At 41.3% G+C, this 72,089-nt stretch overlaps 2 protein-coding genes across 2 annotated transcripts; both read left to right on the top strand.

Moving 5' to 3' along the window:
• Positions 1 to 20,942: 20,942 nt before the first annotated feature.
• On the top strand, positions 20,943 to 67,497 carry fam163a (family with sequence similarity 163 member A). Its single transcript, XM_034701337.1, has 5 exons — positions 20,943 to 21,627; positions 61,147 to 61,238; positions 62,587 to 62,608; positions 63,112 to 63,226; positions 65,408 to 67,497. Exons 4-5 carry the CDS (start codon positions 63,134 to 63,136, stop codon positions 65,807 to 65,809), a joined length of 495 nt encoding a protein of 164 aa, XP_034557228.1. The 5' UTR covers positions 20,943 to 21,627; positions 61,147 to 61,238; positions 62,587 to 62,608; positions 63,112 to 63,133; the 3' UTR covers positions 65,810 to 67,497.
• Positions 37,854 to 41,680, top strand: LOC117825460. Its single transcript, XM_034701325.1, has 5 exons — positions 37,854 to 37,876; positions 39,063 to 40,076; positions 40,342 to 40,497; positions 40,711 to 40,803; positions 41,144 to 41,680. The coding sequence occupies exons 1-5, from the start codon at positions 37,874 to 37,876 to the stop codon at positions 41,456 to 41,458; spliced, it is 1,581 nt and encodes a 526-aa protein (XP_034557216.1). The 5' UTR covers positions 37,854 to 37,873; the 3' UTR covers positions 41,459 to 41,680.
• Positions 67,498 to 72,089: the final 4,592 nt, after the last annotated feature.

The following is a 72,089-nucleotide window of genomic DNA, read 5'->3' as shown; positions in this document are numbered from 1 at the left end:
GCCAGAGGTTCCAATCCGGCCCGTGGAACGACTTTGCAAAGTGAAAAATTTACAGAGAAGACATTAACTGCAACTTTTCAATAAAAGTAACTACTATTTTAAATTTGTCCTCTAGGGGTCGCAAAAAATCATAGTGCTGATGGAGCACACCTGAGTGGCTCTTTTTTTCCAGGACTTTTTTTCTCAAAGTGAGAAAATAGATGACTTGCTGTTTGCATAATCCGGTTGAGATTCATAAAGACTTTTTAGAGCACTATTAAGATGATCCACTAACTACTAACACTAGCTTTACACCCCTGCATACAACACTGTCCAGCAAGCAAACTGTTCCTGCTGGAGCTGAGGGGTCCAGAATAGTCAAATTTACCTTCTTCATAATTATAATCTTTTTATTAAGGACAAATAAAGATCGATCTATCTATCTATCTATCTATCTATCTATCTATCTATCTATCTATCTATCTATCTATCTATCTATCTATCTATCTATCTATCTATCTATTCTTTTGCAGTAAACATTACAATCTGTGTCAGATGAATGGGAAACCTGTGTGTTTGGTGTGTTCGCAGCAGGTTTCAGCGCTTAAAGAGTTAAATATTCGGCCCCACTATGAGACTCATCATAGTGAAAAATAAAACAGCTGTTTTTGTAGAAAGATTGTTCATTAAATGTCAACATTTACAGAATGTACTTGTACTATTTTGCACTAAAACAAAGGTAAAAATGTAGAGTTGTTATTTATAGGTTATTATGTTATGATTTTGCTGGTCCGGCCCACTTCAGATTAACTTGGGCTGTATGTGGCCCCTGAACTGAAATGAGCTTGACACCCCTGGGTTAAATTCTAATAAAAAAAAATAAAATTCTGATAAAATCAGGAAAGGCTCTACAATGAAAGTATGTTTTAAGAAGAGATTTAAAAGATCACTGACTCTGCAGACCTGAAATATCAGATATCATTTTCTCTGTCTTGTTCATTTCACAGAGTCTAATGTCTGGGGGAAATTTCTAAACAAGACAATGCACACCGCTTAACATCAGAGCGTTAAATATCTGACACCTTAAAGCTAGGATTGGTAGTCACAGAAAACTAGCATGAATTTGAATGTAGCATTTCCTCAGGACTCCGTCTTAACCCAGGGGTTCAGCTCGCCTGGCTGGTGGTGAAGCTTTCAGCAGTGTGACTGCCCTCTGGTGGCTGGCTGCAGTATAGGTCAAAAAATCCGTCTCCCCCATTCATCTGAACGGGGCTGCAGTCAAACTTTAAAAAATAAATACAAATTGTACGAATGTTTCTCATATCCGTATGCTGTGGTGATATGTAGTTAGTATTTGACTGTTTTGTGTTCAAGGCCTCTTTTTTCTGAACAGTTTCTTCTTCGTTGGTTATTAGAATTTAAAAAACAGGGTTTTACTTCCTGTTTACTTTGATTGACAGCTGCCATAGAGAGAAACTCCATAGGACCTCAGGACGGTACGCTGTAGGGTGGAGCTTGTTACCGTGGAAACACAAATTCCCTACTGCGCAGACTCTGGCTGCAGAAAATTTACAAGATGGCAGCGCCCAGGAGCGGGATTTTTTGGCTTCAGAACCGTACAACGGGAAGAGGCGGAGCAACGCTGTCCATTTTTATTTACAGTCTATGGTCTAACCCCACCCACCCCCGCCCCCCTCCCCTCGGAGCTCCTCCAAAACGACGCCCCCGCTCACATGCAAGAGCGTCGCTGTTTTGTACATATGATGGTGACCGATTCTAAACCAGTATTTATTTTTTAAAGTTTGACTGCAGCCCAATTCAAATGGCAGAGTTTATGACGTATACTGCAGCCAGCCACTAGGGGGAGCAGTCTTTGTGGCGGCCTCACTTCGAGCCGAGCGAGATGACATCCATTTTATATACAGTCTATGGCAGGGGTTCCTAAAGTGTGGGCCAGGACACCCTTGGGGCGGTTGTGAGATGTCTTCCAGAATGTTTTTTAAAAGTTATCTAAAAATAGTACATTTTACCCATCATAGTAAAAAATATTGACAAAAATAGACGCTCAACTTGAAATAAAACCTTGAAAATAAAAAATGTAATGAGTTTTCTGCCTTTCTTTTTTGCCAGATGACTCCTAAGTTTGGAGTTAGTGAACAGTCAATTATCTAAAGCATCAGTAGCAGTAGGTTAATTCATAAAGGCACAGGAAACACAGACACATGCTCATATAGGTAGGGTCATTTTCTGCAGACAAGCTAAATGAAGACACATTAAATCACTATGAAGGACTGTGGGGGTCTTGAGTCTTTGGCACCTATAATTTGGGAGTCGCTGGCTGAAAAGTTTGTGAACCCCTGTTCTATGGTGTCAACAAGCAGAAGCAAAATGTGTCTGAACTCTTTTCTGTGGATTGATTTGACATGACGTGTGATCAGCTTGCCTCAGACGTTGCTCATGTTAGTGAAAGTTAATAACCGTTGTCAATGGGTTTTGACCAATCAGAATCAAGCATCTTACACAGCCAGATCAGCAAAACCTCTTAACTGTACCAAAAGCTACTCTACTTCTTCTCCTCTCTACATTTTCAAACAATCAAAGAAAGCTAATGTGTTGAATTTGAAACGAGAGCTCAGTCACTGAAACGTGTCTGTGAAGGTTCAAGCAGAATGTGGAGTCCTTGATTATCAGTCTGCATCCTGCTGATCCCCCTGATCGTTACTGGCTGAGCCAATTAGCTTTTTAAAAGGCTCCTGATGAGAAAAGCTCCTCCTGTCACTCACACAGCCAAACAGTCGAGCATTCACCTACATGCTGCACTGTGCTTTTACTCTGACATGACGCTGTTTCACCTGCATTCACACAGAGGATGCAAATACACAGTTTTACACAAAGCCTCTGTTTGCACACACACCCGGTCTGCAGGTCTAGGTTTTTAAGAGCGCTCTTTCTTTGGGGCATGAAATAACCACCAGAGGTCTTTATACACTCCACTCAGCATGACCCAATCTTTCAGCAGACACACAACAGCTGTCTTCTAACAAGCATGCATATAATTACACGCTCTGCACTTCTGCAGGACACAACTAAAAGCTTCTGCAAATGCACACATTGCAAGACATTGCATGACACACACTTCATTAGTTGTGTGTCTGTGTGTGTGTGTTTGTGTGGAGAAGGGGGGATGATGGCTGGTGAAGCAGACACACAGTAAACCTTATTAAGGAGGAGAGTAATGTGGTTGCAGCTGAATTAGCAGCAAACAGGAGAGGGGCCTGAGTGAGGCGCAGAGGTCTGATGGCTTTGATTTTTAGACCGTCAGAGCCAGACTGTTGCTGTCTCCACATTCTTACCTTTACATCCAGGTCAGCTGTTTGTGTTTGAATGAAGTCAGAGGAACCAAACTGAAAAAACCTCCAGATCATGTGCAGGTAGAGAACAGGAAGATGATGAAAGGGATTAGAATGAATTGGTGCACAAAACTGAGGATTAAAGTGATCAAATCTCCAAACAAACGACTCCAAATAAAAGGTATCAGGTGGCTTAAATGAATAGAATATCCCCGCCCCTAACCATATGACCCCCTGTTAACCTAATCAACATGACCACACAAACAACAACAATAACAGCACTAAATATACAAACAATAAAATAAAGTAGGTTAGAAAAAACACCTTTTAAATCCTTCATGAATAATACAGGAAATGGATACCCATATATTGAATTGAACTGCTGGTTAGAAATCTCATATTTCCTTAAGGGTCACCATATTTTACTTTCTTTTTTTAAGCTATATTTTGGGGCTTTTGTGCCTTTATGATAGGACAGTTGAAGAGAGACAGGAGATGTGGGGAGCAGGGAGAGGGGAAGACATGGAGGGCATGGTCGGGGCCAGGAGTCAAACGGGAGACCTCTGTGACGAGGACTATATCCTCTGTATATATAGGGCGCTTAGACTGCTAGGCCCTTCGCCATCACTTCGCCATCACTTCGCCATCACTTCGCCATCACTTCGCCATCACTTCGCCATCACTTCGCCATCACTTCGCCATCACTTCGCCATCACTTCGCCATCACTTCGCCATCACTTCGCCATCACTTCGCCATCACTTCGCCATCACTTCGCCATCACTTCGCCATCACTTCGCCATCACTTCGCCATCACTTCGCCATCACTTCGCCATCACTTCGCCATCACTTCGCCATCACTTCGCCATCACTTCGCCATCACTTCGCCATCACTTCGCCATCACTTCGCCATCACTTCGCCATCACTTCGCCATCACTTCGCCATCACTTCGCCATCACTTCGCCATCACTTCGCCATCACTTCGCCATCACTTCGCCATCACTTCGCCATCACTTCGCCATCACTTCGCCATCACTTCGCCATCACTTCGCCATCACTTCGCCATCACTTCGCCATCACTTCGCCATCACTTCGCCATCACTTCGCCATCACTTCGCCATCACTTCGCCATCACTTCGCCATCACTTCGCCATCACTTCGCCATCACTTCGCCATCACTTCGCCATCACTTCGCCAATTCTCTGGCACTCTCTCCCTCCAAACATCCACAGCTGTGACTCTCTTCACTTGTTTAAAAATCAATTCAAAAACTTCCCACAACTCGTGACTTCTACTCCCTCCCCCGTCTGTTTTTGTATCTTCCTTTTATTCTTCACACCTCATGTAAAGCGTCTTTGAGTTCCTAGAAAAGTGCTATAAAAGTCTCATCAATTATTATTATTATTTCATTACATGACAGCATCTTCTTTAGATTCAGTCTAGCAAATCAAGGATGACATCATGTGTTCAGTTAACTGTTAACTGTGCAAAACAAAGAGTCTAAATACAGCCACCAGAGGGCAGTGTTGTAAAGTCACTAAGTACATTTGTAAGGTAGAGGAGGGAAGGTTGCTCTGTACTCCTGCAGCTCTACTCTCACTTTTACTCTGCTACCTTCATCTAACAGCTACATTTAATAGGTATAAATCCACATTATAGACTATGAGACTTTTGTGATGAAGATTTTGCCATATAACCTCATCTTCTCAAAGAGTCTTGTGGTTCAAATGAGCTCCACCTCCACAGACAAACAGTAAAAAGCTGCATAGATAAAGGAGCAATAAGGAATTTTACTTTGAACGCTGCAGAAACTTTAATTTGTGTGTTTTCATTTCTGACATAAAGATCTGAATCCTTCGTCCCTCACTGCCAGAGGACTGCTTTGCTGTCAGGGTGGTGACTTCATATTTCAGATGATGTTTAGACTTAAAAAGAGACGCCTGAGACCTTTTCTGAACTGCCTTCTCATTCGTCTTAACTTTAGTTAAGACATGTTTAAATGTGCGTCTCTGCTGGGTGTGTGTTTTTAACTCCTCATTTAAGAGTCTTCTTCTGACCGTAATGTTTCAGAGGCATTGGCTGCATAATCACCATCTTCTTCTTCTTCTTCTTCTTCTTCTTCTTCTTCTTCTTCTTCTCCCCTTCTCTGTTCTTTTCATCGTCTTCCCTGCAGCCTTGCTCCATTTTCCAGAAGCTTTTAAATTTGGAGTGCTTTTCTTATTTGTGTAGGTTACACACGTGTTGTAAAGCTGTCTGCTTTTACACAAGTGTGTGTATGTGTGTGTGTGGATTTATATGCTGTGTGTAAATGAGGGTGTGATAAGTCATACCCTTCCACTGAGAGATAGAAGAGAGGAGGCGCCTTTATTTTAATCCCTGTGTCAAAATTCTTATCTGCTGTGTTAATTTGAGGACAATTTGAAAACGGAGAAGAGAAGCTTCATTCTCCTGCAAAATCCCTCAGGCCTTTAGAGCTGCTGCTTAAACACACACACACACACACACACACACACACACACACACACACACACACACACACACACACACACACACACACACACACACACACACACATTCATCAGCACAGCCGGCTCTTCTAATGAAGCTTTTACACTCCCCACATAAGATCTATATGTCACGCCTTGTTAGCAGTATCCCTGTTGCTTCTCCCGAGTCCTAACAGTGCTTTAATCCATAGGAATTAGGCTTGTTTATCAGTTTGTAATGTCAAGGTAGGATCTCCTGTGCAGCTCTGAAGCAAACCACTGTATGAACAGTCTTCCAGAACCAATCACATCCTTCTAAATTAAAAGCATATATGCAAAAGATTAACACCATCCCCATGAAACAGCTTGCCTTGCTCTACAAAGCTTATTACTGTAAGTATAATATTAAACCATGCGCTGTAATTAAACCGTAAGTCTTTCTTATATCCCATAGTCCATACTCCAGTCTCCTCAGATGCCCTGCTACGCTTCTTGCTGCTCTCCAGCCTCCACCTGGATGCAGATGTGTCCGGTATTGTCCTCCAGCTGCAGCTCAGCTCCCGGCTCAGTTAATACGCCATGGCACACGCTGACAGTTCCATTAAACCATATTTATGGCGGCCTCGAGTAATCGATATGCAGATACGCCGGGGCTGTCCGCATTCGCACAATTGTCTTTGGTTCAGCAGTGCAATGCATCAAAACTGCCGTCAGTGACAACAGAGACAATATTCACCATCACTGGGTATTGTTTGTCCCTGTAGACCTCCCTCTTCTCTTCTTACCCCTCCATCCATCCTCCCTCGCTCTGTTCACTCTCTCCATTGAGCATTTGATTCTGAGCTGAAGGTCTTTCATTCTATACAAAACACTGAATGCATGCATACACTCCTCAGGAAAGTACTGTATGCATTCTGACCTCCAGTAAGTACTCTAAATCTGTCCCGCTCTCTCCTCTATCAGTCCCTTTGGTGCAGCCGACAACAAAAGACACTCAGCTATACAACATATCTGGCGTGCACAGGCTTCACATAGATGACGCCTCACAGCAGCGGCAAAGCTGTAAATGTCAGCGGTGGGACTCATGGAAACACTTTAGTTTAAACATTCATTACATGGAAGTACAGTCTGCAGCGTTTACATCAGGCTCTTTACACCCGGAGAGGCTCGCCATTACTCAGTGACAACAGAGCGGCGGTGAAGAAGTGCACACAACATGGATGTTGTCAGATTGTGCAAATACTTAGCTAGGAGGAGCTGTCGATCTGATGGGGCACAAACGTGACTTTCTACATGACTGTGCACCAAAGTAACCTTCAAAAAAGAGTCTGTGGAAGTGTTTCTGGATAACTTAGTATCCTTCGTTAAAGAGCACGATACTGTAGCTTAGGGGTTCCCAAACTTTTCAGCCCGCGACCCCCAAAATATAGGTGCCAAAGACTTGCGACCCCCACTGTCCCCGAAGTCCTCTAATGTGGATTCATTTAGCTGGTCTGCAGAAAATCAGCCTACCTATATGAGCATGTGTCTGTGTTTCCTGTGCTGGAAACTTAGGAGTCACCTGGCGACAAAGAAAGGCAGAAAACTCATCATATTTTCTATTTTCAAGGTTTTATTTCAAATTTAGCTATTATTTTTGTTGATATTTTTTGCTATAATGGGTGAAATATACTATTTTTAGAAAAAAAATAAATCTGGAAGACATCTCACGACCCCCTATTTGTGTCTCACGACCCCCCAGGGGGTCCCGACCCACACTTTGGGAACCCCTGCTGCAGAGGAGTGTAATATCTCAGGCCGTGCTCAAGAAGGGTAACATTAAGCATTAGATGTCCAGTTCAGCAAGGTTTAATATGCTAACTTATTACTCAGCTTTCCTCCTGATCTTCCGATTGTGTAAGATGCTTGATTCTGATTGGTCAAAACCCCTTGACTACAGTTATTAACTTTCACTAACATGAGCAACGCCAGAGACAAACTGATCACACGTCATGTCAAATCAATCCACAGAAAAGAGTTCAGACACATTTAGCTTCTTCTTGTTGACACCATAGACCGTAAGGTGAGGTAAAACCGTTAGCTTTTGTTAGCATCAAACAATGTAGCTAAAACATTAGCTTCAGTTAGCACACTAAATCGGCAGGCTACGGACATTTTCGGGTACGTGCCTATGTTCCCACATTTCGGCATCTATAAGCTAGTGTTGTAGTACTCGAGACCGGTCTTGGTCTAGAGACCGGTGTCGAGGCGCCTTTTTCAGGTCTCGGTCTCTTCTCCGAATCGAAAGCATTTTTACTTGGTCTTGTCTCGGTCTCGGACTGGGTGGACTCCGTATTTTATATCAAGACCGGTCGAGACCACCACAGATGCACTCTGTGTCCCTGTCGTTACTGGGACAAGAGAAAAAAATGAAACTTAAGGAGTCAAAAAGTCTCCCACAGCGAGTCAAAAGAAAGGCAACAGAGACAAAACCAACCCTTGTTTGTTGCTGTCAATTGTATTCAAAGGCAAAGGTATTCCTGTCCGGCAATATGATGAAGGAGCGGAGCAGGTGAGAGGAACTTTAGGTTAGCGATCTCTACAAAGAAACTTAAACCATGAGCGGTGGTGATGAGAGCAGCAGGGTTCAAAGTTGAGACATTAGTTTATTTTTAAAGGTGTGTGAACCGCAGAGCTCAGAGAAGAAGGAGAGCTGAATGAGGACAGGTTCATGTTCAATCCACCGCAACAGGTAGAGAAGAATCCATCACCATGGAACGATCACTGACGAGGAATCACTGGGACTATTTTTAAAAACTGTAAACATAAATCAATGAATTAATCTTTAATCAATGTTTTAAACAAACTAGCTTGTATCATAAGTTAGTAGCCGGGTTATAAGTGGGATAATGTACGGTTAGCAGGTTGTTATGAGAAATAGAATCCCGACAGGGTGAGACAAGACCCCGATGCGAAGTGGAAATCCTTACATGATATTCACGTTTTAGTTTAAGCTAATGGGAATCAAACAAGCAAACAAACAAGCTGAGATGCAAACGTTGTATCAGGCTGCTTAGCTTTAGAGGAGCTGCAGCTGAGCTTCTTTTATTGTCGTTCACTTTTAGGTTGTCATAAAACAGTATCAGGCTGCGTGACTCGGCTTACCTCTGAAGGTATCGTTCACCAGCTGTTGTTTCTTATTTGATGGACTGGCACTCCAGCTCTGAAGTATTTCATGAAAACCCTGATGTTCTTTTAGTGTCTGCAGCGCCTGTTCTTCCAGCAGTAGCACTTTTACAGTGAAGTCCAAGCAATTTCAGCTAACGTCCGAAAAGAAAGCAGCTGACATGGTTTGATTTTCTGATTCAGGTTCTTCATGAAACACTCTTGGTTTTCGTGAGTTCATGTGGGGTGTAAAGTACGTCTGGATACCTTTCTTTTTAGTGCACCATGTTCTTGTGTCCAAATCTATTAACGGTATTCAGATGAAACAGTCGATCAGTCTCCATTAAAGTGAAACTATGAATGAAGATGTTTACTCTCTGAGCTGACAGTTGTCACACTTTTATTTCCTCGCTGCAGATTGATCATGCAGAGTATTCATTTTACTTTGAGAAGCTGCACGTCTGCTCTTGACTTAGCTTAAACATCGATGTTAAGTGATCCGTCTCAACCCGGCGTCTCTGTCTTCAGTTCAGACGTGAAACTGTACTCAGAAGAAGCCGAGTGAAGGACGGACAGATCAAGGGTCGTCTAATGAAAGGCTTCACTTGCAGCTCGCAGGATAATGCTGAGTCATGATCCATCCTCTGCTCTTCTATTTCAGCCTCTTGTCTTTTATCTCCGTCTCTCCCTTTAGCTGCTCTATTTTTCTGCACAAAACTCTCTCTCCTCTTCCTTTTGATCCTCTTCTCTTGCCCCAGATTTTCACCCTCTCTTTCTTCTCCCCTTCTGCTCGTCCATGTTTATTTTTGCACGGAGATAGGAAACCAGAACATCACCAGTAATGACTCTGCTCATTCAGTTGGGTTTTAAGGCAACATTCTAAAGTACTAGGAACTGATATTAATCACCTGAGCACCAATCTTTACATTAATAAAAGTTAATAAAGCAGGTTATAAATCAGAAATATTGCTGCACAGGCTGTTTTCTTGTTTTTGTGAGATCCAATCCAGCTTCTGTTTGATGTCTTGCATTGCCTCAATCTCTTATCCCAGTTTGATGTCAAATTTTATATCCTGTAAATAAAGTTCTGGGGGAAAGTGATTCTAGCTCAGGGAAGAACTCTTACTAAAAATGAAGAAAGACATAAAACCTCAGGTTTCACCTTTGGGTTGACAACAGTGTAAGCTCTGATAAGAAGAAAATAAATCCTCAGGTATTTTTTGAATGTACAGAAAAGTCTTTTTTAGAAAACTGTGTAGTGTTGAGTATCTTTCTGAACCAAATGGAAACCTCCAGGGTAGAAAAATGAAGCCAATGCAGAAGTGCTAAAAACTGCAGTTCCTCCAGTGTCCACTTCAGGCTGTCTGCAAAGGAAAGGAGTCCCTATAGGGTTCCATATTAAAGTATAGATTCTCAAAAAACAATTCTGCCCTATGTAGCTCATTTCCTTACTGGGAGTCTGTCATGATTTTGCAAAGTTCAGGGCATGGCCGAGTTGACAAGTGGGTATATTATAGCTCTTTGCCCCAGAGGCTAAAGCTGCCTTAGCTCCTCCTATGTGTTGATTTCTATACGACTGAAAGCTGGTTGAGTCAGCCTTTCAAATATGGCGACCACCATTGTTGGTCTTCAGAAACCAGTTAGAGAAGAACCGGCACCGCAGATACTCTTAGAAAATCAGGGTTTCTAGCAACTTTTAGGACAGCCAATAACTACTTTCCTCACTGAGGAGTTGTCAACACTGGCCAAAAGCTAGCTGCAGACAGCATTTCTCACATGGCAACTGCTATTTTTGGGCTCCATACTCATGTTCAGATTCCAATGGGCAATGTACACAAAGATTACCTCCATGGTATGTGTAGTCTATGCTGAATGAGCAAATGAAAAGCCATGTGATGGTGAGAATGTTAGGGCCATATTTCAAGTAATAACATTGGCTACATTATTACAAAAAAAAAAGAAGAAAAAAAGAAAAAGAAAAAGAAAGAAGAAAAAAAAAAAAAAAAAAAAAGAAACCAGTTAGTGACAACAACATAGACTGTATAAATAATGGACGTAGTATCCGTGATGTCATCCATCTGTTTCTGAAGCCCTGTTTTGTGGCCGGAGGTTGCCGCTTGCATCACAGATAACTTAATTATGTCTTTGTGTTTCTGAGTAGGAAATTCAAGGTTAAGAGATATATTTATATAGACGTGCTGGAGGACGTGACCTGGCTTGAATAAGCCTTTTATAAAAGCTTTTCTTAATTAACTATGTATCCAATGCTGAGGACATGAATGCTCATACAAAGCAGAGTGAAAGTGAAAGTAGTCATTATTCTCATTACATGTTTAAGGTAAAAAAATCTGGTAGATAGCTAAAAAAAACTCATCTTAATGTTTTGTAAAAAAAAAAAAAAAGCATAGGCTCCACCTGTCAAAGTATGGTTAGAAGAAATGGTAAAACTCTCTCATATGGAGAGAATTTGGCTGTTGCTATCAAATAATCTAGGGCAATACAACAGGACTTGGGTTCCCCCTTCTTCAAAATATTGAAGAAACAAACTAAACTAATTACGATGTAACATTAATGGCCTCCTTTAGAGAGGCAGGAAGTAAAGTCCTGACAGGGTGGAGGTGGGGAGGGGTGGGTGGTTTTTGAGAATTGTTTTTCCTTTTTTTTTTTCTCTTTTTTTTTGCTGTCATTGTAGTTTATTTAGTGTTACTCACTACACCTGTTTTCGTTTCTCTTAATTTAACTTAAAATGACTCAAATATCTGTAATATTGAATGTTTTATTATTGCTACCTCAATACAAAATATTTAAACTAGAAACATTAAAAAAATTCTGATAGAGTGTGAGATATCTTTATTGGCTCCCCGTCCCCTACCGCATACAGTTTAAAATCCTCCTCCTCACCCACAAAGCCCTCCACCACCAGGCCCCTTCCTACCTCACTGACCCCCTCCACCACCAGGCCCCTTCCTACCTCACTGACCCCCTCCACCACCAGGCCCCTTCTTACCTCACTGACCTCCTCCACCACCAGGCCCCTTCCTACCCCCCTGCCTCCTCCACCACCAGGCCCCTTCCTACCTCACTGACCTCCTCCACCACCAGGCCCCTTCCTACCTCACTGACCTCCTCCATTACCAGGCCCCTTCCTACCCCCCTGCCTCCTCCACCACCAGGCCCCTTCCTACCTCACTGACCCCCTCCACCACCAGGCCCCTTCCTACCTCACTGACCTCCTCCACCACCAGGCCCCTTCCTACCTCACTGACCTCCTCCACCACCAGGCCCCTTCCTACCTCACTGACCTCCTCCACCACCAGGCCCCTTCCTACCCCCCTGCCTCTCCACCACCAGGCCCCTTCCTACCTCACTGACCTCCTCCACCACCAGGCCCCTTCCTACCTCACTGACCTCCTCCACCACCAGGCCCCTTCCTACCTCACTGACCTCCTCCACCACCAGGCCCCTTCCTACCTCACTGACCTCCTCCACCACCAGGCCCCTTCCTACCTCACTGACCTCCTCCACCACCAGGCCCCTTCCTACCTCACTGACCCCCTCCACCACCAGGCCCCTTCCTACCTCACTGACCTCCTCCACCACCAGGCCCCTTCCTACCTCACTGACCTCCTCCACCACCAGGCCCCTTCCTACCTCACTGACCTCCTCCACCACCAGGCCCCTTCCTACCTCACTGACCCCCTCCACCACCAGGCCCCTTCCTACCTCACTGACCCCCTCCACCACCAGGCCCCTTCCTACCTCACTGACCTCGTCCACCACCAGGCCCCTTCCTACCTCACTGACCCCCTCCACCACCAGGCCCCTTCCTACCTCACTGACCCCCTCCACCACCAGGCCCCTTCCTACCTCACTGACCCCCTCCACCACCAGGCCCCTTCCTACCTCACTGACCCCCTCCACCACCAGGCCCCTTCCTACCTCACTGACCCCCTCCACCACCAGGCCCCTTCCTACCTCCCGTAACCTGCGCTCCTCACACGCCAACCTCCTGTCCCCACCTCACAGAACCAAGCACCGAACCTGGGGGGGACAGAGCCTTCTCAGTAGCCGCCCCCCACCCTCTGGAACTCACTCCCCTCCCATATCCAAAACTGCTCTGACCCTTCAACATTCAAATCTCTTTTAAAAACTCACCTTTTTAAGTTAGCTTTTCATTTGTGATTGTACTGTTGTGTTGTTTTGTTTGATCTGTGTTATTTGTTATTTGTTTTTTGCTTGTATTGATTTTAACAATTGTACAGTGTCTTTGAGTTTTTGAAAAGCGCTATATAAATAAAATGAATTATTATTATTATTATTATTATTATTATATATGCAAAAGTGTTGAATGCTGCATCCAAGAGCTACATGTAGGAAAATATAAACGTGTATCAGTTTCTGAAGCTGATCATCAGAAGTTTGAAAAACCACATTAAAAGTGGAAAACTGAAAGGATGACAGAGTTAAACTCAGAGGAGAGTTACCTGCATGTGCACTAGATAGAAATCAAAGGGCTGCTGGTTTAGATCAGTTTAAGTCCCCCTTCGATGGTCAAAGGTCAAATTCAATAAAGGGTTAAAGTAAAAAAAATCCTCTCAATTCAATCAAACTTTTCTCATTGTGTTTTTGATTTTTCTGTCTGAATACCAAACTTTAAGAATCCATCTTTCAGAGTTTGTTCTGACGTTGAATTTTCTCCCTGGTTCACATCAGTGAGGTCACAGAGAGACGACAGTGCAATGTTAAAATAGCAGGGATGGGCGAGTCCAGATAAGCATCATGTCGGTCCTGCCTCCCAGCACAGGAAATGGCATTAGCTTTGTTGTCACACACACAGTGACCTCTTTCTCCTCAGGTTGCCATAGAGATGCTGCTCCCTCTTCACACACTCCCAAACAGCTGGCGTAGTGATGGATCATCCGTGTGTGTGTGTGTGTGTGTGTGTGTGTGTGTGTGTGTGTGTGTGAGTTTAGTTCACGGTATGTGCATCCAGGAGCAGATACACACTGTTATTAGATTCTGATGGAGGCTCCACCTTCAGAGTCTGCGTACATTGAGCGCTGTTTCCTGGCCTCACCTGTCAATCAAACCATGTGGGCGGGGCTTGTGTGGATAAATGAAGCAAAACCAAATAACTGCTCATGCTAACCGCTCCTCTTCCTAGTCTTTATCTTCTTCCTGTTCCTCTTTGTCATCTTCTACATCATAATCGTCATCACTCCCTTCTTTGTCCACCTCTTGGTCTTCGTCATCATAATCGTCATCACTCCCTTCTTTGTCCTCCTCTTGGTCTTTTCATTCTTGTCGTCTTCTTTGACCTTGTCATCTTTTTCATTTTCCTCTTTGGGGTCTTCTCTGTAATTTTCTTCTTCCCCTTTGTCGTCATCTTTTTGTCCTCTTTCTGGTTGCTGTCTTTGTTCTCTTCTTCTTCTTCTTCTTCTTATCTGCCCTCTTTGGTCTTCTTCTTCTTCTTCATCATCTTTTTCCTCCTTGTCTTCTTCTTCTTCTCCTCATAGCTGCCCCCTTTGTCTTCTTCTTCTTTGTCATCATCTTTTTTTGTCCTCTTTCTGGTTGCTGTCTTCTTTGTTCTCATCTTCTTCATACTTTTCGCTTTGCTTTATTCTTCCTCTTATCATTCATCTTTTTCCTCCTTGTTTTCTTCTTCTTCTTTTATTGTTTTCTTTGTTATTATCTGTGTCTTCTTAGTTGTCCCCTTTAGTCTTCTTCTTCTTATTGCTTCCCCTTTGTCTTGCTGTTGTTGTTGTTCTTCTTCTTTTTCTTCTTCTTCTTCTTCTTCTTCGTCATCATCTTTCTGGTTGTTGTCTTCTTTGTGCTCATCTTCTTCTGGTTGTCTCCTTTGCCTTTTTCTTCCTTTTATTATTCATCTGTCCTCCTTGTCTTCTTCTTTGTTATCATCTTTGTCTTCTTAGTCACCCCCTTTTCATCATTTTTTTCTTCTTCTTCTTCTTCCTCATCTTTTATTGTCTTCTTTGTCACCCCTTTCGTCTTCTTCTTCTTCTTCTTCATCTAATTCCTCCTTCTCTTCTTTTTATCACTGCCTCCTTTGTCTTCTTTTTCTTCTTCATCTTTTTTGTCCTCTTTCTGGTCGATGTCTTTTCTTGTTCTCGTCTTCTTCTTAGATGTCCTCTTTGTCTTTTTCTTCCTCTTATAATTAATCTTTTTCCTCCTTGTCTTCTTCTTCTTCTTCTTCTTCTTCTTCTTCTTCTTCGTCATCTTTTATTATCTTTGTTGTTACCATCCGCTTCCTCTGAGTTGCCCCCTTTTTGTCTTCTCCTTCCTCCTCCTCATCTTCTGCTTCTTCTTTGTCCTCCTCTGTTATATCTCATCTTTTTCTTCCCCTTGTTTTTTTGTTGGTCTTTTTTCCACTTTTCTCCTCACCTCCTCTCTCTCTCCCTCCCTTCTTCTTCATATTTATAATCCAAACACCTTGATTCCGATATGTTATTCAGAGGAGAGCCTCACTCTGTTCTGTTTCTGTTCTGTCTCTCTGGATCTCCCCGCTCACCTGTGATGGAGAGATCCTCTGACAGAAGAATCAAATGAGCTGATGCATGCTCACCAACATGTTGCTGTAACAGTGTTAACCACTGATCCATCTTTAACTTTAAGACGATGCATCCTCAGAATACTGTGACCTCTGACTCTTGAATTTGTGACTCTACTAACTGGAGCACGTTCCTCTGTCAGTCAGACTTCTGTGTAACCCTGTCGGAGTTTAGTCCTGGATGCAAAGAGGGAAGGTCATCACTGACTGACCCAGCAGTCTGATGTTCAGATCCAGTGTCACAGCTGAGCAGTTCACTGCACCTCCCGTCTGTTTCATCACACAGTGACTCCCAAAAATACCGGAGACACCTCTGCAGCTGCTGCTTCTGCACCGAGGAGTGATCCTGCTCTTTTCCATGAGAGATACTTCTAGATGGCTTTTTTACTTTTTCCACATTTCACCATGTCACACCCTGGAAGTCAAAGAGCCTTGTTTGAATGTACAAGCACAGACAGTTAAGGCTATTTAAGGTCGGTTTCTTGCACAAGATCGTTGCATGACTATAAATGAAAAACCTGGGGGGTGTATACTCACAAGGACAAGGGGTTGATGCCTTAATTTGGAGAGGATTGGTCCGGGGATGGAGCAGGAAACAGGGAGGTAGAATGAGGAATGAGACGCAGGAAAGGTGCTGCAGGTTAGATAATACTTGAGCGGCCCACTTGAGGATTTTAGCATCCGTACATGAGGTGCTGGACTTAACCACAACACCAAAAATGTGAATGAATCCCTGAGAATATTCATAACTTATTCACGTGCATCTTTAATTATGTATGGCTCCTGTGAGGAGTTTTTAGGTGGTAATGAAACGGACTGAAATGAAAGCTGTTTTCCTTTTATGACCCCAAAAAACAAACAAGGACTTTATTATGTATTGGTTTTAAATATTTGGGTGGGTAGGTGTTGGACCTTGTGATATGAGAAACTGATCAAAAGTCTTTGTTGTGGGACATGTGTGAAGACAACAGGATGAAGTTTTGTATCAGGAAACACGTACTGGGTAAAACTAGCAAAGACAGCTTTGTCCACAGGGGGCGCCAAAATCCACATAAACCAAAAGTTCCTCATTGGAGCTTTAATTATCAATATTTCAGTTTTCTGCAGTGTTGGACTTTCTTTACAGAAATTCTTCTAAAGTTGGGGAATCATGTTTTTTATTTTCACTTTCAGACTTCTTTGATAAGTTACACAAAAATACTTCTTTATGTAAATCAGCTACCTTTATAGATACTGATTCTGATTCTTTGGATAGAGCCAGGCTGGTTGTTTCCTTCTGTTTCCACTCTCAATGCTAAACTATACCAACTACCTGACTGGGCTGTCTCTTCATATTTAGTGCACAGACATGCTTTAGCTTTTGTCCAATAATATTCAGCAAGATAATAAGTAATTGCGCCTCAATCAATCAATCAATCAATCTTTATTTGTATAGCGCCAAATCACAACAAACGTTATCTCAAGACGCTTTTACAAACATAGGAGGTCTAGACCACTCTATGTCAAATTATGAACAGAGACCCAACTTCAAGACAGGGTAAGACTCAGTCTGACCCCACCTTAATCCACCATGAGCATTGCACATCGCAGTATTTAGCTAGTTACAGTGGTGAGGAAAAACTTCCTTTTAACAGGCAGAAACCTCCAGCAGAACCAGACTCATGTTAGACAGCCATCAGGCCTCGACCGAGTTGGGTCTGGAAAGACAGATAGAGGAGAGTAAGAGAGAGAAGTGATAGTGATGAGACGAGTCGTAGAAGCTGTTGCCGCTGGAGTCCAGATCGTCCGCAGCAGGAGGACGTCTACGGCAGCTCAGAGGAATCTACGAGACAAGGGAGCTCAGGGACTCCAGAAAGGTCTATGGTTAGTAACTTTCAATGGGACAGGCAGAATTAAAGTAAGTGATGAGGGGGGGTTGGGGGGAAGGGGGTGAGCTAGGATCCCAGTGTGTCAGTGTGCCAGTTCCCCCGGCAGTCTAGGCCTATAGCAGCATGACAAAAGCTGGTCCAAGCCTGATCCAGCTCTAACTATAAGCTTTATCAAAAAGGAAAGTTTTAAGCCTACTCTTAAAAGTAGAGAGGGTGTCTGCCTCCTGGACCCTGACTTGTAGATGACTCCAAAGGAGAGGGGCCTGATAACTGAAGGTTCTACCTCCCATACTACTTTTAGAGATTTTAGGTACAACTAGCAAGCCTGCATGTTGGGAGCGTAGAGTTCTAGAGGGGTAATAGGGCACTATGAGCTCTTTAAGATACGAGGGTGGCTGATTTTTAAGGGCTTTGTAGGTTAAAAGAAGGATTTTAAATTCTATTCTACATTTTATTGGGAGCCAGTGTAGAGAAGCTAGCACTGGAGAAATGTGCTCCCTCTTCCTAGTTTTAGTCAATACTTGAGAAATATATCCAGTTCATTTGTTTTTACTACATAGGCTGGCTAGGAGGACACTCCAGAGTTTGTTGTGTACACTGACTGTGTTTAAAATTGACAGAACAAACAGCTGTCCCACGTGAGGACATGATTTCTAGTGTAGAGTTCATAAATATTACTCTATACGAACAGATGGAACATGAGTCAAATTCAAAAACTAAAATAAACATGAAATACATTTTTCTCCAGCATGCTTCCTGTCCCAGCAGATAATCTGATTTATGTCCAAGTGTTGGTATTTAGGATAAATGCATGTTTTGGTTAGCACACAGGGTGTGACGTTAGTCCTGCCTCTCCACTTGCCCAATCACTTCTGAGCATGCTTTAGCTCCACTAGCACAACATGTCAGCACCCATTGAAGCGAAACTTTGCTGAAGCTGAAGCGAGGTGACATCAGGCAATGTGTAGTGTTCATGTTTCACCTTACATGTATCCTGTCGCTCTAACATTTCAAACAAGCACCAGTGACACATTTTGAAGACACCATGACATGATGTTTCTCATTGGTCCAGTCTCGGTCTGAACTTCGGGCAGCTGAGGGCGAATTGACTCTCTGCAGCAGTGGCGGCAGTTTTCTAGCTCAATGAGCACAGATGAAGTGCAGAGCCGTACAGCCTGAACTCTCTGCAGCTTCATCTGTGATGTATAGTTGTGAACAGGAACAGAGGCTGCTGGTTCAGGGATCGTTTTCTATTTAATGTTCTTTTCTTCTTTTCTTAGTGTTACCAGTTCATTCAGGTTGAGACTTGGATGTAGTTGGTGAGGTTTTTGGAGGGAAATGATGCACAAATGATGAGTTAGCATGCTCCACATCAGCCTCAGAACAGGTTACATCTCATTAAGGTGAATCATTCTGGAATAATGGAATCAAACTGTCTTAAAACTGACCCCCACTGTCATCTCAACATGCCATGACTTGACATATTTTACTCTCTGATTGCGGCACCAAATGAGCTGATATCTTATTCTTACAGTGTGAAATGAGGCGGAAGGTGAAATAAATGGGATGCATGTAAATGAACTGACTTCCTGTGCCTTGACTTCCAAAGAGACGTGCATGATGGTTTATTTATCCCCCAAAGTGTCCAGAGACATCAGAAGGTTCCTAATTAAGAAAACAGAGAACGTTCAAGTCCATCGGGTCAAACTCAGTTTAGGAACCGTGAACCGCTTTCATTACTTTTCTTTTTGGGAACTTTTTTTGGGACATTTTTAGATTTGTTTGCCTTTCTCAGCTTTTCTAAACCTGCTTCCCTGACCTCCACTTCCACCTCCCTCCACCTCTCTCCACCTCTCTCCGTTCAGCTGAACATTATGAATCTGTGATTGTCTCTCTCTGCTGCACATCCCTTTTTGGTCAGCCAGGCCTGCCCTCTCTGTCGATATTTGCTTTGACTCGGTTGCAGCAGTAAGTAGATTAAGGAAGCAGTGATTGAGGGCAAATCAATTACAGTAGCTCAGTGGTCTGTTTGGGGGTTAATGTAGCTTTTATTTACTGTGTGCAGAGCAAAACCACATTACCCATACTCCCATTCTAAAGGGAACATCCTGAACAAACCACCAATAACATGTTCAGGTTATAATCCTTGTGATATAGAATATATACCAATGAAGGATGGACTACTACTCAGGCTCAAACCATGTTTCTGAGCTGGCTGGTAAAAGACTGATAGTTGCTTATGTTGCATTCTTTTGTTTTGTATTCACATTTGGCACATTTCTTCTACATGTACATCTTTGTTTTTAGTCCCCAAAGACCACACATGTTCAACAAAACTGCTCCACTCCACCTCAGTCTGTCTCCAAACGTCAGAGTGAACTCCTCTTTTTGTCACCTTAGCTGTTAGCTTGTTTGTTAATCACATACCGCCTGCAATCTGTCTGTGTAGCTACTTCTCTCTGATCGTGTGTGCCGTCCCTCGCTGCACATCCACAGGTGAAGATGACAGCTTGTTGTCATTCTTCTATTTCCCATCTGTGGTGGATTAGGGGAAACATTGGACCGCGGTTTAGTTGAGCCACGGTTGAGTGGGTAATGCAGTCCTGCACATCATGCTCTGCTAATTTCCCCCAGAACTGGTACACTCACTATTCCAGAGAAATGCTCTTAAGCTGGAAAATAAGCCAATGTTGAACCGTGTTTTTTCAAAGTTAAAGATGTTTACTTTCACTCAGATTTTTCTTGCTTCCCTCGTATTTATGCAAATTTGTTCATTTAAAAAATACTGGAAGCTTCAGTCTCCGCTCTGTGACCCAGTCACAAAACTTGTTTTTGCTTTCGGTCCCCAGAGAGCGTCTTGAAACGGGTAAAAAGAGTTTTAGATCCCCTGCTCATGCAACTTGGAACCTGCTGCAGGAGAGCCTGGGTCTGAGTGAGCTTGTCTCTTTAAATGTTTTTAAAAGCAGACTGAAGGCATTTGAGGAAGATGCATCAGCTTGTAATTGCTTTGACTGATGGCCTTTGTTCTGAAATTCATGATATGTTGCTTTTAGAATTCTGTGTTGTTTGTCTGTAACTTTGTTGGAACGTGCTGCTGACGATCTGGGCCAAGACACACTTGTAAAGGAGATTCTTAATCTCAATTCGGTTTTCCTGGTTAAATAAAGTTAAATAAATAAGATAAAAATGATTAAAGCTGCTGTTGGTAGTCACAGAGAGTAAACATCTGTTCAGAGAGAGGGACTTCAAATGTCAACACTATCCCTCCCATCCAGATTTGGTGTGCAGTCATGATAGTGCCTGACTCATAACCAATCGGAGGACTTAGTAGGGGCCGCCCCTTAACCAATCAGCAATTACATTGCTTGATACAAAGGCATTGGAAAATGCAGAGATTTCACAATAGTCTCACTGTATGCATGCCCCCCCCCCCTGCATAAACGAGAGTTGGGCCACCCCATTCCAAAAGCTCTCATCACGCCCCTGCACACAAAAGCCATATCTTTAAGAGCTACCTCAAATAACCTCAGCTTTCCATAAATACTTTGCTGGTACCCCTCTGAAGTGAGCCAGATCTAGTCCTTTGGGAGAGGGAGGGAGGGGGGGAGTGTGATGTGGGGCGGCTCCTCTCCTCCTCCCTCCTCCTCCTCCTCCTCCCCCTCCTCCTCCTCCCAGTCCGCCCAGCGGTGGACTCCGTCATTCTTCCTCCTCGTCCCTCACTTGTTGGATGTGTCAGGTTGAATCTCTGGGTCCCCGAGCTTCCTGCTGGTTGTTTGCCCTTTTGGAGTCCAGAGAAGACCCATCTCTCTCGCGCGTGAAGGTGAAAGCGTCTTTACGGGTTGCACGCGCGTAAAGGCACTTTCCCTGAATCCTCGTCCTGCTCGTCGTGTTTGTTTGAGTATCGTGACTATGCTACACGTTCTCGGTGTCTGCTGGTCTACGTCCCCGTCCCTCTGACCTCCAGTCTGCGGGTCCACACGGAGAGGGGGTTTGGTTTTCTTTGCGGTGCTGTGCGCCCTGGACTCTGGACTCTCTGGACTCTCTGGACTCTGGACTCTCTGGACTCTCATCCTTGGAGAAGTTCCGCAGCAGTCCGTCCCATGCACCTCCTCTGCTCCTCTGTCCTCCTCTCCTTCTCCTCCTCCTCCTGCTGTGATAAGGATGCTTGTGGTTTTTCATGGTCACACTCTCCAGGATTAGTGTGAGCTGAAGAAACGGACCATGTAACCAGACCAGGTATGTGCAAAACCCACATTTTCTTGTATTCGCTGAGAAAAACTAACATTTACATCCCTCTGACTCTGGATTGAAATATCAGAGTGGGTCGACTCAGAACCTTTTGCATGGAAGAGTCCCCAATATCCACTTGAAGTGATAAAAATGAAGTGGTTCACATTAAATTCCACTTTGAATTAATCACGAAATGTGCCTTTAAGGCAGGAAGTGACAGTGGAGCAGCTCAGCACGAGCTGGAGTCTTGGGGTTTTGCCATTTTGCTGCTACTGTGATCTCCTCCACTGAGTCAGTCTGGTTCTGGTGGCCTGCTGTGCTGCTGCATGGCATTTAGTTAAACAAGGGAAAAGGAAAGACAGCTCATTTCTAATTGAAAAGATGATGCACAAATTGAGTCAGTAACTGCTCAGGCTGCTGGCTGTTTTCCCTCTTTGGTTGCTTTTCTTAATGATATTCAGTCATGGAGCATTTTGGACAGAAAGAGGGCACGAGGTGAAGATCCTGAGGCTCTGCAAAGCACTCACACTGCTGGGGTTAGAAGGGTTCAGCTCCCACTGGGGCTCAGAGTTGGTTCAGTTTCAAGTGCGTCACCGTGTTTTACACTAAACACCTCTGAATGATGTCACAATATTTAATGTAGGGTTGCTTATATGAGAAGTTCAACGTTGAATAAACAAAGAAGTCTTGTTTTTATAGAACTAAGTCAAAATGATCTGTGGTGAGATCCAAAAGTTTAAAGGTTTAATCTGTAAGAAGCATTTCAGTCTGAGAGAAGGCAAATCTCTACTTTTAGCATGCAGTGATGATAAGTCACCCACAGTGGCGGTTCTGGGGAGGGGCCAACAGGGGCCAGTGCCCCTGTAAAACTGAACCTGGACCCCCCTTAGGCCCCCCCTCCACACCAAACAAATATTATACAATAAAAAAAGCTTTGGTATCGCGCCGATGTTACAGGGAGCACATGCGTGTGGCACTTGGTTCCAGTCCCTTAGAGCGCTAAGGGACTGATGTTGAGTGTAAACAGCCAAACAGCTGCTGTCAGTCTGCATGTTCATCTAGTACACAGTAGTATATATGTCTAGTATATAGGGATGCACTGATGTTTTGCCAGTTTGTTCTCAGCTGGTCCTTGCCCTTCTCAGTCTCTTTTGTCAGGGTTGAATGTGTCCCTCTGACAACACCCTTGGCCCCAGCCTGGCCCCCCAAGTAAAATTGGTCTAGAACCGCCACTGGTCACCCAGCGTCTTGATATAACCTGTGCACCTGAAGACTCATGTGGCTGTCTTTGCATCTGCTCGTCTGTCTCAAACACAACACATTCACAAAACAAACAATCAGTTGGACCATCCCTTCCCTCCATGCACATGGTGGCTAAAGAACTGAGCTTTGTGCAGCGTATTGATCCCCAACAGCCAGCAGCAGGTGCTGTGCTGCTCTGACCCATTTCTCTCAGAGGAAGCTGCAAAATGCAGCTTGACTAAAGAACTGTTGAGCAGCCTCCCTATATCCCCCCCATCTCAAACACACACACACACACACACACACACTTCCTAATTCCTCCACCTCCAGTGGCTGAAATACAGCAGGAAGTGGACTGATTTCCCTGAGGAGTCTGCAGTCAGGGCTGTCACAGCTAACACAGCAGCAACAGACAAATTGTATTTAATACACAGGTTGTGTAACAGTGGGCTGTGCCAAAGGTTCAAAACATTAGAATGGAAATTACAACTAGCTTGTAGTCAGTGCTAAGATATTATGTATCAGCCTCGCAGGCTGGGAGACTAAATATTTGATCAACCTCGGTTAATTTAGGAAACAGTTAGCCTGAGCAGCCTTATTAGCCCAGACAAATCCTCCTGGATCATCATTATCACAGCTGGGGACACTTTCATTTGCCTGATTTGATTATTTTGTGTTTTTGTGCCTCAGAAATGTTTGGATGATTGAACCCTTTTTGAACAGATGAAGCCTTTTTTTCAAACTCAAGTTGGACTCACTCCTCGTCTGGTGATGTGATCTCAGATGAAAAGGGACATATTGTTTTGTTCGGCAAATATTGGCAGCATTATCGCTCACTTGCGATCACATATGTTTTGGAAAAATTTACACTTTCATTCTGCAGAACACTAAAAACTGACCGTGTATAAACATCTGTGCTCTGAAAGTTTCAACCCTCGTTTCTACTTGATTACTAATTTCTCTGCAGAGGCGAGTCAACCGGAAGTCCATTCATTCCTACAGGAAACTCCATGATATCCAATGTGCCTTTGAAACTCCTCCTTTTTCTATTACAGTCCAGAATTCAAGGTTCAAGGTTCAAGGTTTCTTTATTATCCCCGGGGGGCAATTTGTCTTTCAGTCAGCGGTGACACAAACAAAACAGTACAACACTAACATCAAAACATTCAAACGGTAACAACAACAACAGTAACAACTGGAAACAACAGTTATGTGGCATTGTTAAGCAGACTAGCTGCTGTTGGTACAAAAGAGTTCCTCTTCCTATTCGTCCTGCTATTCGGCATCGCGAATCTTCGGCCTGAGGGAAGCCGGCGAAATTCAAGAAAAAGGGGATGGTATGGGTCAGCCACGATGGACCAGGCCTTGCTGAGGGTCCTGGCTCGGTGGAGGCTTGACATGTCAGGCAGGGGTGTGCCCGCAACCCTGCTGCATATCTTGACTATGGCCTGCAGTCTGTTTTTGTTTTTTAGACTCGTTGACCCATACCAAGACACCATTGAAAAGGTTAAAAGCGATTCAATAAAACAGGAACCTCAAGTAGGTTAAAGGTAGGGCTAGTCACGGAAAACTAGCATGAATTTGAATGTAGCATTTCCTCAGGATTCCGTCTAACGAAAGTTAAAAACACAAACAAACATGAAATGTATGCTTTGCAGGAGGCGGGCAGAACGGCAGGATGGGATTTGATTGGTTTCACAATTTGGCTCCAGATGACAGGGATTGGTTCGTGTTTTCCCAGGTTTACTCCGGCTGTAGAAAGCAGCTTTTTTTTAACCTCTTTTCAGGAACACATTATGTATTGATCGCCATCGGGACATAAAGATCATTTTAACCAGTATAACAAAAAGTGGATCTAAATCTGATTACTAACCCCAGCTTTGTGGACAAGACAGCTGGAGAGAGACAGGAAATGTGGGGAGCAGAGAGCACGAGCAAAACATGCAGCAAATGGTCGAGACCAGGAGTTGAACCTGCGACCGCTTCAGCAAGGACTACAGCCTCCGTATATGGGGAGCATGTTTAGACCACTAGGCCAACAGCGCCCCTCAGATTGTGAGGTTAATGTGTGTTGGAGTGATCCCAGGATGAGTCTGCTGGCTGCTCTGAACGGCTTGTTCAAAAGGTCACATGAGAATTACATGAGAGGGGCATTAGACATGCGCAATTCATGACATCACAGATTGGTAAATCTCCTTTAAAGGTCGTAAGAAACGTAACACCAGACAGAAACATCCCACTCATGACAACCTTGTAGCAAGGCAACAGTAGAGTGTTTGGTTCTGGTGTGCTGGGCGGGGCCTTAAAGAGACAGTACCTGAAATTACACCTTTCAAGACACCAGCCTGAGATAACTAGAGAATTGTTTTGAGCTGTAAATAATGTAAAGCTACAACAGAGCTATCAGAAGGACAATATAAAGCCTGAGATTGAGCAAAATCTCTCTCTCAATGTGCTAACTTGGCTAACTAACACACTGCTATCTGGCTACCAAGCTATTTCCTTAAATTGAGTTCCCCATGTTTGTTGTAAGGCAAATTTGTATGACTAAAAGGAACTTTTTCATTTAGTTTTTAGACATCATGAACCTGAGTAATGTTATTCTGCTCCCAAAGCGCATAGTCCAATCCGCTATATGGTGAAAAACTGTTAAAAGTAGCCTCTCTCACATTGTTACAGGTGGTTTCTATCCAACCATAAAGACATGTAGTTCTTTGCATCGAACACTAGAGGGAATTGCATGTATAGTTACAGATCTCTTCATGGATTAATGTTCCTCTGACATTTCAAAGTATTTAAAGCTCCTTTTAGTAATCTTTGCTTTGTGTGCACTTTGGCGCCCCCTGTGGACAAAGCAGTGCCTTTTATCTCTTTGCTGATTTAGACCTGTACATGTTCTCAGTGGCCACGGTTACATGATGTTTTTTAATTCTGAATTAATAATTCCGAATTAAATAATTCCGAATTAAAGTTTTCTTCTTCGTGTTTACATGGAAATAGTAATTCCGAATTGAGGTTTACATGGGAAACACGTTTAATTGTTTTTATTTAATTCCTCTTAACGTCTGGGGGTTGGGAAGGGTTCTGATTGGACAGGGGCGGGCGTGACGTATTTACGTTTACCGGTAGAAAACAGACTCCAGTTCCTGCTTCTTTCATTTTCGGTTACAACATGGAAGACCACACAATAAGTTCAAATTTCGCTTTGATTTTGACTATAGTTGTTAAAAAGCAGCTCGACACAAACGTACTGCTTCACTTTCGTCAGCTGAGGAGGAGAAGAGAGATAGACGACCGGAGAAGGGAGGCGGAAGACCGGACTGTGGCGATTCAAAGCCGGTTAGTGCAACGGCTGCTCTACCTCAGCCTGAAGTATGAGCCCGCTAGCGCGGAGTATGTGCGTCATCGCGACAGGACAAGTGAACGAGCATGCTCAGAACGACCGGAATTAATTTACAGCGGAATGAACGTATACATGATCGAGGTATTATTCAATTCGGATTTAAAATCAGAATAAACCAGATACTTACATCGGATTTAAGTTTAATTCGGGATTATCATTTTCATTCAGAATTAGGTGTTTACATGGTCATTTTAAATCTTTTTAAAGAGGATTTAATCTTAATTCGGAATTAAAGAGGAATTAAAAGTCTCATGTAAACGTAGCCAATGTGCATCTTTGCCTCTGTTAGCATGCAGCTAAAGGCTGATTTATACTTCTGCGTCGAATCGACGGCGTAACCTACGCCGTAGGTCCGCGTAGCTCCCGTACCTACGCAGAGGCCTACGCACGTAGCTGACGTGCACCTCCTCCAAAATGTAACTACGCGTAGAGCCGACGCGGACCGCAAGCTCTGTGATTGGTCCGCTCGACGGCTTTGTCTTTCCCGCATTCACAGCACTTCCGGGGTCCCGGACATCGGCCACACATCGGCCGTGTATTTCATCTCCTCCTCTCTATTCTTCATGTAATCATGTCTGTATGATAAACAGCAACATGTATCAGCTGTAGATTAACATAACACGCTCTGAATCGATGTGGAAAAGTAAACAGAGATCGTAGCAGGACCGGAAGCAGGCGACCGGCTATCAGAGAGACCGCACTGCCCTCAGGCGTTTCGGCGGAGAATTGCTGCGCGACACAGACACACCGACGCAGAAGTATGTGGGGCTCATGTCCGCGTCAGCCCCTGCTGCGTAGGGCGACGCAGAAGTATAAATCAGCCTTAATAGCACCTACACCCTGGCAGTAGTTTCAGACATCAAGAATAACTTAGCATGAACAGTGAACGCATGAACGCTGATGCTCTTGTTTGCTTTCATAGGTGTTAAAGAGGCATCAGTTTTTATTGCAGTCTGTTTTAGAATTAATTAAAATCTCTTCACAGGAGCTTTAGGTCTTGGCCGGGCAACAAAAACAACATTAAAGATTCTTAAAGTGAGGAGAGTCGTAGTTTTGGATATGTGGTTCAATTTTGCAATATGGTGTGACGGACAATCTTGCATCTTTTAATACCCACAAAAGATATAAGCATGGATGTAAGAAATCGAGTGGGTCTGTTGTATTTATTATAAGAATAATCCTAACATCCTAACTTGCTCTGGCTTTTGTGCCTTCGAGATAAGCATTTTTTAAAACCAAAGTCGAGGCACAGTTAGTTTAAAAAAGGCATGTGAGTCATAATTTCCCCGTCTCTTGCTCGCTGAATGCAGACTTCTATACTCCCTCTACCTTTGGTTGTAAAGTCATGTCTTTCCTCCTCATGCCACCACTCAGCTCGGTGTATTTTTCTGGGACAACATCCCCAGAAAAGTGTTTTAAGTTGGGGAGAGTAGTTTGTGTGTGTTGGCTTTGGGTTGGAGTTGGGGTAGGCGGGGAGGGTCTTAATCTACCCGGGGAAAGTGTTTCAGTGTTTCAGGAGTGGTGTAGTGAATTATTAAAGAGCCCTGACGGGTTCCCTAGCTGCTGGATGCGTATTTCTTCCCATACAGCTGCGGGTTGAGTGTGGTGTAGTTACACTTTAAAGGTGAGACGAGCTGTGTCCAAACTGCTCTGCAGCATCAGCAGGACATAAAAAGTTACTCTGGTATCAGTCGCATCACCTCGTCCTGAGGTCTGCCTCGACAAAGCAGCTGTGGAGTTAAAATTAGAAGAGATTTGAATCTTCAGGAGGAAGATACCTTATCGACATCTTTTATCTGTGGATGTTTTAAACACAGAAAGAGGAATTCATCTGTTCCAGTTGAATTTTCATGCAGAAAGTCTCCCTTCTTTAAACTTCGGTGCATTTTATTTTGGTTTTAAAGCTCAGTGTTTGGCTGAGTCTGGCAGAAGGGACAAGAGTAGTAGCTCTTAATACATCTTTAATCTATACTTGACTTTAAACCAAATAGTTGGAGATGTAGAGAGACAGACTTGTACTGGAGGATTTGTTGTTACAACTTGGGCAATTAATTATAGATAAACGATGCAACTATAAAATCGACTTAAAGGCAACAACAAGAAGATCCTCTTGTCCTCATGAACCCTTCTGAGCTCAACCTGGATCCTGTTGCTTTGCTCATTAGCACTAACTGCTCACAGATCTGTCTTCATATTAATTGTTTGAACATAAAAACACTTCAGGGACAGTTGTTCTTTTTATCGTCCATCAGAATTGAAAAGTTCCCCTCTGCTCCTGTCCTCTTGAAAGTGGGTTTATGACACCTGACAGTCCACATTGTAATGAAAGTTTTAGGTGTATTAATTTTAGTTTATCACCTACTTTTGTGATGGATGAATTTGGCAAAAAAGACAGTTTAAGGTTGTCATTCATTCAAACCACCATCCTGATATCTCCATCAGCTGTTTCTGTAACTATCTACTATAGATTTCTGAGGAGATTTATTTTAAAGGTACAGTGTGCAATGGAGAATGGAATTGTCCAAAATGGTTTGGTATCCTGAGGCATTCAAAGTTCCTTTCACTGGAACTAAGGGGCCAAGCCCAGCTCCTGAAAAACAACCCCACACCATAATTCCTCCTCCACCAAATTTCACACTTGGCACAATGCAGTCCGAAATGTACCGTTCTCCTGGCAACCTCCAAACCCAGACTTGTCCATCAGATTGCCAGATGGAAAAGCGTGATTCATCACTCCAGAGAACGCGTCTCCACTGCTCTATTGTCCAGTGGCGGCGTGCTTTACACCACTGCATCAATGCTTTGCATTGCACTTGGTGATGTATGGCTTGGATGCAGCTGCTCGGCCATGGAAACCCATTCCATGAAGCTCTCTGCGTACTGTACTTGGGCTAATCTGAAGGCCACATGAAGTTTGGAGCTCTGTAGCAATTGACTGTGCAGAAAGTCGGCGACCTCTTTGCACTATGCGCCTCAGCATCCACTGACCCCTCTCCATCAGTTTACATGGCCTACCACTTCGTGGCTGAGTTGCTGTTGTTCCCAAACTCTTCCATATTCTTATAATAAAGCTGACAGTTGACTGTGGAATATTTAGGTGCGAGGAAATTTCACGACTGGATTTGTTGCACAGGTGGCATCCTATGACAGTTCCACGCTGGAATTCACTGAGCTCCTGAGAGCGGCCCATTCTTTCACAAATGTTTGTAAAAACAGTCTGCATGCCTAAGTGCTTGATTTTATACACCTGTGGCCAGGCCAGGTGATTAGGACACCTGATTCTGATCATTTGGATGGGTGAGCGAATAATTTTGGTAATATAGTGGAGGTTCGTGCCACAAACATACTATGCGTCAAGTGAGTTCAGAGCACCTGGCCTTGACCAAGCCCAAGGAACTGTTTTATAAAGAGGTTTTACTGCTTGGAATATGCTTCCCATCGCAAACAGAAAACAACATTTATTTTAAAAAAGTCATCAAAAGATTTGTTTTAAGCTTTTTAAGTAGATTTAATTATTACCTGTTGTGATCTTTTGACTGTTTCTGTATTCTTTTGCATTATTTTATATTTCTCTTTTTGAAAATACTATTTATTGCAAACTCCACTTCAATGTTTAAATTTTTTAATAGGTGATAATAATACAAAACAGCTTTTCTGTGTGCTGTTTATTGAAACAGATCTTTGTTTAATTATTTCACACCTTTCCTTCCTGCTTGTGCAGTAAATATCCTTCTCTGATGATTTAATCTCCTTATTGCTGAGCACACACAAAAAAAAACAGCTACCTGTTCTTAAAGTTAGAACAACATTGTTTCCTGTTTCCCTGGAGTGACAGGAAAGTAAAACTTTGTCCTTCAAAATATCAAAGTGAGGAAGAGGGGTGAATATTGTGTTTATATATAGTCTGCATGATTTGGTCTGTACTTAGTTTTGTAGCCGTATTAGAGTCACATAATTTACTGAACTACAGCTTTACCACCAGGAGATGCAGTGACCCTGTTTTCCTTTAATTATGAGCAGGTCTTATTTCTTTGCGGATTTTTTAGTGGCTGGGATCACAGCTCATGGCTCGCACACTGTGCAGCATGTGAGTGTGTGTGTGTGAGTGTGTGTGGTGTGTGGACGTGAGTGCAGCTCTGAAGCACAGCCAGGCTGGGTGAGGAAGAGGCCAGGCAGAGAGGAAGGCTTGTTGGCAGAGCCGCAGGCCTCTGGAAGAGAAATGCTGTTATCTGCTAACGTAGCTCTACTGCTGCTGGCTGCTGTATCTGTGGTGACTCATCAAAATCACATACACACACACACACACATATACACACGCGCACACACACACACAGGCTCATGCACATACAGACAGACACACTTACAGTGACACTAACAGACATAATCAGACTGACAAACATAAGCTCCGACAAAATACTGACAAAATACCCGTTGACGTTTACAAACTCACACGGTTAAACACCCGCCTTGACACACACACACATGACTCCTTAACACTCAAGAACACACACAGACACTGAAACCTACCAACCACACTATATACAATTCTGCCTTTATGGCAGAGACACATTTACACATTTTAACCCCCCAAAAAGTGCATCATTCTGAGGCAGCTAGCTTAGCTTTTGGTGCTGTTTTGCATGACTTTGTAAGTGTTTTTTGCGTCTTTGAAGATCTCTCTTGTGATTTATGATTAAACTTTATTGTGTTGCATGTCTTTGTAGTTCTTAATCAATCAATCAATCAATCAATCAATCAATCAATCAATCAATCAATCAGTCAATCAGTCAATCAATCAGTCAATCAATGTTTATCTATAAAGCGCTGAATCACAACAAATGTTCTCCTCAGACTCTTTCCAAACAGAGCAGGTCTAGACCGTACTCTATGTTCTATTATTAACAAAGACCCAACATCAAGACAGGATCAGATCCAGTCCCATCTTACAGACAGGACTCAGTCTGATCTCATCTTAATCCACCATGAGCAGAGCACTTTGCAGCATTTAGCAAGTTACAGTGACAAGGACAAACTTCCTTTACCAGGCAGAAACCTCCAGCAGGACCAGACTCATGTTAGACACACATCTGCTGAGACCGAGTTGAAGAGAGGGATAGAGAGAGATGAAGAGAGAGAGAGATGATAGAGGTGAGACGGATAGTAGTAGTTGTAGCAGCTGGAGTCTGGCACGTCCACAGCAGCAAAGATCCAGAGGAACCTACGAGGCAAGGGAGCTCAGGGACTCCAGAAAGGTCTATGGTTAGTAACTTTAATGGGACAGGGAGAGTTAAAGTAAGAGACAGGCAGAGAGAGGAGAGAGAGGGAAAGACAGGATCCTAGTGTGTTAGTCTAAGCCTATAGCAGCTTAACTAAGAGCTGGTCCAAGCCTGATCCAGCTCTAACTTTAAGCTTTATCAAACGTCTCTTTGTAGCTGATCTAGTCTCCTTGTATTTTTACTCTTCTTTGTGTTTTTTTTCTATCTCTTTATAATTGCTTCACGTCTCTTTTCATTTTTATTGACCTCTCACCACAGATTGTAACGACTCCTGGCTTGGACTCATTAGTAATCCATCCTTGCCTCCCATGACCCTCATGCCCTTAATTTAACCGTCTTTTCTACTTAAAATCAAACCTCCTGTTTTGAGTCGAAGCTTATCCCACAGAGGAAACACTCCTCTCTCCCCGGTGATGCAGGGACCTCCTGATTTTTGTTTTAAAGCTTGCTCTTTCCTTTGATGTCACTACCCACCAACTCCCCAACTGTGTTTTATTCATCACAATCTGAAATGTAGAACCGATTCCTGTAGAAGCTCTCTTACGCAAGAATTGCTTGAAGCTCAAATTCAAACATTTACACTTTCAAGAAGCAGCTGTGCTTAATTCTCTCTCACAGAGCGAGCCATCACACAGTCCACGGATTGCCAAAGCAATGAATATAAAGGCGGAAAAGGTTAGAGGTCACAGGACACAGGTGATAGTCCTGTGAGCTGAGGTGGAGGTGGAAGATTTATAGTAACATATATATTTGGTATGAATAAAACCTTGTGATTCAGCTCAGATTAATATGCTTTTCCCCCAAAGGGACTCCTACAATGAAAATAAATGTCATGACATTAATTTAATTTGTAAGTTTGGCTAAAATACTCTCAATTTACTGCTTTAATCAAACAACAAGATTATAAACAGTTGGACAAAACACTTGGATAAAGTGAAACTCCAAAGAACAGTAAGCTTTAGGAAACCTTTACACACAAATCAACTATTCACATTAACTTTCATCATATCAGAGAGGTTACTTCAGAGTTTTTAATCCATGTACATCTTCAATTTAAAATACATGATGCTTAGAGGTACCCTTGTTGTGCATGTCAGTGCTGTGTGTTGTAGTACAAGTCCCGGACTTAGACTCAAGTCTGACTACAATCCAGATTTTCAGGACTCTTCACTCAACTTGGACTCGTGCACCAAAGACTTGGACTTAGACTTGAATGTGAGCATTTACTGGATTAGGACTCAGAAGATATCGAGTTGGACTGGACACATTTGGTGAAAAACGTTTAAGTAGTTTATTTAGTTGAGCGAGATTTGACATTATTTTATTTATTTTAAACTGTTTTTAATTATTTGTCTACTCAGTTATATTTTTATATTTTTAGTGCATTTATTTTATCTTCAACTTGTATCCTTATTTTTTTGTATGTATTTATTTTAACTATTTATTTTCTCATTATTTTGATGCTTTGACTTATTTTTAATGACATATATTTTATTGTTGTTGGTATACGTTAGTAGTTTTTACTTCAAAATCCATTTCTGTTTTTCAATATGTAGCATGCCTTGCCTATATTTATATCTGCTTCTTTCTTGTTTTCAATCAGTGTGAAGCAGTATGGATTGCATTTGATTTGTATGAAAGGCGCTGTATATATAAAGCTTGATTGATTGATACATGATCAATTGTATGTGAGTTCAAGCAAGAGCTCCTGGATGCCACTACTTGCAGGTTTTGCTTTAATCTCTGGTAGAATGACTCTGTTCTGAGAGCTCCCCTCCCTTCCACGTGCATATGTGGAATGGCAAAGCCTAACATTGGACCTCTACCAGATCTGTGTCCGGTCCGTCTTTGATCCACTGCGGTCCAGCTCTGTGCTCTCTCGTCCCTGCGTTTTTAGAATGTAGCACAGAGCAGGACCGCCAGACAGCTGGAGTTACAAGACCGAGGTTTCCCCATGGTAATCACTGAATCAAGGATTCTCCTCCTCCTCCTCTCCTCATCCATGTTGTCTTTCTGGTCCTCTGAAAACCTCTGACCTGTTGACTCCAGGCCTGGCTCCGCTCATCATGACTTTGGTTTGTTGTTGTAGTTAAGTGAAATACGATCTGGTGATAACACAGAGTGTTTTATTCTGAAAATTAACTGGATGTTTTCATTTTGTTTTGGTGAAACCTGACTTCCTGTCCCGCTCCATCTGCTCTGTTGAGATTGATGCGTCGTGCTCCAGCATCCAAAATACCAAAATAGAAGTCTTGTGTATCTGATCCGGAGGACTCCGACTTGCCGGATCAGAGACGCAGCCAGAACACAATGAAGCGCATCCAGTGGAAGTTAACACATTGACTAGAATAGAAACCTATTTGGCGGTGAGGCAGGGAGAGCACACTTCCCCACCTTTCATGTGCATACATGAAAAGCCAAGGCAGGGGGAGCAGCAGCAAAGACCTCTCGGTACAGAACAGAGCGAGCATCAGTGACAATACATGTGACACTGGTAAAATTACACAGAGTATAATGGAGGCTTATAGAAGAGGAAGCAGGAAGTAGTTTTAATAGAACGCTACTTTTGACAACTGTGAATAGGATGCAGAGAAGGTAATAGGCTGAGCTGTCAACTGATATGTGCTGGTGTTAATATGAGCCAATGTACTGAGGACTGAGCTTTACTTTGTGGCCTGCCTGAACTAACACTATGCTCAATTATTAATAATGAGGACTCAAGCAATGGGGACTTGACTCATACTCAGCTCAGATTCTCCTTTGAGGACGGAAGGTTTGGTGACTCTACAGCTCTACTCCACGTGCATGTACTGATACTCTGAGGATGAAATGGATTCATGGTACATTTTCATTATTGACATCTCCAGAACCTTCACTGATGCACTTTTTTTAGTACAGTGGGTTTTTGCATAAGTTATCTGAAATCATTAGCAGGCCATCCATGCATAAAGACAGGAGATGTGAGTCGCTGTTTGTCTTGGGAGCGTTTCCCCTTGTGTGTGTGCTGCCTGGCTGTTTGCAGGATGGCACAGTGGATTCAGTTACAGTACTACAGTCCTTTAAGCTGAAGGTCATGGGTTTAGTTTTTTTTGCACAGCTGTGTGTTGAAATGGCCTTGAGCAGCACTCTGAAATTTGCACCTACTCAATCAATGTAGGGCTTGCGGCCAAGCGTGTGGCTTTCAGGCCAGTTTATGTCTAATTTATCCATTTTGACAGTTGTGGGAAAAAGCCTGGTGGTGTTTAAAGGTTGACAAATGTTTCATGTTGGCTTTACAGACTCTGGTGACAGTCTGGTCAAGGTTGACATGTTTTATATTTCAAGCTCATTCATCAAAATGGCTCAAACGGGAACTACATGACATGTCATGGCCACACCTCTGCAGATCCTTGGGTGTCACTTTTGCCTCAGATAAATGTTGGAAAGCTGGAATTGCTTGCATGAATGTGAGCTTTGTGGAACCTAATGAATCAAAGTCATTGAAATAATGAAATAAGTAAACCTGCAACGATCACCAAGCAGACTGACCAAATAAAGCTTAATTTATCTTAACTCTATATATTTAGAATCACCATGAGTCAGTAGACCCAGTGATGTCTTAAATAACCACCCTTTATTAAGTGCAAGAGCTTAGCTAGGCTAATATTAAAGGTGACATATCACGCTTTTTTCATCAATATATATTGGTCTAAGAGGTCCCCAAAACATGTCTTTAAAGTTTATGCTCTGCCTGAAAAGTCCTCTTCTTCAGTCCTCCTCAGAACACTCTGTTTTCCCTCTGACCACGCCCCCTCAGGAAGTGGATGTGCCTCGGCTGTCCAGCACGTTGATCTAATGTTTACATGTTGGCTGAATATACACGGCTGCTCAGAGATCACGTTACTTCAACCCTCTGAATCTGATCCTGACGGAGAGGCGCCTGCAGCAGGACCTTTCTGAAGGATTGGTCACAGATTTAGTGTTTCTTGTTGTTTTATTTATCAGTATGTAGACGTGTGTCTTGGTACACAGCTACGAACATGTAGCTATGTGGCTATGCTAACTAGCGCTAGCACTTATCCATGATAAATAAAAATCATCCACTAGATCTTCAAATCTGCAGACGTGGGGAGTAAAACCGACCTTTGTGTTTATTAAGACAGCCTACAACTAGCATGCCTCCCTCCTAAGCTCCTTGTTAGCACACATTTGTGCAGGGAATGAAAAACGGAGGAGGGGATTCAGTATTATTTTATACAGTCTATGGGCTGAACAAGCTCCGAGCTCTGACTCCGTGACAGACCGGATATTGTTGTTACGTAACAAAAACACGGAAGTCTGAAACGGCTCGTTTCACACACATTTACAGAAAGGTGGAGAAATCAAAACAGGGGCAGAATGGATTTTTTTCATTCTCGGGGGGTTTGTAGACAGGGACACATATTTCAGGTAAAGAACCAATAAAAAGTCAATTTTGCATGATATGTCACCTTTAAGTAGCCAACAGCAGTCTGATGCTGCAATGGTTGAAAGCTACTCCAGCAGCTATCCCTTCAAGCTAGCTCCCCTGCCGAAAAAACATTCACCAGCTGCATTTTTATGGTAAAGGTTGAGATTTATATTCGTATATTGCCTTTGAACTACTGGAGAAAAAAATTGTTTCTCTCAAACTAAATCTCCAGCAGACTTAAACTAGCTTGCATGAACTAGCTAGCTAGCCAGTTAGCTTAAAGCCGATCCCTTGCTTTCCCAGGAGGTAAAGCAAATCACAAATGAACAGTTACCAGACATAAAAAAATGAAATTGAAATGAAATAATAAAATAATATTCTGAGCTGTACACTCAAAAAACTCAACTAGGGCATGTGTTTGATTAGCAAACTAGACATGTGTTAGTATTAAATGAATATGTTGTGTTTATGTTCATTAAATAATTTGTTCGTGTTTGTTGGACGTGACTCAAAGGAAATTCGGTTTAATTCATGTCATTAATGTCAATCCAATGAGAATGAGGTACATCCAAACAACACTCTGATACGGTTAACTACTGCGCATGCTCCACGCCCACCTGATGCGGAAACAGTTTGAATTGCGCGCAATTAGGAGCCGACATTTTACATCCTCCCACCGAATCGTTTGTCATCCTCGCTAATAAGGGTAAGTAATTCAAATATATCTACATTAATGTATTTAGTGATATGGTATCAGTGATAAATAATACTGTAGTTATTAGATATTTATGAGAGATTTCTCCGTTATGTTTTGTCACTCATGTTTCTCGCAGTTAGCTAACACTTGGTCAACTTCACAAGAAAGTTAGCTGGGTTTTCTTCATTTACATCCCGGTTAACGTTACTATCATTAATATCTCTCAAAAAAGCTTTTTTGTGCACGTAAAAACTTCAGTCACTGAGCCGCTGTGCAGAAAAAAAAAACCGTCTCTGCAATGAGAGAGAGACACGGTGAGTGAGGGAAATTCCGGCAGACCTCCGTGATTTTACTCTGCTGTATGGGGCCGACTCTTATGTTTAAAAAGCGCCCGTCGTCCTGTTGATAACAGCTGTGAGGGTTTATTTTTGTATTTATATAACAGCATGCAGGGTGTGCAACCCTCTCTCCAGCCTGTCAGCACACCTGAAGCACTCGCGCACCTGCAGCCAGGATGAAGCAACACAAAACCCGCTAAACGGCACCTTCCGCAGGGCTGCGTGGAGATGTATGTGTGTGTGTGTGTGTGTGTGTGTGTGTGTGTGTTTATTTGTGCTTAACAAAGTAAGTAACGTAAAACAATCAGAAAAGAAAGTTTTATTCCTCAGTTTAATTTGTCCTGTCTAGCGCGACTAACCCTCCAGTCACTCTGTAACGTTACCTCGCTCGACCATGTCTCTCTCCCTCAGTTAAACCGGAGAGGAGGGTCCGACATTGAATGCTGTGTGTTTATAAACACCAAGCTACAAGACGACAGACTCTACATATAAATTAAAAACGTAAAGTGAGCGGTGTTAACTTTAACTTCAGACAGTGCACAGAAATAAGGGTCTTTACACAGACACATCGCTGTGTGTTTGTGAGAGAGGGAAAAAAGAGAGAGAGTATCAGTGCGCTGCAAACAGCCCTGTATGGTAGTTAATCTATTACGGATGGCGTCATTCTTTCAAACGGATAAAATTAAAAAAATGGGTGGCAAAATATACTTTGGCAGCTGTTACTAAACCTGGGGGATGTTTTTTTTATTAACAATAGAAATATTACATCCATTGTAACTTTTTTCCTTTTTTTTCTCTTTACCAGAAATACATCTCAAGAAGCAGTGTCCCCATTCTCTCATATTTGTGTGTGGCCCTAGACAATTTATGGTGAGTTTATATTTTTTGTTATATTGTTTATCTGTTACCATATATAGACCTAATTACACAGCTGAGGTTTAATGGTTTTGCTCAAATGCGGTGTGTTTTTACTATACATGGCTAATAGCTTTTATCGTTGGCTAATGCATTTATTCTTCTTTTTTTTTCAGTGACGTGTATGTGGCAGTGCAGTCAATGTGTCGCTAGAGAGAGTAGTAGGTACAAGTTACTTAAACATTATAAACTACATCATCATTATGGAAGAGGCCAACATTATTCGTGCATATATGTAAATTGTCCATGCACAAGTCGTAAAATTATGCTTCGTAGCTGGGCTGCAATTTATGATCATTTTTTGTCAATGTATTTATTATTTTTTAATTCATGAAATTACAAAATGCAAGACAATAATTAAAAGACAGGAGATCATACAATTTGAGAAGCTAGGACCAGAGAATGTTCAAAATTTTGCTTGATAATTTAATTGAATGATTTAAAACATTTAAAATATATATTTTAAGTTTGATTAAAATTCATAAATCTCAGCACTAAATAGAATCTACTGTAATTTCTAGTTTATTATATACTAGAAATTACACTAGATTCTCTTTAGTGCTGATATTCTTAAAAACAAAGTACGCACACACACACACACACACGGGGATGTCACGAGAACCGATACTTCGGTACCAAGTTGATGCCATTAGCTGTTAGCAGCCAGTGGTAGCAGTCCTGCTTGGCTTTAAAATGGAGCTTACAGCTAAGATTAACAGAGGTTGCATTGAGTTACATTATTATGAGTTCAAGCAGTAAAAATTAGTATTGGGCGAAGGTAAATGATAACATCATGATGTGTTAAAATGTAATCTTTTATTCATTTTTGGAGATAAATTTGAATAAATACAGTTATTTGAAGGAGATGTTTTTAAAGTAATATAAAGTGGCTGTTAGATTTTCAATTCATGTTAAGTTACATTAACAAAGTATCCAAAGTGTTTATTGTTTTGATGTTTACCAAGGTATTGAATTGGGTATCAAGTATTGTTGAATTTCACTGATATTGGTATCAACTACTAAATTTTGTGACATCCCTGATATATACTTGTCTAATTATAAATTAGTATGTGCTTCTTAAGTGCTCCTGAGTTTTTTTTGTTGTGAAATATTCAACTAGTGTTCTTTTTCTTTTATTAAGGTCTGGACAATGACGCAGCCCATAAGACTGAGAATCATCCTTGGTGAAAATGATGCGAGGAAGCTTATTCTGCCAGCAGGGATACCAGACTCCATAGAGGAATTGTGCCAGACAATAAAGACGAGTTTTGGATTGCAACAAGATTTTCGGCTTCAGAATCAGGATGCTGATTTTGGAAATGAGTTCATCAACCTTTCCGTGATCTCCGAAGTAGTTGACAAAGCAACCATTAAGGTGATCTTTTTGCAAAGTTTTACTGAAGATGATGCAGTGATAGGTCAAGCAGCCCAGGGCCTAACATATTCCTCATCAGTCTCCTCGGTTGACACAGATGAGACAGAGCCTGTTTCTTCAGATTCGTCCTCATCTTCAAGGCAGTGGGTTTGGCCAAGTGTTTTCCCAGTCCCTTCTTTCAGCTATGATGCTGAACTGCAACTTGAAAAGGCCAATGCTGAGTACAATGCCAGTGGAATCCGCTTGAGCCCCTCACCAAAACTGAAGTCTGCCATTTTGCAAAGACTGTCAGAAGAAATTATTAAATTCAAAGCCTACCCAACTGACCTTGATCTAAATGATGTTGCAGAAGCCCTTGTGAAAAAGCATCCTTGCCTGTGGGAGCAGGGATCCTTTAATGGCTGTTATGGGTGGAAGATTAGCCTTAAGTATAAAATGGCCAACTTCCGGACAACTCTAAGAGGCCTCGGATGTGCTGAGGTGACAATAAATTCTCTGAAGAACAAGCCCAAAGACAGATGTGTTCCAGCAATGAATGTGAAAAAGCCCAGAAGGGCAGAAGTCAATTATTGTCCACCGCATCCAAAAGGAGAAACTGATGAGAGTCTGGAAAAGGAGAGAATTTCCCTGCTTTCAGAGATTACAAAGAGAAACAATGACCATATAGTGACTGAGAAAATGGACACGACTTTCTCATACCGAAGGCAAGAGGTTCTTCAAGGACAGCCCTTGGTTGCAGACTTCAAAAGCAGATGGCCAGCTCTGTTCAGTGGGAAAGAGGTGCGTGTCCCATATGTGCTGACGTTTTTTGTATGCCCCTAGAGTGTGCACACATACAAGAACAGGAAGATAACGACAAATCAAATATAGAAGTGTTGACTCAATACAAAGATATGGTTATGGTGATATTTAGTAGAACTTTTCTCCACACTGTTATTGCTAATGCAGTGATCAAACGGCTAGTAATTAATTTTTGTCCTACCTGTGTATATTGTTGTGATGTTCTAATAAGCTGAGTAACAAGTGCATTGTTACATTTTTCCAGATTGATAAGGAGTTCCTGCGCATCTCAACTGTACCTCTAATATCTACATTCTTTGCTGAGCTGGACCAGTACTCGCCACGCTTGATGGCGATCTTTCAAAAAAAAGGTGGGGTGGCTGGAAGAAAAATAAGACAGATCATGGTGGCCATCTCAAAGGTTGGTATTAAAATGTTTGTGTGTCATATTGTGTCAGATTTTGTTGAGATTTCGAACAGATGTTGAGTACTTGCATTTTGGGTTCCTGAGACTAAAGTATTGTCTGCCACACAATAACTATACTCAACACTTAGGATTAATCAAACTTGCATTCAAGACTATCTTTTGTCAAACGGAATAGTCAGAATGTTTTTTTGTTGTTGTTTGTTTCAGGATGACACGATACATACAAGACGAGCATGCATCCTCAAGTCCTTGTGCATCTACTTGAACGAAGACCACGAGAAACTTGTGAAGGAGTACTTGGTGAGTTACTTTTGAAATACAGTCACATAAACATATTTATTTGCTTAAAGGGAAAATAGTACTTGGGTGGAATGAACCTTTAAAACTATAAATCATTAGACAGAAAGTAGTGTTTGGGCGGAATGAACCTTTAAAACTGTAAGCAACAGAGAATCTGTGGTTATTTTATTTTAATATTGACACATTTATACCAGATAAAAAAAAAAAATCAAATACACAAATCATTTGTGTGGGAGCTGTGCAGTTTGATATTGGAATATTTCAGAGAGAGAGAGAGAGACACTTTATTTCTTCATATTATACTGTCAATTGTAAACTATTGTTATATTTTACTTCATAGGCCACAGACAACGAGGCCAAAACTACCATGGAGCAAACAGTGATGGGAGTCTACGTCATTGAGAAGGAGGGTGCTGAACCTGGAGATGACCCAGAGGATGTTGGTGTACTGGTTGAAGGTGTGGAGGTCCTCCATGGCTTGGGGAGCATTGCAATGGCTTGTGCGCTCTTATTTGGACTCATATACTGTTTGAACCTGAGCTACCCACCAGAGCTCAAGTGCACGTTTGAGGTCCTGCAGAAGATTCTGCTGAAGCTAGATGGCCAGAGGTTGTCCTCAAAGGTACAATTTCTGAAAAACAAGCTTCTGGAGTGATTCAAGGCTGAGAAAGTCGTAAAAAGACAGAAGGAATGCACATATCTTGATTTAATGCAGATTATTTTAGTGGCAAGTTCATTCTACATGCTTCTTTGTTAAAACATTTTGAATGTGCACCAGGACAATTTTATTTACAAATATTTTTTGTTTTTATCAAAACATAGCAAAAAGATTGTGAGAAATATTACAGTAATCTTTCACTACTTCTGATTTATTTTGCTGCAATGCACGTGCAGATTTTCTTTGGTTTTAACTCTAATAATTCACTGTTTAAAAGTGTTCAAAAAACAGCCGTTTTTTAGCAGTCCTGCTTGGCTTTAAAATGGAGCTAACTGCTAACATTAACAGAGGTTGCATTGAGTTACATTATTATGCGTTCAAGTAGTAAAAATGAGTATTGGGCGAAGGTGAATGATAACATCAATATGTGTTAAAATGTAATCTTTTATTCATTTTTGGAGAGAAATTTGAATAAATACAACTCAGTTGTTGCACTCATGCTAGTTATAGTCAGGCACCTTCTTTTGTAAGGCTGCTGACAAGCATTTTGCTCTTTGCTCAACGCATTATGTTTCCGGGCAAAATTGTGACGTATGTTGAGTTTTACTTTAATCACTCTGCTGCTTGTTGCTTGGTTGCGCTTCGAAAGGTCAGCGGAAACGGGGTCAAAGCTGAAATAATTTGAACTTTGAGCGCAGCGCTCAGTGGTGATCATGTGAAAGCAGCTGAAAATGTGTTTTTAATGTAACATATTGTTGTTCCAAAGTCTGTTTCATTGGACTTAGAATAAAATGTTAAAATTGTTTTTGTGTTGTCATTTATTATGTAGGTCTGTGGAACTTTGGTAATTTGATTTAAATGAATGCTAACTAGTACTATCAATGAAACAACTCTAATTGGAACAATAAGATTGATATTAGTAAAACTATTAAAAAACATATTAGTTAATTCAACAACACTGACATTAATAAAACAGACTAAACTGGTACTAGTTCATCCAACAAGGCTGAATGTTGTTGTACTAAACTGTCTGGCACATGTTCACTTAACTTAATTGAATTTGACTAGACTAACTAAGGACAAACATTTTAATTCAGTGAAAGGCAAGTAAATTGAATTGAGATATTCACATGACGTTTCACACACTAATCTACACAGTGTTCAAATAACACAATCAAGATAGTCTGATTTAACTTTTTTTGTTTAGATGGAATTTTAGTGGCATAATGCAATTAAGTTCATCCAATGTTTTATTATTTTGAGTGTATGTATATATTTTTTTAGATGAGCAAGATAAATATTATATAGTTAATGATGAGTAAAGTTGTTTTGTTCATCTGTGTTGTCTGATTGGTGACGGGTTTTTCGCCCTGGGCACAAAAATCTTTGGCCATAGACTCTTGTTAAAAGTTGTCAATGCACAGTAGCTCCTCTTCAATACAAGAGATAGGACCATGTCTCGGCGCACCTTTCCTGCGCCCAGAGCTGAATGCAGCTGCACGGGGCCGACGTCAGATCCATTTACTTCAGACATCTCCTTTTGAGAGGAGAACGTGCTAGGAGAAGCTCCATGTGAAAGAGCGCAGACCTGATCAACCCAACATCACAATGAATCAGCAGTCCAAAGACAGAGGGAGACAATACACCCGGTCTTTTTAAACCAGGACCTGGTTTAGCAACAAGGCTTTGCTAACTGCATGTAATGAGGCTAATGCTTTATTCTGCTTCCCCTGCCTCCTTTTTCAAACGTCAGGATCTGACCCAGCATGGATTAAGACAGGTATTACTGATTTGAAGCACTTTTCAGAAAAGACAAAGTAGCATGTTTGGAAAAATGAACATTTCATGTCAGCTTGATGAAGGCTACAGGACAGGGATCTGTAAGCACAATGAGGAGGTTGACAAAAACAGGCACATCCTATCTAAATTAATAGACTGTCAAGTTTTGTGGTGTGATACCTTAGTACATGTTTGCTTGCTATTTTGGAGTTATAGCCCCCTTCCCTGGAGAAAACTCCACTAGCCGCCACTGCAAATGTATATATAATTTGAGATAACACTGGTAGTGTGCCCATGGGAGTAAATTGCTGTTAGCATAGGAAGCTGTAGGCTAATTGAAAATAACAATATTGTTTGTGTTTTGTAGTTTGTGTAATGCTAAATCTGTAACAGCATACGCTAACACTAGGAAAGAGCGACAAAAAACTACTACAAGTATATTGAACATCTTGGTCACAGTGCTAACTTTAATTAGCTTACAGGCTAAAGGCTAATTCCAAGTAGTATCCTAAGTCTTAAGTAATAAAGGTACATTCAGGCGACAACCCATCAAGTCTAAACCTCAAGTTCTGCTCCTCTGTTCCTGAGCAAGGCACCTCAGCAGCTCTTCCTGCTGGCCCTGCGTGTCTGCACTTCCTCATTTATTAACTGTCACAGATAAAACGTCCATGTGAATGTATGCTAATGTAATATTGGAGGTACATTACTCCCTCACAGATAGAAGCTGAACCATTTCATTTCCTTTTTATGAGACTGTGGTGCTGACCAGCAGAATAGAGGTACAGTAATTACAGCTCCCCCCGGCCACTCGCTGCCCCGTCCGAGCTGCTCTGCTGCCAAGTGTGAAAGAGAAGCTGGCATACCGCGGGACGGCGGAGCAGAGGGCTGAGCAGCTATAATGAAACCTCTGCAAACCTCGTAAAGCAGGGAGACGCGGCAGAGCTGTATGCATGTTTAACGTCAAGCCCATTTCCTGCCCAAGTTCTTCGCTGTGAATCCGTCTGAACTGCACATAAATTAACTGGAAAATCAATTAAAGCCTCCCAGTGTGAGCCTGAATGAGTCAGTGGCTTGGTGGTTAGAGTGTGCTGCTTAAAATCAGAGGCAGGAGTTGTTCATTCAGACAGTTTTATAAAGAATCTTACAGTGCAAAGTGTATTTAAAGAAAAGAAAAGGATGTCCCTCTGCTTCCTGCGGTTTAATGTGGTCTGAAATGGAGTTTATTTAACTCGTGACTGCACCCAACAATGAAGTCACAGAGTCTCAGAGAGTACTCATGCATCACTGCAGGAAGCTGATGAATTAAACCCCTAGATGAGCAGAAAGGATTATATGTTACTCTTAAACAAGCTGCAGTAGTCACTGTCTGGTAAGGTGGTTTCCTTTCTTGCATCCTTATGAAACTCTACCAGGAGAATAACCTGTGTGTGAAAACCATACACTGTATAATAGATAGATAGAATGTACTTTATTCATCTCCCAAGGGGGAAATTGAGGAATAATACATATATAATATATAATAGATGGACGTAGTATCTGTGATCTGTTTCTGAAGCCCTATTTTTTAAGACGATCGGCGGCGGCAGCCATATTGGAAATGCTGAACTCAACCTAACTTCTGTCAAGCTAGTGTGAGGTAAAGAGTAGGGCCTTCAGCCTCCTCGTTTACAGCTACAGGGTGCCCTCCTGTCAATCAAGTCAGCTATGCCCTTATTTGGGCAAAACTCCTAATCTTAATATCTTCTAACTGCTGTGTTTTGAAAAAATTCACCAAAGACCGAAGCCGTTTTTTGTACCAGGCTGTAAACATGTTTATTTCTGCTGTAAAGATCGGCTTTTTTGAATGGGTGTTTATGTGGTTTCCAGTACTTCTGGAGCCAGCCTCAAGTGGACGCTCGAGGAACTGCAGTTTGTAACACTTTCACATTGGCTTCAAGGTAATCCCTTCTGTTGATAACACACATATTGAAGTTTCATCCACTGTCGAAGCTAGTCCTGCTGAATATAAGTATTCAGGCGTTTTTTATTGATTCTGATTCTGTTGTGCAGTGTCCCTTGTAACAGTCAGAATATAATTGTTGTAATACCTGGTAGCGCCACAAGGTGACGCCACCCTTCTGTGTCAGTCTGTCACATACAGAGAAGTTGCTCCCCTCAGAGCCCGCAGAGTTTTTTGTATTATATTCAGACAGAGAGACGCACCCTCTGTCTATCTCTCCCGTAACGCGTTGGTGTAGGTTATGCTACTGTTCATATTCTCCTGTAGGATTGTGCAACCTGAGACCTGGCATTGTATGGTCAATGTTTGGTAGAGTAAATAAAGATAACGTGGGAAACCTGCATTCATTCTCTGTCGAGTCTCTGAGCTAACTGGCTATCCGGAGCGACTAGCTCTCTCCACCTACACCTACAACTAATGTTACACCCTGTCACATCTGGTTTCTGCTCAGGTTTAGTGTTTGTGGTTGTTTATCCATAGGAAATTTTTCAACCAGGGTGGAAGCATGTTTACTTCTTTATTATTATGAGTGTGTAAGTGACTTCCTGTGCTTCTGCAGCTAGCTTCTAGTGGACACACAAGGAACTGCAGTTTGTAGCACTTCCGCTCTGGCTTCATTTCTCAAGACCAGAGGTAGAAGAACATATGTAGAATAGAATGTACTTTATTAATCCCCATGGGGGAAATTCAGGTGTCTGGCAGCTCATCTCCCATTGGCTAGAGAGTTCTGAAGCCTAATGGCTGCAGGCATGAATGATTGTCTGTATCTCTCAGTCCTGCAGCGCAGAGAGATGAGCCGTCCACTGCTGCTGTTTCTCTGCTCCACAAAGAAGTTGTGAAGTGGATGATCTGTGTAATTTAGAATAGCCTCTAGCTTCTTCTGTGTGCATCTCTCCACCACAGCCTCCAGTGAGTCCAACCTGGTGTATAAGGAAGAAGAAAAACTGCCAATTAAAGTAACTGAAGGAATCTTTGGTTGCTTTCATTCAGTTGGAGGTATGGAGAAATTGTTAACAGTCAATAAGTCAATCAATCTTTATTTATATAGCACCAAATCCCAACAAATGTTCTCCTCAGACTCTTTCCAAACAGAGCAGGTCCAGACTGTACTCTATGTTATATTATTTACAAAGACCCAACATCAAGACAGGATCAGATCCAGTCCCATCTTACAGACAGGACTCAGTCTGATCTCATCTTAATCCACCATGAGCAGAGCACTTTGCAGCATTTAGCAAGTTACAGTGGCAAGGACAAACTTCCTTTAACAGGCAGAAACCTCCAGCAGGACCAGACTCATGTTAGACACACATCTGCTGAGACCGTGTTGGAGAGAGAGATAGAGGGAGATGAAGAGAGAGAGTGAGCACAAGCATCATTTTAAGCTGCAGCTGGTAGTTATGACAGGAGTCAAAGTGCAGAAGAATCAGTCGGAGATACAATAGTAATCCTGCTGACCTGGCAGTAGACCTCCATGAAAAGGGAGGAAATTGAGTTTATTTTTAATTATTACAGCTGGACCGTGAGTAATGAACCTCTCTCTTTCCATGTGAGTAAAGGTCTTCACCACATCCTGAGTCACAGCGAGCTTTAAGAAAGGCTGAATCAGGAGCTGGCAGGCTGGAGTACAGTGGCCCTGCAGAGCTGCATAACAGCATAATGTACACAGTTATAAATCTGCCAGCACCAGAACATGGTCCAGATCGGGCCGAGAGAAAGTGTGTTCCAACTCTCCCTCCTATCTCCCTCCATCTTCACAGGGATGAGGGGATTTTTACCGCCTGTATTGATCATGTGCTTTTATAGGGCCAAGAGGATCATTGTGAAGAGTGGTGCTTCACGTTCATTGCATTCTTTGCCCCAAATGACCTCGAGCAAAATCAAGTAATTGAACTGAAATGTTTGGTGTCATCAATCTCGGCCCAATGGGTCGTAACTGCTGCGACAGCTTTCCAGTGAAGATGAGATAACGGTCGGTTGAGCTCCTGCAGGTGTCTCAGTACATGCAGAAGGTTTCAAGGTCACATGTAAGTGTTTGCATACAGGAAGTTAATCTACTTTAATCTGGCGCCCTTTCCTCTCAAAAACATATATTTGTTATTTAGCGAGAGAGGGTTTGTTAGTTTGCTTGTACAGCTGTTGTAGCTTAACATTTCAAATAAAGGGTTGCCTTTGTTTACATTTTGAGATTTTGTGATAGTTACTTCCTGTATTTGTGTGCATAGATACTAGGGGTGGGAATTGATAAGATTTTATCAATGTCAATGCCATTGTCGATTATGCTCATCAATCCAATTCCTTATCAATTCTCTTAATGATTACTGAGTATTTTTTTGAGGGGAAAAAAGTAGTTCTACAGTCTTCCACAGCAAAAGGAACCATTTTATTTTTTCAAAAATGATGTCTGCACAAGACTGAATGTGAACATATTCAACTTAAACATACTGAACAATAGGTTGACTTCATTCAGAATCAGAATCAGAATCAGAATCAGAATCAGCTTTATTCGCCAAGTATGCTTGAACACACAAGGAATTTGACTTCAGTAAACTGTGCTCTCTTTGTACAAGGCAGAATAGGAATAAGAATAAGAACTACAATAAAAAATAAAATGAAAATATAATAACAATAACCTTAGCTATAAATACAAAGAAACAACAAATAGGCATGACTAATATGTACAGGCTAAAATAATATGATAAAGTGCAGTGGTGAGTTGCAGAGGTAGTTTTACATTATAAAAATAGTAGTTAAATAGTACAAAAAATAGAAATATGGAATTCTGCTTTGAGAATTGTTGCATTGTGTATCTACATGTATATTTACAGAGAGTATTTATCTGACAGGTATGACACTGTTATGGTTTAGTGTTCATCAGAGTGACAGCCTGGGGGAAGAAACTGTTCTTATGGCGGGTTGTTTTGGCGCACAGTGATCTGTAGCGCCTGCCGGAGGGGAGGAGTTTAAAGAATTTGTGTCCAGGGTGCGAGGGGTCAGCGGTGATGCTACCTGCCCGTTTCCTGGCCCGGGACCGGTACAAGTCCTGGATGGGGGGCAGGTCGACACCGATGATTTTTTCTGCAGTCCTGTCCGCTGCAGTCTGTGTTTGTCTAGTTTGGTTGCAGAGCCAAACCAGACAGTGATGGAGGTGCACAGAACAGACTGGATGATGGAGGTGTAGAACATGATCAGCAGCTCCTGGGGCAGGTTGAACTTCCTGAGCTGACGCAGGAAGTACATCCTCTGCTGGGCCTTTTTTCTGATTGTGTCTATGTGGGAGGTCCACCTCAGGTCCCGGGAAATAGTGGATCCCAGGAACCTGAAAGAGTCCACAGTAGACACAGTGCTGTTCAGGATGGTGAGGGGGGGGAGTGGGGGGGGCTTCTCCTGAAGTCCACTGTCATCTCTACCGTCTTGAGCGGGTTCAGCTCCAGATGGTTCTGACTACACCAGAGAGCCAGCTGTTCCACCTCCTGTCTGTAAGCAGACTCTCAGCCGCATGAGTCCGGACGTGGACCCTCGAGCCTGGAGGAAAAGACTTTGAATTTGGAGAGGAAAAAGGCTTTTCCTCCAGGGATCATCGCAGAGGTATTTACCCGCTCTTGGTGCCTCATTTTCGTCCGTGTGAGTCCAGACGTGACTCCTCGAGCCTGAGGGAAAGCGTCTTGACTTCGAAAGGGGAGAGGTAGGCGGGGGTTCGCCTCCCCGATGTGAACATGTTCACATGGAACCCTTCTCCACTTCGGCCCGACGCGAACTCCGAGCTTCGAGGCCGAGTCGACAAATGCTTCAGCATACTTGAGGTATTTACACCTGTACATGAGATGTCAGCGTTGCACTGATTGCACACGGCATTGTTCCCATCTCTTTTACTAAAATGGAGCCACGCTTTAGACCGTTTCTTCCTCTCCATGTTTCCTCGTGGTTGAAGGAGTTCTGCGTCGCAGAGTTTGTGACGTAATGCAACGTACCGCGACGTGACGTCGTGCTGGGAAATGAAGCGTTAAGAAGAATCGATAACATTTGAGGTGTACTATTCGGATGAAATTGATCAATTGGAACCGGTTCTAAGTCGGATCCAGTTTTTCGATTCCCACCCATAATAGATACAGTCGGCCTTGTGTCATAGTTGGCTGCGGGGCTCCACATAGTGCAATACAATCCTTCCCCCCCAGCCTTTAAAACTGCGGACGCACAGATTTTAAACTTTGATTCTCATGCAAACGAGCTGTTATGTCCTCAATTGAATCATTACTATCAATTATTACCCAGCTGTCTTACTGATCCCCCGGCTGTGTAAGATGCTTGATTCTGATTGGTCCAAACCCATTGATGATGGTTATTAACTTTCACTAACATGAGCAACACCAGAGGTAAACTGATCAAACGTCATGTCAAATCAATCCACAGAAAGGAGTTCAGACACATTTAGCTTCTGCTTGTTGACACCATAGACCGTAAGGTGAGGGGAAACTGTTAGCTTCCGTTAGAAAACAATGTGGCTAAAACGTTAGCATGCTGAATCGACAGGCTATGGACACTTTCATGTTGGATCCTGTCCATCAATATTGTCAAGGAGTGGAGCAGGTGAGAGAAACTTTAGGTTAGCGATCTCTACAAAGAGACTTAAACCATGAGCGGTGGTGATGATAGCAGCAGGCTCAGAGAAGAAGGAGAGCTGAATGAGGACAGTTTCATGTTGAATCACTGTCATGTCTCGTCGTTTATGTCAAGTTGCACCTTTTATTTTAGTCTTGTCTTGCATGTTTGTGATGTCCACTTTTATTTTGTAGTCACATCTTTCCTCTTGTTTTAGTAAACTCCACTCCCTGCCCTGGTGTTTCCCCCACTGTGGTGATTGTCTTCCCCGCCCCTCATTGTTTCCACCTGTGTCCCATTACCTCATGTACAAAAGTCTGCCTCTCTGTCTTTTGCCAGATTGTCGTTTCTTGTACGGTCTCAGTCCACGTTGTCAAGTCTCTCTGTCTAGGTCTGTGAAGTTTGTCCTTTAAAGTTTTTCAAGCGTTGCTGTGATTTTTCGTTTGTACTTTTGTTTTAACTACTCTAATAAAGAGACATTTTTTGTGACTGAGTCGTGCGTTTGGGTCCTGTGCCGGTTCCTGGCAATCGACCGCAACAGGCAGATAAGAATCCATCGCCATGGAACGCTAACTGATGTGAAATCACTGGGACTATTTTTTAAAAACTGTAAACATGAATCATTTTAAATCAATAAAATAATCTTTTAATCACCCTGTTGGGATTCTTTTTCCCATAACAACCTGCTAACCATACATCATCCAGTACTTAACCAATAATGAGACATAAAGAAACCAAATAGAACAGGATCAGATTACTGTCCATGTGTCATGTAAGACTAGACGAATGATCCTATCACAGAAACCACAGACAACATTATCAGCTTCCTAAGTGTGGTCTGGATTCTGAAGCAGGAAAGGTTTACATATTGCATATGTAGGGAGTTATTTAGTGCATGAAAGTATGTTTTCCATCGTGGAGAAAGCCTTTAAATGCAGTTTTGTGAAGTTGAAAATAAAGTAAGAAGCCCTCTCCTTTAAAAGCTGCCAGGATGTCATTACTAATATGATTTGATGATTTTATTCTGCAGATTTTAAAGTTGGCGAGTGTGAAAAAGAAGTGTAAAGGCTGTTGTTGGCTGGTGAAACCACTCAGAAGTTTGAGCAAACTTCCCTCTCTTTGTCAAACTGGACATTTTTTAGGTGCAGTGTTTGACATGCGTTTACCAAACATTACAAAACATGAACTGAATTTATCTTTCTAAATCTAAGTAGTTAATCCATTGAGTAAACCTCCATATAGCTCAATCCTCTGTGCCGTACAACAGGATAGTTTTTGGGGGTCAAACTGAGAAATAACTGCATTAAAAATCCAGATCATGCCTCAGCACTTCAGCACCAAGGACAGCTCACATTCCTCTCCAGTGCTGGAGAGTAGTGGGTCCCTTTCAGCCAATCAGAGGAAGCCAATTTATCCCTCACTTGTGTTCACAGTCAAAGCTGATCTGCAACCACCAAACTTGACTGAGCAATGCACAATTTCAGCTTCGACACATTATCCACGATTCCAAAATGTTCTCACCATTTTCTTTTTTTTTTCCACATAACACCCACTCATCTTCTTCAAACAAGTAACAACACAAACATGCAAACACGGACGCCAACGCTGGGCCATAGCAGAACGACACAGAGAGAAACAGAGAGACGAAAAGCTTCTGAAATGCCAGATAATAGGATTAGACAAATTACATTTCAACTGTGACGGTGAATCCAGTTTGAATATGCGGCTTGTTTTCTCAACGCTAACACAGGAGCCGTAATGCTGCAGAGTGGTTTCCAAAATGAAAGAGTGCTGAAATTCTCCCTGAGTTATTGTCTGGGTAGATGGGCTACGTGTTTGAGCTGCTGGGGAGACCAACACCTGAAGTTTTCATTGAGGAGAAATGTTAAGATGTCATCAATACATTAAACAGGACAGATACCTGAATTCCTGAATGTTAATAGAAGCTTTTTCTACTCACCTCAGCGACAGCTCTGAGGGCTGATATAAATACCATTCATCAATTAATTTAATTTAAGCCTTCATCTCCCTCTATCCCTGCCTCCAATTCGGTCTCAGCAGATGTGTGTCTAACATGAGTCTGGTCCTGCTGGAGGTTTCTGCCTGTTAAAGGAAATTTTTCCTTCCAGCTGCTACAACTACTACTATCCGTCTCACCACTATCATCTCTCTCTCTCTCTCTCTCTCTCTCTCTCTCTCTCTCTCTCTCTCTCTCTCTCTCTCTCTCTCTCTCTCTTTCTTTCTTTCTCTCTCTCTCTCTCTCTCTCTCTCTCTCTCTCTCTTTCTCTCTCTCTCTCTCTCTCTCTTTCTTTCTCTCTCTCTATCTCTCTCTCTCTCTCTCTCTCTCTCTCTCTCTCTCTCTCTCTCTCTCTCTCTCTCTCTCTTCACCTCCCTCTATCCCTCTCTCCAACACGGTCTCAGCAGATGTGTGTCTAACATGAGTCTGGTCCTGCTGGAGGTTTCTGCCTGTTAAAGGAAGTTTGTCCTTCCAGCTGCTACAACTACTACTATCCGTCTCCCCTCTATCATCTCTCTCTCTCTCTCTTCATCTCCCTCTATCCTTCTCTCCAACACGGTCTCAGCAGATGTGTGTCTAACATGAGTCTGGTCCTGCTGGAGGTTTCTGCCTGTTAAAGGAAGTTTGTCCTTCCTGCTGCTACAACTACTACTATCCGTCTCCCCTCTATCATCTCTCTCTCTCTTCATCTCCCTCTATCCCTCTCTCCAACACGGTCTCAGCAGATGTGATCCTGTCTTGATGTTGGGTCTTTGTTAATAATAGAACATAGAGCAGGGGTTCCCGAAGTGTGGGTCGGGACCCCCATGGGGGTTGTGAGACACAAATGGGGGGTTGTGAGATGTCTTCCAGAATGTAAATTTTTTTAATTATCTAAAAATAGTACATTTTACCAATTATAGTAAAACATATCGTCAAAAATAGTAACTACATTTGAAATAAAACCTTGAAAATAGAAAATGTAATGAGTTTTCTGCCATCATTAATGTAAAACAGAAATCTAGATACAACTAAAGACAAAACATAAGGGTCAGTAAGAAGTATAAGAAGTGCCTGGTTCCCTCACATAATCTCTCTTCCTAGAATGAAAACCATGTATCAACAGCCAGACATGGTTTTGAGAGTGCTGACTTCAAGTCCAATAGATAAAGTCTGTATCAAATAGTATTTACAAAGACTCAACATAAAGACGGGATAAGATCCAGTCCCATCTTACAGACAGGACTCAGTCTGATCTCATCTTAATCCCCCATGAGCAGAGCACTTTGCAGCATTTAGCAAGTTACAGTGGCAAGGACAAACTTCCTTTAACAGGCAGAAACCTCCAGAAGGACCAGACTCATGTTAGACACACATCTGCTGAGACCGTGTTGGAGAGAGGGATAGAGGGAGATGAAGAGAGAGAGAGAGATGATAGTGGTGAGACGGATAGTAGTAGTTGTAGCAGCTGGAGTCTGGCACGTCCACATCAGCAGGCTGTCTATGACAGAGATCCAGACGGTTTCCAACATTGTTACTTTAGATCTGTTTGAAATGTAAGAAAGCTAATACCCCCTCTTTATGTGAAAACGTGGAACTTAAACATGTGGCGCTCATGTCACATGTACAGATGGAGTCTGTCGTGTGTTTCTGGGAGAAAAGGCTGACAATGTTTGACTGATAGTCCCAGCAATTTCAGACCCAAAGTATCAATCTTGCAAAAATCCTCGCAGACAGTCAAAGTCCTTGAGACGCTCCTGAAGACTGATGGCTGGGACTCCGGAGGGAACACTCCATCAGAGAGGAGGCAGCTCGCCAGATATTCTCATTACTGTGATTTGCCTAAAACAGCATATGGGAGGCCCGTAGTTTCGCAACATGAAGGACTTTTTTTTTTTTTTTTTTTATCCTGCAAACAAAATAACCTGCAGGACAAAAACAAAGGAAGGCAATAAGGGAAGTGGGCACAACAGAGTGCCAACAAGCTGATGCAACAGGCTGACAAAACCCCCTAAATATGAGAGACAGATGATTGCAGTGTTAAACCTTAAACCATGAAAACTGTACTGGAATGTAGTGTAGTCTTATTGTCCTATAATAAGGATTATTATTATCAGACTATTATAATCAATTATCAGAGCTCTTCTGTACAACAGCTCAAGAGTGATGTTGCTTTATATGATAGTTCTAGAAGCAGCACATGGTATTAAAAAATAACAAGGTTTATTTTTCTGTTTATTTGATTATTTATTTTCCTCCACAACAAAACTGGTGCTGAAACTTGATTGTAACTGGACCCTCACACCTGTCAGTCAACTAAGCCCCGCCTCTAACTATGCAGAACAATGCTTAACTTTAAGCTGTAATTTCTTCAGAATAGATGAGTCATATAAAGAGTTCGCCTTCCGTGCAGTGTGGACGAGGGAAGAAGTTAACTATCCAAACTAAAGCTTATTTTAAACCATGCTGTAAACTTGTTTATGTTTGCTGTCTAAACTGGCTTTTCAATATGGTTGTCAATGGGGCTTCTTTGGCTTTTGGGCCCCGCCTCTAGTGGACACTCAAGGAACTGCAGTTTGTGGTGTCTCCACATTGGCTTCATTTTTCAACACTGGAAGTTGTTGCTTGATTTCAGCAGAAAAGCTTTGTTGTATGATATACATTTATGTATCTATACATATTCGTTTATGACTGTTTGAAAAAGGTTCATTAGGTTTGACACGTATGTGTTTTGACTGCAAACTTCCTGCAGTCTTCTTCAGGAGAGTCACGTTTTGTTGTTGTGATGGCTGTCAGCTGATTTATAGAGGTTTGGTTGTCCTACCTGAAACGGCAGGACGCCCACGCCTCCTGTTGTCTGACAGTCTTAGGACTTCATCCCAGGTCTTGTGTGACAGCATGTAGGCCTAAAGCCTGATTTATACTTCTGCATCGAATCGATGGCGTAGCCTACGCCGGAGGACCGCTTAGCTCCTGTACCTACGCAGAGGCCTACGCACATAGCTGACGCGCACCTCCTCCAAAATATAACTTCGCATTGAATTCACATTAAAGGTGGAAAAAGTTCTGACTTGATTTATCTTGGTCTCATTTTTTTTACATCACAAATCCTGGCATCTTACCAGGGGTGTGTGGACTTTTCTATCCACTGTATCTCTGGTGGAGCAGCCCGGGGGCACGCTCCCAAGACAGAGCTGAGATGCACTGCGGTGTGCCCTGACTAGAATGGGAACGTTTTGGCTGCGACATGCTTGGCGCAGTTGTAATGCGACGCTGCGCATCCTGTGTTAATTGGGGGTTAGCCTGTGTGATTCTGAGTTACCAGCACATAAAGTTAATCAACAGTATCCTGAACATCTTAGGCTGACTGATTCACACATGGTGAGAACTCCCAGAATGCCTCTTGTCCAATCAGATTACTCTGTCTGAACCGACTGTTGTATATTACAGTAAAGCTTAATGTGTTGTTATCATTAGCATGATACAGACTGACAAAGACTACATGTTCAATAATGTTTCTTCAATGTTTAGCTAGCTGTATGGTGTTATTCCCAACTTTGAGCTACTGATTGGTCCATCAGTTTCACCAAGTAACAAGTGTTATGTAAAATAAATCATACAGAATTTTAACATAGCACGACATTTGTATCCTGAGCTAAGAGACATCCAGACCACCATTTTTAAAATCTCAGCACTCTTCACAGCCTCAGGATACAAACATGCCCTCAAAGATGAGTGACAGGTGTCAGAGAGGTAACTAGTGGAGTAAAAAATGTTTTGCTTTTTTTTCCGCCTCGAGCTAAAATGCTGCAGAACCAAGCTGAAAGAAAAATAAGAACATGTCAAAACATGAAGGACTGTTTAAATGTGCTGATCCCAGAATGCATTGCAGCGCCGACTCTCAACAAGGTGACACTCAGGAAAGACTTTGTGCACATTTCATCATCCTTGAGGGGAACAATTCACCTGAGACATGTCTATCGTTTACATCATCACACTCCACGGAAAGATGGCGACTGATGTGTTGCATTTTACATGTGTTTCTGACAAGTGTGGAGGGAATCCTGCGTGACAGCAGCTGAGACACGTCCACAAAGCAGCCGAGAGCTCATCTTAAATCTCTGAATCCTTGCAGACCTGAGCTGCTTTCTCTTGTACTGCATTATGTATATGGAGCGCTATAAGCTGCAACAGACGACATGAGTTCTGCTGCCTTAAATGTACCGGAACTAATCAGGATTCATGAGACTTTATGTGCATTGAAGTCTCATTTTGCAGGGAAGACATTTGCGATGAGTTTCTGTGGAGTTATTTAGCAAATGCATCGGTTATTGTGCTCTTACTGCAGCTATGAAAACTCAGCTGTCTATTTAATAGATGTTTTATTAGCTTGCCCTGATTTATTGGGGTGATGATGAGTACATGCATGCTTGGGTGAACTCTGAGTGTGTGCAGTGTGTGTGTGCATTAGAGTCTTATCAGTGTACAGGGCTCCTCAGGCTGTATCGGGGATTGAGGGCCTCTCTAATCTGGACCCAGTGGTGACTGATCCAGCTCTCTCTCTGTCTGTGCTCAGCATGTGTGTGTGTGTGTGTGTACAGTACGAGTGTGTGTTCATGCAGATATCTCATTTGTCTCTGCAGCCTGTCAAATGAAAGTAAACTCATATTAATCTAAGTAAAGTTTTCAGAGTTGGTGTTGCAGAGCCGCGTGTGAACAGAGACAAAAACAAATACATGTGTTGTTTTGTGTCTGATAGAGGACGATGTATTGACAGCGGTGACTCCAGTCCCATTTCCAAGTCCCGGCGCTGGCATTAATTATGAAAAATAGTTTGGTGTACTGAGTCTGAGACTGCACACACTGGAAGGAGTTATGATGAATGATGTTCAGAGGAATCTGGCAACCGCCGTCCCGTTTGGTTCCACGAATAATTGAAGGCCAGTGTACTTTCTGACAGAAACATGCTTTATGAGCTCAGGGCCGGTGTAGCAGTTTAGACTGCAGCCTGTGAGAGCAGCACCAATTCCTTTTCTTCTCCTCTGTGGAGAGTCCGACCCCCCCTTTCAGCTCAGACCTAATCAGGTTCTCTGCATTTATCATCAATGAGAGGCGTTAGTGTGTAATAGTGATAACAACCTTTCTTCAGTCTTCTGCTGCAGTTTGCCCCTCGTCCATATTTCTCATGAAGTTATTTTGTGTTGTGACAGCAGTAGGTGATGCAGTTCCTGTTACACGCCTTAAAGCACAAACATTCACACTAACACTGATTCATTTTCTGATTGTCACAGTCGACTCAGTTCAGCCCGTACACCAGTGAATGAAGACAAACAGCTGGAACACATGCAGAATAAATGGACTGTCTTTATATAGCACTTTCTCTAGTCTCCATTCACACACTGATGGAAGAGGTTCCCATCAGTATTAGGTAATTCCATACACACAGTCACCGGGGTCGAGTTCACTGGATTGCTCAAGGACACTTTGGTATCTGATTGAAGGGACGACTCTGACACTTTCATTTTCTAAATACTGGATAAGCGCAGGGGAGGAATAAAATGAAGGACATTTTCTATATGGAGAGGATCACTGCAAGATTAATGTAAAAAAAAGAGCTTTTTCAGATGAGGTGGGCACCTGTTGCTTCATCTCTATCTAGATGACTTTCTGAGGAACTGATTTGTGATATAAAACACATTATTATTTTACATTTATTATTTAATTTGTATTTTTCTTTAAAGTTTATTTTATGTATTTCTATTATTATTCTAATTAGTATTTGTACAATTGTTTTGATTTTTTAATTACACTTTTTAATTTCTAATTTTCTATTATTATGTATATATTTATTTATTTAATTATTATACATTTCTATTATTATTTTTGATTTATTTTTTATGAATTTATTTATTAAATCTTAATTTTGTATTCATATTTTTTGACTATTTTTACTTTCAGACTATGGACTTCTTTTAAATTAAATATCTGTGCATGAGCTCTGCCTCTGAGTCTAATAAAACAGTTAAAATAAACAACCCAAAATACTGGATAAGACTGCATATCATCACCATCACAACACTAAACACCCACAAACAGCTGACATAAACAATCCCCTCATGTGCAATATTTATATTTATAACTGTGCAATAGTATTAATATCAAGTGCAATACCAGGAACTGTGAAAACTTTTCATATGTGCAATATCTTTCTATATTAATATTGTCTTTTATACATATTTTCTACCTGTTTTTATTTTATTTGTATTCATAACATGCACCTTCAGGAGCAGCGCTTCTAATTTCATTGTACACCTGACAATGACAAATAAAGGCTGTTCTATTCTATTCTATTCTATTCTATTCTATTCTATTCTATTCTATTCTATTCTATATCAAACAAAACATTGTCCTCATTTGATTTTTCATAATGCTATTTTAAAGTTATACCTCAACATTCCTTTTATGCCTTTTTTTTTTCAAACTTGTTGAAGTGTCTCAACATAAAAAAAAATCCAAACAGCTGGCAGTGTTTTGTCAGAACAACATTGAGTTTAATAGTCAGTGCACAGTGAAGGTAGATGGAAACCATCCATCCTCCTGTCAGTAAGATTTAGGAGGAAGCTAAGGCAACCCTCCAAACAAAGCCTGACAGTGTAGTTGGAACTGAAGCATTGCAGCGTGATATAAAGTTTTAAAGAGTCTGACGGGGTAAATTACTTTTTGCTCTAAAGGTTTCTACGGATATCTGCAAGTTAGTCGTGTGCATAAGATTATTATATGAGAAACTGTAGATTACACTCTCTCTTGTGTTTGGTGCTTAACCAGGTATAAACATTCACCTTAGGCTCCAACATGCTGATAGCAACGTTAGCATATAAGGCCTCTCACTGCCTCTTTTTGTAGCAATGAGATAAAAAAAATGACCCAACAACATAATAAAAAACGATGATAAACACAATAATGAGTTAGGGAACTACACCACAGAGATGAATGGTGTTGTTATGATCGAGCAAACAAAGCATTAGCATGGTAGGTCAAAATTACACTGATCACAGAAGTAATTCATATTCAATTTCAGAGGTTATCTCAAACATAACACATAAATGATAGTTTCACCAAGAAAAAGTGGCTTAATTAAAGTATTTTAGCTCTTCTTATTACGTATCAACACAATATGGGGCACATCCCATAAAAATCCATCTGTGTCTTCACTGTGTCCTCACTTTTATGCTCTTTATTTGCATGTATTCTTGTTGACCTTTTGCATTGCATTTTGTTCTTGCATTGGTTGAACTTTCTAGACATCTCTCTGTCTGGCCTGATTTTAAAATGTGAATTCTGTCATCCTCCTGAGTCCCTGCCTTGCTTTGTTTGTCTGTTTTCAGGTGTTATATTCATCAAATTACTATTATTATAATAATTATAATAATTAGAATTATAATAATAATAATAATTATTATTATTATTATTATTATTATTATTGATGTTTTATTTTAATATAACAGTTTTTATTATTTGTATTATTATTATTGTTTATGTTTAATATTTTATTCTTATTATTACATAATTAATATGTTTTTTATTTTATTTTTTGTTGCTCTTATTATTGTTTATTATTACTATTAATTTAATATTATTATTATTATTATTATTATTTATATATTATTATTATTATTATTATTATTATTATTTATATATTATTATTATAATTATTTGCATTACTGTTTTTATTTTTGTTGTGCACACAGTATAGAAATCATCATATTGTCTGTCTTATATTGGCCCAAAAAAACACAAGCGTTGAACATGTTTGTAATGTCTTTCTGGAAACATTCATTAGAATAAATAGAAAACACTTTGGAGTTTTCTTGAAGTGTAAATGCACCAATATCACACATCAAAGTCTGTTCACATGTGTTTGGGAAGGTTGGGGTCTCCAGGAGAAGCACGCACAAATTCATAGTGACTCATGTAATGTCACTGTAGTGGCGTCAGCTGGGTCTGAAGACAGCCAGAGTCACATGAAATAAAACAATAATGTGGTGTGAAGTCCTCCTCTTATACCAGACCTCTATAGCCTGCTCCTTATTTCTGCTTGAAGCTAACGCCTCAAGGCTCCATCAGCCGGAGCCAGCACAGTGGTTAATTAATATTACGGTTAATGCAGGCATCGAGTTTTGACAAGGAAGAAGAAGAATGGGTGGAATACAAATGACCGTGTCTCTTTGTGAATCCAAGAGTTTGAGTCAAATATTCATAGGCTGGAGTGCTCTTGTGCATCCTTAACATACAATTCTTATTTTCCCAACAGTCAAGCACTCTAGATTTGTCTTATACTTCCAACATTTTGCTTCCACTGTGCTGTTTATTTATACCTTTAAGCAGTAATTATAGCGTTGAAGTGTGTTTCCTGCTGTTGTGATCTGGTACAGAATCCTGCAGAAGCCTCTGTAGTGTTGAGACCAGACTCTTTCGACTGTGTCCTAATTAAATGTGGATTCATTTACACTTTGCATCATGCTGTTTACTGACAGCCCTCCTCTTTCTAATCTCATATGCAGAAAACTCAGCTCAGGTGCACGCACAAAATACACAACTGTCCATTCAGCCATCAAACAGCAGGAATCACAAGTGACAGGCCAAGAAATGAGCTTGATGTGTGTGAGTGAGAGTGTCTGTGTGTTTTCCTCCTCCCTCAATCATGGCTCTGACATGTTTTTATCAAGAGTTATAGATTTCCCTTCGTGCTGACAGACCTGAGTCTGCAGGTTAAAGAAAGACTTCAACCATTGAGCCCCTTGCTGTAAATCACCTGCTCTGCTGTACTGTCTGCTCTGCAGCATGTGTGTGTTGATCCCCTGGTTCTTCATTTCGTTCCCCTGACAGCAGTGACCCAGCAAATGATCTGACCTTCAGACTGTTTTCACCGGTCATGTTGGAGCCAAACTGGTAATTAGTTTTTTAAAGAGACTGACACTCGTGTGCAAGCAATTATAAGTTCCTGGGCCGAAGAGTGGAAGGAGAGCACGACATTTACCGTCACAGAGCAAACATTTCACATCCAAGTCACAGATAAAAAACTGTATATATCACAAGGTTTGAATTTGTGTTGCTTGGAAATAATAAAATGTGTGAGTGTGTGGGTGTGTTTTGTGTCTTGGTGTGACAGTTTATTTTTGTTTCAGGACTCTCACCCTGCTGAGAGATCTTTTTCTGTTCTCGCGCTGCCACCTGGTGGAGTAAAATATACAAAGTGTCATCACTAACTTCTCTCCATTTTGTGTCCTCCCTCCATCCCTCCTTTCTCCTCAGAGATGTTCATACAGTGTGGCTATTCAGCTGTGACCTTTGACCTCTGATTTGACCCCGAGTTTGACCTCACAACGTTTAAACACTCTTCTGATGTAAGTCTGATCTATCCGTCTATCTATCTGTCTGTCTGTCTGTCTGTCTGTCTGTCTATCTATCTATCTATCTATCTATCTATCTATCTATCTATCTATCTATCTATCTATCTATCTATCTATCTATCTTCCATCTGTACTTTTTTTAAATCTTTTTTATTTATCCCTCTCCTTTTTCTGCTTTTTTGTTTGTTTTTTTAGACTCTTTCATCTCTCTCATCCTTTTTCCTGTTTCTTTGTTTTGTTTTTCTCTCTTTTCTTTGTTAGTTTAATCTTCTTTCCTTTTTTGAAATTCAGTTTATTTGTTTTTCTTCATTTCTTTCTCTTATTTTTTTCTTTCTTTTTTTAGTGTTTTTTTTTATCATTTCTCCAATTTTTTTCTTCAATGCTTTTTCTTTTCGTCATTCTTGATTTAATTGTCTTTTTTTTGGTTATTTTTTTAAGTGAATTGATTTAATTTATTTTCTTTCTTCCTTTGTTTGTTTCTTTGTTTCTTTGTTTCTTTCTTTCATTTTCGGTCTTCCTTTTTTTTCTATCTTCCTTTTTTCTTTCTTACTCTCCTTTATTTTTCTTTTCCTGACTTTCTGTCATTCTTAATTTTTTCTGTCTTCCTTTCTTTCCTTCATTCATTCTTTATTTCTTTCTTTATTTTTGTCTAGTTAATGTATATCCTTTTTTACTCTTTGATTGTTTTCATCCTTTTTCCTGTTTCCTTGTTTTAATTTTTTCTCTTTTCTTTAATTGTAATTTTTCTTTATTCCCTTTTTGGAACATTGGTTCATCATTGTTATTTTTTCCTCTCCTTTTCCTGTCATTTTTAATTTTTTTCCTTTTGTTTTTTTTACTCTTTTGTTTTCTTTATTTTTTCTTTCCTTTTTGATATTTCACTGCCTTTATTTATTTTTTATTTGCTCTTTTTTTCTTAGTTAACTGTTTTTTCTCTGTTTCTATCTATCTATCTATCTATCTATCTATCTATCTGTCTGTCTGTCTGTCTGTCTGTCTGTCTGTCTGTCTGTCTGTCTATCTAGTTATCTATCTATCTATCTATCTATCTATCTATCTATCTATCTATCTATCTATCTATCTATCTATCTATCTATCTATCTATCTATCTATCTATCTATCTATCTATCTATCCATCCATCCATCCATCCATCCATCCATCCATCCATCCATCCATCCATCCATCCATCCATCCATCCATCCATCCATCCATCCATCCATCCATCCATCCATCCATCCATCCATCCATCCTTCCTTCCATCCATCCATCCATCCATCCATCCATCCATCCATCCATCCATCTATCTATCTATAACTACCTCTGTTATTTCTCTGCTTTCAGGTGTTAAGCAACTTTACTGAACGTGAGTATCAACACTCTTCAAAATAAGACACTCAGGCCAGTGAGAAAATAATCCCTTACTTCTCAGTCTTATATTTGACATATTGTAGGTGATTTAATTCTTGATTAATTTTGAAAAATCAACTCGACTCATTTCTATTTATACAGCAGCTTTCATACATTCAAGCATTCAGCCCAAAGTGCTTCACAAAAGAACAAGACATTTTATCTGCTTGATATTGATTTAGAGTCCACAGGGTTGAAATGAAAGAGGAAATAAAATGTGCTCATGATGTTTTCTCATATTAGAGTTATTTAACCCGAGCATGTCCTCCGCTCTCTCCTCCACCTCTACATGATGACATGACCTTTAGTGTTTGCTCCATGACACATTGTACACAGAGAAAATGTCTCTGCACACTGCGCCTGTTTACTGTGATGCTGACCTTTATGTGATTTAATTAAACTGTGCTGTGCAGAGGGGGGGTTTCTCGTTGATGACGTCACTTCCTGTCTCTGTGTCAGAGTTTGATGGAGAGCTGGTCGGATGACAGCTGGAACTGTTGTCATTACCGGAGGAATACTGGCCACAGTGATACTGCTGTGTATCATCGCTGTGCTCTGTTACTGTAGACTCCAGGTACGCCCCTGTGTGTGTGTGTGTGTGTGTGTGTGTGTGTGTGTATGTGTGTGTTTGTGTGTGTGTGTGTGTGGGGGTGCATTTGTATTGCCATCAAATATTCACAGCCAGAACTTTTGCGTTTTTCAATTGTACTGATTTTTTTGTAAGGTTCACAGTATTTTCAATCCAAAACAAAATGTATAATTTAATCTTTACTTTAATATTTTATCTTTTACATTTTTAAGTAAATTTTTATTTTATTTAAATTTTTTCAAATATTTTTAATATTTAACTTTATTCTAAAAATTAAGAAAAAAATGTAATTTATTCTTTTGAATTATTTTTTACTGTTTTAATTTGTTGCTGTAGACTCCAGGTACGCCCCTGTGTGTGTGTGTGTGTGTGTGTGTGTGTGTGTGTGTGTGTGTGTGTGTGTGTGTGTGTGTGTGTGTGTGCATTTTTATTGCCATCAAATGTGTGCAGCCAGAACTTTTGCGTTTTTCAATTGTAATGATTATTTTTGTAAGGTTCAGAGTATTTTAAACCAAAACAAAATGAATATTTTAATTTTAATTTTAATGTTTTATTTATAATTTATTTTTGTTTATTTCTTTTTTATTTAAAATGTTTTAAAAATATATATATATTTTTTAAATTTTCTTTTAATCCATTTTTTTTTTTACAGTTTTAATTTGTACTTTTTTCCCCAATACACTATCTTTAGTGAAGTAAAAATGACATGTGGTCTTTTTTCTATTGTATTTTCTGTCACAAGAAGTTGCCACTTTCGTCAAATGGGACCAACAAATGACAGCATGTTGCTTCCTTTAAAGAAGATAGCATTTTAATTTCCATACTCAGTCCACCTCACGCTATTTGTAGTTGAGGTTTGAGTGATTTGTTTGTTGCTTGTTCCTTGTGCAGAACAGACGGAGTAATTCTCACCATGTTTGTATAAAGTTTCACACATATGAGCAAACAACCGCAAACACTGCTCAGAAATAAGAACAACAACTTCTTGTATAACCATCTGTGATCAAAGCAGGCCAGATTTGTTCTTCTTGAATAATTTTACACTCTGATGTGATATTTTTATCATGTAAGAAGTCATGCTGATATAGAGAGATTTTAGGCCCAAGGTCTGCAAGAGTGAATATAGTCAACTGCAACAAAGGAAAGAAGTATGACAGGATATTTGACCGGTGCGTTGCTGTGTGTAATTAAATTAATCTTTGGCTCTCTTGTATCAAACAATCAATCTTAATTTGTATCGCACCAAATCACAGCAAATGTTATCTGAAGACTCTTTCCAAACAGAGCAGGTCTAGACCGTACTCTATGTTCTATTATTAACAAAGACCCAACATCAAGACCGGATCAGATCCAGTCCCATCTTACAGACAGGACTCAGTCGGATGTCATCTTAATCCACCATGAGCAGAGCACTTTGCAGCATTTAGCAAGTTACAGTGGCAAGGACAAACTTCCTTTAACAGGCAGAAACCTCCAGCAGGACCAGACTCATGTTAGACACACATCTGCTGAGACCGTGTTGGAGAGAGGGATAGAGGGAGATGAAGAGAGAGAGAGATGATAGTGGTGAGACGGATAGTAGTAGTAGTTGTAGCCGCTGGAGTCTGGCACGTCCACAGCAGCAGGAACCTATGAGACAAGGGAGCTCAGGGACTCCAGAGAGGTCTATGGTTAGGAACTTTAATGGGACAGGAAGAGTTAAAGTAAGAGACAGCCAAACTGAAAGACTGGATCTCAGTCTAAGCCTATAGCAGCATAACTAAGAGCTGGTCCAAGCTTGAGCCAGCCCTAACAATAAGCTTTATCTGCTGTTGGACAATTGCACGGTTTTCTCCCCTCAAATCAAAGAACTGCTGTATTCATGCAAAAACAATCTAAGTGTGAATTTTATGAAACAACTTTCCTTGAATTTGCAGCTCTGTAAATTAAGTTTAACTTTAAAATTTCCCCTTTTAAACTTTTTCTAAATTGGAACCAAGAGCGGGAACCAAAGATCTTGAAAGATCTGTCCTGAAAAAACACAGTTAGTGAAGATATAACGTCTCTCTCTCTCTCTCTCTCTCTCTCTCTCTCTCTCTCTCTCTCTCTCTCTCTGTCTCTCTCTCTCTCCGTCTCACTCTCTCTCTCTCTCTCTCTCTCTCTCTCTCTCTCTCTCTCTGTCTGTAGTACTACTGCTGTAAGAAGAATGGGTCTGACAGCGCCTCCATCTCTCAGCAACACTTTGCCTGCAACGCCTGCAGTGTCTCCGGCCTGGACGGCCCGAACATCACCCCGCTGTCCATGTCTCCGCCGGAGCTTCCCTTATCCTCCTCAGACCTCACCAAACCCACAGAGGGGCGGCGGCGTTACTGCCCCACCTGCTCCCCCTATGACTCACCTTTCTACATCCGCACCACAGATGAGATGCGCAACGGTGGCGAGCGCATCACCTACATGCCCACACACTATGACAACCAGGCGCTGTCGATGCCGCTGCCCGCTGTCCGAGGCACCCTGCTGAGGGACGCCCACCGAGGGAGACCGCCTGATTTCTACACCAACACCCGAGCCATCAGCACCGAGGTGTGAGCCCTCGACACCACCCTTACACACGGACTCACTCCTCTCTTCACTTACACACACACTTAAGTCAATTTGAAACCTCCTGCAGGAGCCGGTGATGGTTGTGGAGGTCACATGATCACATTTATTACAGTTTTGTGGATTTAAATGAACAATCCATGAGACAAACAAACAGATAAACCTGAGTCTTCACTTTATACCATTAGCATTTGTTTGCTTAGATAGTCATTGTGTAAGTGAGGGTAGATCAAAGTGTAGAAAACATCTATTTTAAGGCCCATCATAAAGGGTGTGGTTACAATCTGTTGACTGTTACTGTGTCTTTCCTGACTGAGGGCTATCTTAGGTCGTCTATGATCCTTCACACCTTCCTGATGAAGACAATAAAGGATGTATTAGAATAAAGCAATGACAGGATTCATGGAGACTTACATATGTTTGATAAGAAAAAGGAGGATTAGTAAAAAGCCTTTGCAGCTTTCAGATCTCTGAGCATGTCTCAGTTACAGGGATGGTGGAGGAGGCGGAGGGTCGACTGGAGCTTTTTCTATGCAAACTTCTGCAGCTCTTCACGTCCAGTCATCACCTTTCTGCCGTTCTCGTCCCATCATGTAACTTTAACATATGAAATATTAAGAAACATGCGCATTTAAAGCCGGATAGCTCATACGAAAAGGTCGAACTCATCCTCCACTTGATCAGCCGAGGGGTACCGCCTGTGAAAAATCAAGGGCACTTCCTGCAGCCCTTGAACGCAACATCTGTACTCTTGAAGTGAAGTGAAGATTTTTTTCTTTTGACATCGATGCAAAAAGTTTGATATGTAAATATAACCGGACCGTGTTGTGGAAGAGATGCACCCTGGGATGTGAACATGATGTACTTTGAATGTGTGATTTACTAGTTTGTGCTATTTTGTCCACACACTCCTCCTATACTCCTGAACTACTCACACGTTGCATTCTTTCTTTTGGATCTTTGTTCATACTGTAATGAACTAAGACCACAGTTATGTGATGAAGACCTTTTCACAGAGCCCCCCCCCCCTTTTTCTACATGACACTTGTGCAGCATTGCTTACCGTAAATGATAATACTCTGTGATGTGGATCATTACATTTGTGTGTGCAGCAGGATTCACTGAGGCTGAACAGGCAATGCAAGAAACCTTACCTGGTTTGATAAGGTTGAAATGCAGTCCTCTGTCTCTTACAGGACTTCAAACTGATATTAACATCATCAATCAGAAGCTGCTCCTTTGATTTATCAATTTCTTTACATTAACTGCACCATAACACTGAAGTCCTGAAAGTTCTCCTCACCATAGTTATAGGTTTTCTCTGTATTTACTCAAAAGGGCAAAAAAAATAAACAGAGGACGTGTGAAATGAAAGTTTGACACTTTTAATTTGGGGTGAAATCTGGACACGGAAATCTGAAGTCTCTGAAGAGGATTCATTGAATCCCTGTTGTTGTCCACTACCACAGATAGTGACTCATTGATCCGTCATCGTTCATTTATTTAGGTATTGTATTATCTATATATTTTACTACTTACCTAACTAGTTATCTTTGAAAACAGAAACAGGCTTTTTAGAACTGTGTTAAAAACAAATATTGTACCTGGTAAATACAGAAACAGTAATATTTGACAGTGTTAACTTTTGACAATTAAAGATTTGTAACTGCTTGAAACGGCTCTTTGTGTGATGATTCACAAAACTACATAAACTTTTAATGTCAATGTTTCTTCAAGACAGTCCAGCTGCAGACCTCCACTCTCAGCCGACTCTCTTGCAGGCTCCCCTCTGAGACCTTTTCCACCGTCAGAAGGATTAAGCCGGCTGAGAGTGGAGGTGGAGGTCTGCAGCTGGACCCCTCTCGGTTTGATTACCTTGGTTAACCTGATTCCTCAATAGTGTTACATTGAAAAAACAAAGTATAAAATGCACGTCATCAATAACACGACATAAATTGGTGGGCACCTCAGTTTGGTGTAATGATCTTGACCATTTTCATTGTTTCATTTGTGCTTCAGTCCGATCACAACCTCTGTGTTTACATTCATTGTTGTCTTAACCTTAAAACAGGGATAGAGGTAGGATAAATTCAAGGTTTAAAGACTTACAGCAACATGATTAACTGGAGCTAAATGTGGAGAATTGTAGCTGTTATTTTCAGTGTGCACAAATTTACAAACGGCGCCCCATACAGGGTACTTTCTGGAACTTCTGAGTGTCTTCCAATCTTGTGCTATAAAAGAGTCTACGCTGCCACCTACTGGTCAGTGCCATAAAACACAACTGGACACTAATTTTATAATACAGTACATCATTTACCACAACAGTGAATGAAGATGACTGAATATAAGTGTTAACAAAAACATCTTTATACAGGTACTTGTTTTAAACAGAAGGGGAGCACAACTTGCACACTTTGAGACCGGTTTAAGCTGGTTTGGATCATTTAGGTCTTCCTCCCAACGAAGTGGAACGAGGCTGATGCTTCTGAAGAGCTAAACCTAAATGAGTATGCTCTGCGGTGGGATGGTGGTCAGCACTGATGCCTCAAAGCCATAAGTTTCCAGTTTGAAATCCCAGCAGAGGCCATCTCATGTGGACACTCCGGCTTCCTGCTCCAGGAGTATTGACAAGGCTGTGGAATTATTAAAATGTACTGGAAAGAAGATAAACCCGAACAAGTAAGCCTTTTAAAGCACCAGGATAGGGAGGTAGTAAGCACAGAGGACTTATAGCAGTGGTGCAAATCATGGCACGGGTACACTTGCATAGAGCTGGAATGTTCTGACATCCTACCACTGCAGTCTAGACCATGCACTGAAAATAACAGCAACCATTCTCCACATTTGGCTCCAAAACGTCATAAAAACGTATGAAAAAGTCATGATTGCATTTCAAGATGGCAGCCACCATGAGAAGACCCGCTCCGTACGAGGAAATCAGGTCTGATGAGTCAGTAATCTCTTTTAAATCCCTTCTTGAAACATACTTCTAACGTAGAGCCTTTCCTGATTTTATCTGATTTATTTTTCTTTTATCTGAGTTTAACCGTTTTCAGAAATATATTTTAACATAATTGTATTCCTTTAGAGTTCTTTTAAAGCTGCTGTTGGTAGTCGTGATATAAACATCCGTTAGGAGAGAGATTTCGAATGTCAACACTACCCCTTCCCACCAGATGTCCTCTTATTCACCTACCCCTTCACTCTCTGCTCCCGTAACCCCGCCCACAAAAGATATTTGTGCGCGTTCTATGAGGAAGAAGTGGCTTCCCAGCCAATCACGGCGACTGAGGGTTGGAGATTAGCTCTGACTGGTCTGTCATAACGAGAACGAGGGGAATAACAACATTGCTTGACACAAAGGCGTTGGAAAACACAGAGATTTCGCCATAATCTCAAATGACTTCACTTACAGATGAGTAACGATGGGTATTGTGACCTTTTCTCCAAACCCAGCAGAAAAAAGTAACATTTTTTACACCATTCATACCAACAGCAGCTTTAAGTGAGTTTTACGTCTTTAAGAATATGTTTTAAATCTTTATTTTTCCTTGTGTGATTTTAAAAACTGCCTGTTTTTATTTTGCTGCCCATGTAAATCACTTTGTAGCTTTATTTTTGAAAAGTGTTGTATAAATAAAATTACTATTGTATAAAATAACACAGTTGGTTTTTAACTCACTAAACTTAGCTTCATTAAATATCAGGTCTCTGGCAGGCAAATCTTTTTTAATAAATGATTTTATTATTAAACACAATCTCAATTTTATGTTTTTTACAGAGACTTGGTTAGACCAAGATAACAGTGCAGCTGTTCACATTGAATCATACCCTCCAAACCTCTCTTTCGTGAGCGAGACTAGAACTCATAAAAAAGGAGGAGGTGTTAGTATAATTTTTAAGATAGGTCTAAATGGGCTTCAATGTGTGTGATGCGCCACAGCTACAGTCTGAAGGGGCTGAGACAAAGCTTTGCAGACCTTAATGGTAAGATCATTGAAGACTACTTTAGACGTGGATTCACAAATTGGTAAATTTTTTGTTGTATTGGAGGAATCTCACAATGTCAAAGTCAGCCTCCGGACCCTGGAGAGAAAACTACAGAAGAACCAATTGTGGAGGGGACAAAATAAGACAGATGAAGCTCAAGTGGCAGCCTTCTTAGACTATCAGTTGCAAACGTTTGGCAAGCAACACGGGTACAGTTGGATGCACCAAATATGTTGGATGGCCAGGATAATTACAGAAGAGAAACTGTGCGGCAATTGATGCGACTGATGGATGGGAGCAGGATAGAACTGTGTGCGCACAACAGTTTGAGACGGCATGTGTATGTCCATCGTGGGCCAAACTATATGGCATATAGATGGCTATGACAAATTAAAGTTAACTTTTTTTTTCACTTTTCCTAAATTATTATTATTTATTTATTTTTACTTTTCCTAAAACTTTTTTTTTTGTAACTTTTCCTAAATTATTATTATTTTTTTCCCTTTTCCCTAATTTTTTTTTTTTTTTTACTTTTCCTAAAAAAAAATTTTTTTTCACTTTTCCTAAATTATTATTATTATTTTTTTTTTTTCACTTTTCCTAAAAAAAAATTTTTTTTACTTTTCCTGAAACTTTTTTTTTTTTTTTTTACCTTTTCCTAAATTATTATTATTCTTATTAATTTTTTTTTCACTTTTCCTAAAAAAAAATTTTTTTTAATTATTATTTTTTTTTTAAACAGGCGGTGACGGGCTTCCATACATTTCCGCCAATTTAAACGCCAAAATAAAATTTCCTAAGTAAACATTTTATGTTCAAGTCCTTTTAGAGTCTGAAGTACAGCGCATGCGTGAAGTTATCCTCGCATTCCAAACCGGAAGGCGTGTCACTGAACTCCCGAGTGATTCATCTTATCACACATATACGATCTTCGCTGCAACTCTTCTGACAGCTACCTAAGCTAGCAAGCAACTCTACAACGCTTCAAACAAGTAAGTTGACAGCTCTTTAATGAACTCTCTGGCTCCTCTCAGTGTGTGACTCTCCTGCAGGGTGGACAGAGAGGTTCTTTTCCTTCTTCATTCTCGGTGTTTTCCTCCGGACGGGGCCGGGCGGGGTGCTGCTGTGTTGCTCCTCTAAAGAGTGGTTCAACTGTTTTGGACTTCGAGCTGGTTAGCGTTAGCCAAACTTAGCATTAGCTTGCTTTCCTACCCTGATGGACTCAGGTACTTCCTGTTAAGCTGGCATTCACCTGTCCTGACGTCCTGACAGCTTACCTGAGACACAACCAGGTCAGTGTTCCAGCAGCGAGGAGACGACTGCTGTGATTGTGCTGATAAGTTGTCGTTAGCTTGTGTGCTGTGTTGCATTATTAGCTAGCTGTTATGAAAGGGTTCTATCCGCCTTACAGATCTGCTCGTTTCAGACACACAACATATTTAAATGAAAGCACTGCATGTTAAAAACAAGAGAAGCTGCTGCTGCTGCACCAAGCTCGCCTGCTGCTGCTGCTGCACCAAGCTCTCCTGCTGCTGATGCTGTGAGGCTGAGATGAGCTCCATCCAGGCCTGCAGACACCAGTGAGAGCTGCATTCACACCACACTGCTATGATTAATGAAAATACACCTTTATTAAGATTTAAGTGTCTTTCTATCTGGGGATCAGAGCAGCAACATCTGCATTATTGATGCCATCAGGTGACAGGATTTGTGAGATTTGAGATTTTCTTTTACCACCCTGTAAAGTTAAATTCACCTGGAGGAGTCTCTTGTGTTTGTAATCTAATGTACTCATGCAGAAGCTGCATCTTTAGATCTCCTCCAGGATGTGTGTCTGGATGATATCAGAACCACAGTCTGAGTGAGACACTTTAAATTAGATGAAGCAGGGCCTGATAGTGTCAACAAGAAGATTGTTTTTGCATTTTATTCTGATTTTAAATGAGTAATTACAGACTCCAGGGAGGACACTTGATGCTTTTTGAAAGTGAAGCATGTTACAGCACTTAAACAAAGCTTTTGAAAAGTAATCAGAGACATGGCTTTTTAATGCTGCTTTTAATGTGGAATAATTTCTTTAAATTTACTGCTAAATATTTTATTTTATTTTTTATTATATCTTATTCTGTTATTTTATTTTTCTAGTATGTATCTGATCTTATTTACTTTATTTAATTTAATTTTTTAAGTATTTAATTTTACTATCCTCTATCTTGTTTTAGTACTGTATCATTTTACCTAAAGCTGAAGCAGGGCCTGATAATGAAAACTAAAT

Source organism: Notolabrus celidotus, chromosome 2 (assembly GCF_009762535.1).
Source record: "Notolabrus celidotus isolate fNotCel1 chromosome 2, fNotCel1.pri, whole genome shotgun sequence".
Classification (NCBI taxonomy): domain Eukaryota; kingdom Metazoa; phylum Chordata; class Actinopteri; order Labriformes; family Labridae; genus Notolabrus; species Notolabrus celidotus.
This window is presented reverse-complemented; position numbering and strand designations above follow the sequence as displayed.

What these genes read in the sequence shown, in the direction of transcription:
- fam163a (XM_034701337.1), top strand. Translation starts at nt 63,134, where the DNA reads ATGACAGCTGGAACTGTTGTCATTACCGGAGGAATACTGGCCACAGTG. An exon ending in TCTGTTACTGTAGACTCCAG is followed by an intron (nt 63,227 to 65,407) that starts GTACGCCCCTGT and finishes CTCTGTCTGTAG; the next exon opens with TACTACTGCTGTAAGAAGAA.
- LOC117825460 (XM_034701325.1), top strand. An exon ending in TCATGGTGGCCATCTCAAAG is followed by an intron (nt 40,498 to 40,710) that starts GTTGGTATTAAA and finishes TGTTTGTTTCAG; the next exon opens with GATGACACGATACATACAAG. An exon ending in AACTTGTGAAGGAGTACTTG is followed by an intron (nt 40,804 to 41,143) that starts GTGAGTTACTTT and finishes TTTACTTCATAG; the next exon opens with GCCACAGACAACGAGGCCAA.